Source organism: Pogoniulus pusillus, chromosome 7 (assembly GCF_015220805.1).
Source record: "Pogoniulus pusillus isolate bPogPus1 chromosome 7, bPogPus1.pri, whole genome shotgun sequence".
Classification (NCBI taxonomy): domain Eukaryota; kingdom Metazoa; phylum Chordata; class Aves; order Piciformes; family Lybiidae; genus Pogoniulus; species Pogoniulus pusillus.
In genome coordinates, this window is record NC_087270.1 from 28,890,765 (window position 1) to 28,962,853 (window position 72,089).

Consider the following 72,089-nt stretch of genomic DNA (forward strand, 5'->3'; position numbering starts at 1 on the left):
AAGCATTATGTACGTTGCCATTGCCCTGTGCTGTGATATTCTTAGAGGCAAAATTTAATACATTTTTTCTTCTGTTTTCTCTTTCTTTTTTTTTTTTCTTCTTTTTTTTCTTCTTTCTTTCTTTCTTTCTTTTTTTAATCTCTTTCCCTTCCCTCATCTTCTGAGAGAGAAAGTATGGCCACTCCTCAGGTTATGACTTTTCAAACACGTCATGAGGCAGGAGTGCTTTTTCTCCTCCTTACATTCCTCAGATTCCCATTGCTGACTTTCTTATAGTTGTCCTTCTGATTTTTTTAACCTTAATCTTGCACAGTTTTGTAGTCTTTCCGTAATTCTTCAGGGAAGAATCTACATCTGTAGGGGTAGATTTTGGAAAATGTTGCAAATAGTCCATTTGATTTCTGTTCTACAAAGGTACATACACAAGTGTCCTCTGAGGATCAAGTCTTTGTTAGAGTGGTGCCATGATGTTGCAAATGTGAGAGGCTATCAAAGTACAAATGTGAAAGATCTTTGTTCTGCTTATTTAATTGGAATTCTGAAGAGAGGCTCTGTGAATGAGGGAAATTTGGCTTGTGCTGCAGGTTTGATTCATGGCTCTTCTGATAGAGAAGCTTCTGGGTGACATCTTGGCTGACTGACTGAGCACTCTGGAGGGCACTGTGAGGGCTAGGTGCCTCAAAGATATTGTTGCCTGACTGGAGAAAGCACTCCCTCTCATGCCACATTGACAATCATTTCAAGGAAAATACGGTGTGGGAAACAAAAAAATAAACCAAAGAATGTAGCTTTTATCAACTGGTGGTCATCATAGAAAACCTTTTCTCTGTGACTGCTCTGAGGCTACCATCAAGGTTGGCAGTAAGAGTTCCCTTGACAGCTACAGACCTGGAAAGCAAGACCAGATCTGGGTTTACAGAAGCCACATTACAATAGTGAAAATAAAAATTGTTACCACCTGGTTAAAGTGGACATATATACTCTGTATTGACTCTTGGTTTTTCTTGTGCTTAATTTCAGTTTGCTGTCTCTCTAACCTTAGAAGGCTTTTCATCTTGTCCTTGGGCTGATGGTTTCTTTAGTCCTTACATTGTATCTAACTCAAAACATATCCTTTGCACTTTTTTTTCTGTTTCATAGTCTTAACCTTGCTACAACTGAATAACCAATATGTAGTGAAGGCAAAGGCTGTCATGATCTAGAAAATATTTTTTATATAGCAAAAGTAATAAAGGTACTAGAGTTCAAATCTTTCAGAATCCAATGACCCTAGAAAGCCACCTATTTCCCACGATTCTTGCAGCCATCTCCACATTCTGGTTAAAATAAATGTATGAATTAAAATTTCCCATATAACCTCAATTAAAAAAACCCTAACAACCTGCTGAGCACATCTGATAACTACTGTACTCTATATCTAGGTCTTTGCAATTGAGTTGCACTGCACATATGTATTGGTAAGGATTTATTTGCAAAATACTTGATTTTCTGCCAGTGTTTAGCTTCTTGTTTTAGACTAATGGAAGTGAAACATATCAGGATAAATCCAGAGGGTTCCACAAATGCAGACCTGGTGAAAGATGAAAGATGTTAAATAAATAAAGATTCATGAAAGATGTTAAATATAAAAAAGCTGGAGAAGGACTTTTCAGGATATCAGGGAGTGACAGGACTAGGGGAAATTGAGTAAAGCTGGAGATGGGTAGGTTCAGGCTGGACATGAGGAGGAAGTTGTTCACCGTGAGAGTGGTGAGAGCCTGGAATGCGTTGCCCAGGGAGGTGGTTGAGGTCCCATCCCTGGAGGTGTTTAAGGCCAGGCTGGATGAGGCTGTGGGCAGCCTGATCTAGGGTAGGATGTCCCTGCCCATGGCAGGGAAGGTGGAACTGGCTGATCCTTGTGGTCCCTTCCAACCCTGACTGATTCTATGATTCTAAACCCAAAGTTTCTTAGATTGATTTTTTGAAAGAAGATTAAGAAAATAGCTCTTTTTCTGCTGTTGTTTTACTGAAGTTAAGTTGCAAAGAGCAGTGAAAATAAAATTGTAGTTCTTTAGACATTCTTCCTATTTTGCTTTGGGCTATGTTGTACTAGTATAGCTTCCACAGGATCTGCATCTGTGTGCATAACTTACTTACTAAAATAATGAATTCTCCTTGAGTACAAGATTTGCGTAACATTTTCATGGTCAATTGGTTTCAAATATTATTGGAACAAATATGTCTTAGTGGTGCAGGATGGTAGCAGTCACTGAAAAATGCACTACTTTTTCTTTCATCATACCTTTCCTAGCCATTTTGTCTAGAGCTAAAAAGTTTAAAAAAAACAACTAAGTTACGATCCGGTTCATTCTCTCAGTTGATCCTCTTCAGAAAGATGAGGAATAAATAGATAAGGAAAGAAAGTAGTGAAAATTGGTGCAGTAAACTGGTGATGGAAGCATTTTTAACACAGAGCCTGTAATAGTCTAGGAAATTCTTCCTTAGTTGTAGTGTCCCTCAGAGATTCAGGATGTACTTGGCTGGGAATAAAGATTAGGAGAAGGCGAAGAAAGATCCTTGCTCTCTAAGGTTTGTCTGCAAAAGTATTCTGTTCTTGTGGCTAGTGTCTTTCTGGTAATGAGCTCCAATGTGCCCTTTCTATCAAACCTATATCCAACCACTATATTGAGGCTGTGGGTTCACCACCCTAACTGTGTGATTGTCCTCTGTTATTTTGTGATGGATGCTATATGACATATTACTAAAGCTGAAAAGCTTTAAAAAATGTATATAAGGTAGCATGGGCTGAGGTGGGTGGGATGGAGGTCGAATAAGATTTTTTGCCAGAAAGAGGTGATATGAAAGAGAGGAGTGTGAAACCCAGGAACTCTTTTAATAACAGCCACTCTAGACCAGCCATTGATTCCTCATTTGTTTTGCTCTTAGCGAAGACTACTTAACACTATTGCATTGCTAGAAAGAGACAGAGTTTATATACAGTTCAAATTAGGGTTGCTGTAACACAGAATTTGGATGGGCTATTCTGGTACTGCTAGCTGGTTATAGTGCTGTTAAGAATAGAATAAAATTTCTTTCATATACAATTATATGTATGTTTTAACACCTGCAGTTTCTTGTTTTTCACTGCGACTGCTACTACTTATGGATATTTACCCTAAATCTACATACATTTTGCATGTCTCCCTATGAAGCCTGCCTAGCAGTGAAATATGTAAACCTGGATTAAAGTGTCTTGACCCAGAAAGACTTTGAATCTTTATAGGATGGATGTACCCCAAAGGATATTCTTAGAGCAGGCAGTTAGCAAAATAGGTTTGGCTTTAAAGCCCCAAAAGACAGACCAATATGATGTATCAGACAACACTTGAGGCTAGAGGTAGCAAACGCAGGTCATAACCCAATCTCCCTTGCCAACCCTGGGCAGAGGAGGAGGTCATGCAGAGATTCAAAAATTCCCTTGGAGTAAATGAAAGTGATCTGGCACCAAACAGCTGCTGAGTTAGGTTTATTAGAGCCAGTGAAAAATTTCAGTAATGGGCTGGATCAGAGAGAAAATGGGAAAACAAAAGAAACAAGAAAGTAGAGAGGGAGAAAAAAGTGAGTTAAGAAGTTAGAGAAAAAGAAAGATATCACCACCCTTGGTTCCCGCTAGATCTCACAGGCATAGTTCAAGTTCTCGGTGGCTGGTGTACATCCTGGCGGGGTCTTCTGTGGTAGATATGTGGATCCCAGAAAGAGCAGTCCCTTTATACTGGTGTGTGTGGGAGAAGGTGTGTCCAAGTTATAGAGAGGTGTGAACAGAGAGGTGAGCACTCCAGTGCAATGTCTGCCATTGGCCTTCCAGTAGCTTTAAGATAAGGAAAGAGGGATTTCCCACCTCTACAGAAGTTATCTCTTTTCATTGTTAAGCTATTCTGCCACCAGCAGCTCTTCTTGAGAGCTATCAAGATCCATCAAAGCCATTGCCCTGTCTATCCAGATTAGGTATGTCACATTGTTTTGAGACAACAGTCATTGTCCTCTTAAGGTGTTAAGTCTGTGATCTAGAGGTGACAGGATGCTTACAGGTGTTCAAAAGGCCATCTAGTGACTGGATGCTGCAGTACTTACTCATTCCACTGGTTATATATATTCCAACACATGGTAGTACTTTGGTTATCAGCCTTTTTTTCTATGTCAGTCTTAGATTCTTAATTACTTCCTTTAAATACTGAAGAACTTAGCACACAAAGCTAACTCTTGTTGACTTACTCTGTTTATTCATATGATAGGCCATCTATAAATTCTGTGTTTGGATGTTTCACAGTTAATGCTTTCTTCACCAAGAGAGACATTTTCTCTAGCTGGTACAAGCAAGACCTCAGTATCCTTTGTTGAGTAGCCTGCTTAGTCATATATGCAACTAAAAAGTTTTTCAGATTGTGTGAGCTCATCTCAACGAGTTATTATTTATAGCATATTTAGATCATGGTTAAGAGCACTAGACTTCTTGCCTTATTAAACCTGCATTAACTTGTCTGCACACTGGATGTAGACAGTCAGATGTATTGAAATGTGATGGTGTCATGGAGGGGATTTCTCTATTCCTCCCCTGTTAGGGGGAGGTGAGAAATTAATCTGAGGTGGTTTTGATTTTTTATAAAATTATTTATTAAAATTAATATTTACAAATTTGTACCACCCCCAACCACTATGAAATCCAGGTTCATATTGCAAGTTTATGAAAACAGCTTGGGATATATTTACAGGGATTGATTATTAAGTGGAAATATCAAATTATCAACAACTATAGACAGAGAGAAATTCCCTTAGGCTTAATGCCTCTTAACAACTATAGTGTCTGCCCAGCAAGGGCTGAAACTGTGTGCACTCTAAAGGTAGAGGTAACTTATATTACAATGGAATTAAAGCTTGCTTAGCTGTGTTGCTCTTAAGTATTAATCATTAATCACCCTCCTGGGATTCTGTCTCAGTGTCTGCCCAACATTCGTGTCTCGGTGGGGCTGAAGATCTGTCCCGGCTTGCAAGGGGAATTGATAAAGGTTCCTAGTCTCTGGGTTAACAGTATTTCTCTAACCTTCTCTCCTGGGGTGATCTCTGCCTCGATGCTGCTTCTTCTTCTGGATGCTGTGTGTCCAGGGATGGTCAGCTGGCAGGATTCCAGGTGCAGGAGAAGGATTTGCCCGTGTAGCTTCTGACACGGTCTCACAGCTAGCAGGCTGTGTTTGCAGGTTGGCAGACAGTCTGAGGGTCTGCTGGCTATGGGTCTTTCCAGACTTACAGAATAACTGGCAAGTAGTATTTATGCCGGGCTAGCAGGGTCTATGCCGGGCTGCAGGGAGACGAGCTCCGTAGATAAATGTAAGGCAGCAAGCCAGTATGTATGGCTGCTCTTGGGCTTAAGCAGGGGGCTCTCGGCTCCCCATACATGTAGGAAATGCAGGCGTGCATGCGCTCTGCTTCTCAAAGGGTTCGCAGACAGCTTAACTGCGCCTTGAGATCAATGCATGAGGTCTGAGCCTCTGTAATGCTTGCAAGTGAGTAAGGCCTGATCCTGTGTCTAGGCCATGCAAGCAGGTCAGGGCAGCAGGGTGCTGCTGTGGATCAGAGCTGAGTCTGCATGCTCTAAGCTTCTGAACAGTTTGAACCTCTGGACCATCTGACCACGTGGTGCTGCTGTGCACCCCTCTTTATGGACTCTGGGCGGAGATTCGTGGCTCATTGGACATCTAAAATGACCAATCATGTTGGCAGAAAGCCAAACCTTGCCCCAATAGGCAGTAGAGACATGCCTGGACCCTCCCAATAGGGGATTACCTGCCCGGACCTCAGGGGTACACGGGCTGGGCGTGTGTGTGTTACACAGTTTGTTTGCTGCCTTGTGGGTCTTGGCAGAAAAACATGTCCGGGCATGTAGAGGCATGGCGAAGCCTCAGTTTTGGGGCTGCTGCCCCTCCACCACAGATGGGATTAAGAAGCATGACTTTTTCAGACTCTCTGAAAATCCAGGTCATAACTGAGTCATAAACCGTGTATAACTGAGAGCAGCAGTTTCAGATGTAGCAACCTGCCTTTTTTTTTTCTGCACTGAGAGGAAAGTGTGTTTATGTTTCAGAGACCCTGAGGTCTTATTAGCCACACACTAAAGTTAATGAAAATATTGACCTATCATTATAAATATTATTTGAGTGCTTTTATTTCACAATGCATTGTTCTAACCACCATATAAACACATGCAAAAGACAGAACCCTTCCTGGACAGATTATAATGTCTATAGCTTTGCTTGTGCAAATCTGAAAACATGTTGATTGTGTGTAAAGCTTACAAATGTAATTTTGTGCATTGAAATGATTAGTAATTTCTGGAAAGCTACTGAGAAAATATTTTAGAGCAATATCCAGGTCTCCCTGCGAAATAAACTTGAACCAAACCAGATCTGTATGCAGAGTATTGGTAGGCCTGTTGTTATAAATAATACAAACTTCTTCAATATGAATGTACTGTACATAGAAAGCTCATTTTCCTTGCATGCAGCTCAGGCCAGTTATCACAAATGCATAAAAAGTAAACATGATGTATTATAATTTGGTTAGGATAAACAGTGAGGATTTTATATCCTATTAGTTTTTTTTTAATACAATACTTTCCTTGAAGTTGATTAAGCGAGCTTTCTGTGATCCTTGTTAGGTGCCTGCAAGATTGAAAATGAGTGGATTTCTTGAGTAACAGCACAAGTATTTATATTATGCTGATATTGCACTGTGTTTGAGCCACAGATGGAAGCAAATGATTAATTATATCAGAAAACTTCCTAGGGCATCAAATTATCAGGCTGGACTGGTTTAATCCATATTAGTTAGACTTGGAGATAGATTTCAGAAGACTTCAATGTTTAGAGTTGTTCTATTACTGGCTTCATATTCATATTAATGTATTAAATCTCAGCTTTTGGCATGGCCAGAATATACACTCCATGTGCAGGACTTCCTCCATACTACTGGAATATGGTTACATTTTTGTTATCTGATAGATTAATATTCCCTGAAATTTAGGTCTGTCAAAGGGATTTGAGAAGGGTGTATGGCTACACCAAATGTATTAATTCACCATTAGGAGAATGGAAGAGGATACTTCACATACTTTCAGCTCAGTTCAGAAAATATTCCTGCCTTCTTGGGCACACCTCTAAGGATAGAATATCTTTCACTATCCCAAAACTTTATGATTGATTTATAGACTTGTTTAAGCCCTCTGTTAACTTTTGGAATGGCTTTCCTATCCCATAATTGAAATACTAGATTCTGTCCTTTACTTGTATCCCTGTTGTTCCCTCAGCTGAGTGTGAGACAGATTTATAGACTTAGAGAGATAAATTCTATTTCCCAGTGATGGCTTTTCCTAAAGATGGAGAGAATTGCAGATGTATACCCTGCAAATTTACTCCTATCATGTGAATGATGTAAGAAGAGCACTGATGTAGGAAGCTTTATATGCCACAATGGTTACACAGTTAGAGTGGGATACTGGAATAGGAATGGGAGGTTCCATATTACTAATGCAAAACAAATTGATAGCAGCTTTGTATGAGCTAGAGAAGATTTTGTGCCTAAAATGAATGAAAGCTGCAAAAACTTCTACAGCCTGAAGACAATGCTTACTAAAGCTGGGCTTGTTTGATGTGATATGGACCATATAGCTGTTGATTCCTGATGTGAAGGTGCAGAACACTCCTTGTTTTCTCTGTAGAATCATTTTTCTGCTTTGACGCCTTGCAAAATAAGATCACCTCATCAGGACCTTGGGATGGAAACCTACAATTTCTTCCATCTTCCCTTCACTACTAGGATTTCACACTCTAACCAATTTATAGGTCCCCTAATTTATGGTCTGCAGTCTGAACAGCATACTTTTTTGTCCAGAAAAACTGCAAAGATCTGCATATGTTATTGCTAAGAGCTGTTCTCTGGAATATCACTTTCTACATCTCAACTATCAGGGATACTGAGAGACAAAGCTCAGATATTCTCTTAGATATTGTCACCAATGCTAAATGTCCTATCATATTTACCTTATGCCACCAGAGGTCCTATTTAAATCATTGTATGTACTTAGAGAAAAAGATATTGATGTGAGAAATCTGATAAGAACCTAGCTTTGGGGAACAAGGTATTAAAAATAATCACAAGCTGTATGTTAATGGAAGAGCATTGCATGTATATGTTCTCCTATGTATTCACTAGGAGATTAACTGCTGTTAGCAGAAGAGTAGAATTTAATTGGTCTGATTGTGTAACACAGAATACCAAATCCTCTGTGTGTACTCTGCTGGAATTGAGACTGCAGCTGCCATTGCCTTGAACTGGGCCAGAATTTTAACTGTTATTCTTAATACTTCTCTCTTTTTTTTTTTAATGGATATAAATTGGTCACTTCTGACATCAGTTGGCACAGAAGGTCTTTCGTGGTTAAAATGTAAATTTTAGTGAGTGGAATAATAATAGAAATGAGACCTTTGTCTCTTGAAATTAAAGTGCTTGTAAAGCTGAAGCTGCCAGCTTTGTATATTACAGCCTGAGGAGATAATATACTGAATCATTCATTTCCTTTTCCTATTCTTTTTGCTTTCTTCAAAAGCACGTTCTGTTTCAAGTAATTTCAGTCCAATAATGAATATAACACTGACTGACTCACCGTCATACAAGATCTGCTTTGGGATATACTTTATCAATTTTGTTTCTGTGCAGTCAGAAAACCAAGGAAAATAGGAAAAAGTAACATTTCACGTGGTGAGCTTATGCTTCTTATTGATGTTTTTTAACTATTGGGCCTTTGTTTGATGAGAAGCCCACCTGTGTATGCCTAGATAACTCTTCAATCCCTCACTCCCTGAAGAAAGCGACATTCTAATACTCAGGCTGCACAAGGAGAAATAATTAGATTCATTGTTCAAATTATTTTTGCCATGACAGGGAGCTGTCTTGGCTCCAGTAATGTATTTTCATTAATATATTGCATGGCAGAGTAGAAGGTATCCTTGTCAAATTTTTCAGATGTCACTGTGCTGTTGGTGTGTTGCAGGACAGGCTTAAAAAGGAAAATGGTACAGGTAAACTTGGACATAGTAGTGAAAAATTGATATTATTGAACAAATAGGGGGACCCACACTGAAGCAGTTCCTGAAGAACTGCAGCCCACAGGAAGGACTCACGTTAAAGAAGTTTGTGGAGAACAGTCTCTCATGGAAAGAATCCTATTTGATGGGGAGTCTGCCTCCAGAGGAGGAAGATGCATCAGAAACATAGTGTGATGAACAGACTGCAGTCCCCATTCCCCTTCCCCTTGTTCTGCTGAGGGGGAAAGAAGAAAAGAAATTGGGAGTGAAGTTGAGCCTAGAGAGAGGAGGGAGGGGTGGGAGAAAGGTGTTCTAAGATTTGTTGTGTTTTTTCCTTACTATCCTATTTGTTTAGTAATGCTACCAACTAATTTCCTCAAGGAGCGTTTGTTTAGCCCATGATGGTGGTTGTTCAGTTATCTCCCCCTGTCCTTAACTTGACCCACAAGCCTTTGATTTTCTCTCCCTTGTCTAGATGAGGAAGTGAGTGACTTTGCTGGGCATCTAGCTTCCAGACAGGGTCAACCCACCACAGATGTGCAGAGTGGAGACTTGTGCTAGTTTGAGGCTAATTAGAATATTTTAATGAGAGAGATTATAGGCTGCGAAAAGGAAAAAAATGGTGATGCCTCCTTCACTCATAGGCTTACTGAGATGTATAAAAGCAAGGACACAAATATAGATTAGACAGTGTCTGTCTGTTGGAGTCAGTGTCTGTGTTTTCTCCCTGGGCTTCAGCTGTTCTGCTTGGATCCATGTAACCCAATTAATCATTCTGCTTCTAACCCCCCTTGCTGATCCTCCCAACTCACCTTGCACATAAGGCAGACTCTGGGATAAGGTAGAGGGGTTGAAAGAAGGTGGAAGGCTCCTCCTGGGGACTCTGATTTCTAGGTGGGCTATTGTGTTTCTGTATTACTTTTAACTTGTGTATTTCTGTATATAGTTGTAAGTATTTGTAATATACTGTAAATATCTGCTTGTATATTGTTCTAAGCTGTGAACATAAAGCTTCATTCCTTAATTTCCATCTGGCTGGGTCTAGTCTGGGTGAATTCATGTGTGTGGGGGCAGGTAACTCCCAGTCACAAGGCCCTAGTTACAGTCTTCAAATAAAGAGACTGCCTCTAGATGCTAAGGAAATATAATGGACTCAAATTTTAGGAAGGATGTTTCAAATTACAAAGTAAGGTCCCCAGTAGTGAGGAGAAAGATTGAGCATATTACTGTGTGGCATTTCCATCATCGTCAGTAGAATGATTTACAGACACCTTGAGTATTGTGTCCAGTTCTGGGCCCCTCAATTCAAGAGAGATGTCGCGGTGCTGGAATGTGTCCAGGGAAGCCAGCAAGGCTGGTGAAGGGCCTGGAACACAAACCCTATGAGGAGAGGCTGAAGGAGCTGGGGTTGTTTAGCCTAGAGGAGGCTCAGGGGTGATGTTGTTGCTGTCTACAACTACCTGAAGGGAGATTGTAGCCAGGTGGGGGTTGGTCTCTTATTCCAGACAACCAGCAACAGAACAAGGGGACACAGTCTCAAGTTGTGCCAGGGGAAGCATAGGCTGGATGTTAGGGGGAAGTTCTTCACAGAGAGAGTGATTGGCATTGGAATGGGCTGCCCAGGGAGGTGGTGGAGTCACCATCCCTGGAAGTGTTCAAGAAAAGACTGGATGAGGCGCTTGGTGCCATGGTCTAGTTGACTGGCTAGGGCTGTGTGCTAGGTTGGACTGGATGATCTTGGAGGTCTCTTCCAACCTGGTTGATTCTATGATTCTATGATATTCCTTGGTGGTGTAATAGTCTTAATGGATCCTGTCTAGGAAAAAGGAAAGGGATTACATGATCCATTCATATCCCTTCTATTTGCATTAACCTAGTACTTCAGGTTCAGCTATAGACAATGAACTGTGAACCATCTTATTTCATGAAATGTACCTTTAAAACACTCTATCTACAATACAAGTCTTTTCAGACAGCTACAATATTATGAATGAATTTAAGTGAAATTTTCTAGTATTGGATTTTTCTATTTGTGAAACAGTTGCATAAACTGAAAAACAGTCAGTAAAGCTAAATGAGGCTTATGGGACTAGATCTCAAATTTGCAGGAATATTAGAACTCAAAATTTTGTGGTGTCTTTGAAACTAAAGGATTGCTGTTGAAAAATCATATCAACTCAGCTGACTTTTTTAAAGTAAGTGTGACTTAGTTCTCTATTGGGTCCAGTGTTTGAGAGAGAATAGGCTTTAGACTGAGAAGTAAATATTTGGTTTTTTTTTCAGACTTAACTGTCATTTTATTCAAACTGCCAATAAAAGAAACTAGTTGCTACAGAATTATGTGAACTGATATAATAGAAGCCTTCCTGTGAATTTTTTGCAAACTAAAAATAGCATATTTTGGTCAGCTGAAGCCAATCATAGATTGAATTTAATCTTATCTGGCACATAAAGACTGATTTAGTTGGGGCAATTACTGAGGCAAGAATTATAAAATATGTAGTTAATTTTATTTCTGGAAAGCCCCACCCACAACTATAGACAAATTAGTTAAATTTGGGTTCTAATTCAATTGGGAAAATCCTCTCAAGAATGTTTATGGGCAATTCATTAATTTAGGAGAATCAGAATATTTGGAAAAGTTTAGCCACAGAATGGCTTTGCTCCACTTACAAATAGGGAGCCTGGAGCCCTGGGGAACGTTTGTTCTACCCACTGTGGTGGAGTAGAAATTTCAAGATTATCCCTGGCTTTGTGGCAGTGTTGGAGCTGCTCAGCTGTTGAGAGGCTTCTAGATCTTCCCAGGGTGCTGGGGAAGAGGCAGATGATCTCTGACTTGATCCTGGTTCCTCCTGTCATAGAGATTAGCAGAGGTGCAGGCAGGATCTATTGCAGATGTGCAGGGAGCACGATGTTGGTGGCACTTCTTGCCATGTTGTGAGACACTTAAATGCCTTCTCCTGGGAAACTTGAGGCACTTAAATTTCCAGGTAGTTCAAGCCCAAAATATCAGAGCTAAGCTGGTCAGAAGCACAAGGCAAATCAGAACACATTGTCAAGAGCAGTGAGGCAGAGGCAGCAAGGCAGAAACAGCTTATCTGCTTGCAACTTAGCTCAATTTATATTACTTGCCCGAGTATAATGCCTCCTTTGACTACAGAGATTCACCAATCAAAATGGCATTTGCAAAAACTAACCATATTAGGTGAAACCAGGGCTTGCTCATCCTTCCATCAGCAGAAGGGTGGGGCAAGCCAGGACATCTAATAGGCCAATTAGCCTTCCAGGACAAAGACTACATCTTGACCTTTCAGAGGAGATTAAATCTCAGTCTCTTAAAGGGAGTGTTTGCTGAAATATAGAGAGAAGTATGCATATTTGGTTAATAAATCTTGGTAACTTTCCCAGAGGAACAGGGTAAAATAAAAAATTAGAAGTGTAACAAAGAGTTCCCACGAGGGTAAAAGTGATCTGAATGTACTGTGGATCTTTCAAGACACAAAATGGTATGCCCAATTTTTAAGCAAATGCATCATCTGACTGAAATCATATCAGTCTGAAGTAAAGCACACAAGGATTTACAACAGAATTTATTTTGATTTAGAAATTCAGTAGTTACCTTTACACATTTGCCTCAAGCTTTTGCTTGGGGGCAAACCTGTAGTATACTTATGCCTACACAGAACGTTCATCAATTATGTGAAATGTGAAGAAGGAATTCACCTGGTTTTGGGAGTCATGGCAGTACAGATCATGGAATCATATAATCATGGAACAGTTTAGACTGAAAGGGATCTTGAAGATCGTCTAGCATCTTACATAAAGCCTAGGTAAAGACACAGAGTTTACATTAGATATGGTCATCTGGTTTAGGCATACTCCAGGCATGCCTGCAAAGGAAAGACAGGCTTTGAGAACAAAATGTGCCATAGAACAAGAGGCACTCTAAGTCAAGATTATTTTGCATGCTTATACTCAATTAGAGACTTCCAGTGTTATCATATGTAATCATTTCCAGTGTAATCATAGATGTGCTTTCACTGACTGTTAAAAGTACTTATGTTATTCTCAGAAGCTGGGTGAAGCTGATGAGATATACAGAGAAAAAAATAGTTAGTTTTTAATTAAATGTTTGTATTATAATCCATGTTTTCTGAGCTTGATAAATTTTGGTGCTACTTTGAGCCTAGCTAGAATGTTTTGGTGAGAATAACTAGATTATAGGCTGTGGAAAGAAAACAAAGATGATGTCTACCTCATTCATTGGTTTGCTGAGATGTCTAAGAACAAGAATCAAAACATAGAGAAGGCACTACTACTCCTGCTGGGGAGCTCTGAGCTGCATCTCTCTCTCTCTATCCTCACCCTCCATTTCTCTGACTAATCCACTTTGCTTCCTAATCCTCTGGCTGAACTTTCATTCTTCCTTGGGACTGGGGTAAGGTTGAGAGGGGTACGGGGAAGGTGAAGGGGTGGTTGGGAGCCCCTCCTGGGGACTCAGGTTTCTGGGAGGGCTGTTGTGTTTCTGTATTACCTTTTGCCTTGTATATTTCTGTATATAAATATACATACTGTAAATATCTGCTTGTATATTCTGCTAAGCTGTAAATAATAAGCTTCATTCATATTTCCAGAGCCATCTGAGTCTAGTCTGGGTGATTTCCAAAAGTGGGGGGGCAGGGAACACCCAAACCATCAGAATTTCTAATACTGGCAGAACTGCAGCAGGGATTGATTAGGATGTGAGGGTCCGAACAGAGTAGATTACTGATTTTCAGAGTGAGGGAAATAGACAAGCAAGCATAGTTCAGTTATCACAGGTAAGAGCATAAACTGGGAATGATACCTGCACTGATTTGGAAGAAAGTTTGACAGATTTAAACCGTCCACATAAAATGGATGAAAACTTTTCCCTGGGTTTAAAAAAGGTGAATGCTATTGTTAGACTTGTGAGCACTTTTGTTAATTTCAGAGCATGGTTGCATACAAAACTGTGTCCCATTTTGATTCATACTTGTCACATGATTTGTTCTTATAAGAACATTTCCACTTTCCATAAACAGCTGTTGTGAAATAGCAGCCATGAGCAGATTTAGAAGGCAATGCCTGAAAATTTAGCCAACTAGATTTGCCTGAGAGTGTTATGGAGGCTAATGTGAGAGCCCCATGAGATGTTTACTGCTTTGTGAAATATAGTGGACTTGGCCTTATTCCATATTTATGAGCTATGGTGTCAATACAGCTCTGTTATGAAGTTGAGAGAGTACAAATGTTCTTAAGGGCTGACCCTCCTAACCTTGACTCAGTACTGTACTGGTTATTTCAAGCATGTACTTGTGCATGTGCGGGATTGGAACCTTAGTCTTTATTTTATGTTCTTGTTAGTCACTAGGTAAATGTAAAGGTGCATGTGGAGGGAAGAAATTTAGCAAGTATGGTGTTAGTCCAAAGGTTTACTGCATTGGAAAGTTTGAGGGAAAATTGGTTCAGTGATTTTTGAGTTAGCCAAGTGTTTTTCAGCTGTTAAGAAAATTGTTTCAGCTATTTCATGCTTGAGTAACTCACTCTTGTTTAAAAACATCAGACCTGGCGTGCATGCAGCCTTGAAGTAGAAATGTGTATTCTGCGCTGTGAGAAGGATGTTACCTTTGAAATATCCTAGATAATAATCGTGGGACATTAAGGAAGAGGGTATTATTCCCTCTCATCTTTGTCTGGAAGAGGACTGCAGTATCAAGCTTTGCCTATTTGAAGATCACCTACAGCTTCAAAGGAGTCTACCAATACTTCTACTATATAAATGTAGCAGTTGAAAGATTTCAAAGGATTTTTAAAAAAATTAAGTATGCTCTGAAAGGCCAGAGTTGATGGACCTGATCTATTTCTGAACCTAAGAGCTGCCTGCACCTGATGCTACGGTGTTTGTGAGACTACATTATCTTTTGGACACTAAACCAGTTACTAAAGGCCTCAAAGAATACTTAAATCTTCAATGTTGACTGAAGAACCAAAAGGCTCACAATTCAGTGCTTGGTGTTGTGGAGGCAGGGAATTAATGTGGCCGAGTCAGGAGTATATAGAAAATAGTGTTATTTTATTTTCCTGAAAACCCACCCCCAAAACTATATACAGAAATTAATTGAGTTTTAATTAGCAGATTCAGTTAAATTGAGATGATCTACAAGGATACCATAGGTAAATTTGACTATTTTGGAAGTCAGAAGTTGGAAAAGGCTAAGCTATTAAATTCATCACTATTAATCAGGATGAGCCAAAAGTTTACTTACAGGTGAGTCAGGCTGGCTGAAAGAAAGGGCGATCCAGATGCTTGTCCTCTCGGTCTCTTTCAAAAGACCTCCGAGGCTTGTTAAGGCCTACCAAGCCTGCATAAAGGGGGTGCTTACAATGGGAAGCCATCCAAAGCAGAGATGGTCCTGTTCCTCAGGAGCGCCAGGGGACTCTTTCTGCAGGAACTATCCAGGCGGGGGAGAACTCTAAGGTGGGAACCCCAAGACGGGAAGTCCCCCAATATTTATGCCCTTCCTGGACAAAGAGCCGAGTTACCACTTCCTAGGCAGGAAGACCACAGCCAATCACCAGCCTGATTCCAGCACGGGCATCTGCATGGGGCATCCCTCGTGCTGGAAGGGCCTCCTGCTCCCCCGTTTCACGCCTGCAGGGCAGGGGGTGGAACAGGTTTTTCGCGCCTTTCCTCTCCCATTCAAACCACAGAGGGAGAGGAATTTTGGGGTATACCAGACTCCAGGACATTTGAATTCTCCTTTTGGGATATAATGTGTAATTAATAATGGAATTTCATTTTTTTTTTTAAATCAAATACATTTACACATTAAGTATTTTTATTGATAGAGTTTTTGGGAGTGTAAGTATTTAGGAGTATATTCTTTGGTTTATACCTTTCTAGTGGAAGCTATTACCTTGCAAAACAATTACATTATGAGCTAGAAATGTGCATGCTATGCTAAGCCAGAGGTTACTTTGTTCAGAACATACACAGGAGATTTGATAGCATACTTTTGCTTTCCGTGATTATGCATGCAAATGAATTTAGGTTTTCTAGTGGTGGTACTATCTACTGAAATCCTCTTAGAAAGGAAGTTAAAGAGAAACAATATGTTTATGTAAAGAGAAGGCTAGCTTTAATCCTTACTACTCAAGAAATATATTTATGTTTACTATCGAAGTGTCTCCACACAGAAAAGAAAGATAAGAAGAGGCCACATTTATCTGTTGCTCAACCACCCTCTACGTATTTAAGTTCATGGAATTTCTTGCCCCCAATATAATTTGACTATTTCTAAAAACTCTTAATGTTCCCTTGAACCCACATGCTTACAATTAACAAATTTTGGGAAATTTCAGAAGTATAACCTGTTTTGGGAGTGACCATGACTATTTGTTGTCTTTGAACACATGCCCAGCTTTTCAAATGGCAGTTTCTCACTGGTGGATAGGTAGTTTGTTCCAATATACCCTCCCTGAACTAATCAGGATTTTGTAAACATCTAAGAAGAAACTAGTATTCTTCAAAACTGTATTGTGACTTAAAAATTGGTAAGTATCTTGTCTTCACAAATTGGAAATTTTTATAACTACAGCAGCACAAATGTAATAGTTTCTATGTTGTGCATACCATGGTATGTAATGCCACACTGCTGAATGTATCTGGGCAAAGAAGTACTGTAGTAACTGCAGGACGTGAAACTTTAATCTTTCTGGTTTGTGCATGTTAACCCTTCCTTAAGGGCAGTTGTACAAGTTATACTCAAATTAATAAAGCACTTTTTTGTGCCATATACAAATTCAGTGAAACCTTGTGTAAAAAGTGCCTGTCACTCTGGGTTTGTTTTTATCTGTATTCCACTGCCTGCTTTGTTAATCTAATATAATAATGTTCCAACATCCCACACTTCCCATTAGGATATGGAGCAAACCCAGTAGTGTCACCATTTAGCTCATATCTGAGGCTATAGTGCAGCAGTTGCTTTGTCACCTGATGACCCCTCTGCAGGAGAGAAGGGGAATTGAGGAAAGAGAGAATACACATGGGTTAAAATGAAGTGGATTTAATGAAACAACAAAACTAATACCAGTGATAATATAAAGTGTATAACGTTATCCTCATTCCAATAAAGTGGAAACCAGTCCTTAGGAGCCAGATCCCAGAGCCATCGCTCCTTGCATCTGTAAATGTCATGATAAACATGCCATTGAGTCGGCTGCCCTCTCTGACTCAAAACTGCAGCTTATGGCTGCAAAAGCAGGACAGGTAGATATTTTCACCATTTTTGTAGGCACTGCATATTATCTACCTCAGGGATCTAAGTGACCAATGCTTTTGAGTTTTTGCTCAACCAAGAGCGATTTGCTCTCTCCCCAGAGTGTGCATTGTAGAAGGAGCCAAAATACCCATTCTAGAATATTATATACTAAGCAGTATGCCCTTTCCATTGACTATATTTATAAAACAAGTGAAAACCTGCTATTATTTAATGAAAATCTTGAGTATGGTAGAAATGTAGCTTGATCTTAGAGGCCCTGTAGCCTCCTGCCCTGAACAAAAGAGGAGTCTGCAGGCAATACCAGGAAGATGTGCTCATGGTTACATGGATTAGCAGTGCCTCTTGAATCCTCAGACTTGATTCAAGGATCTTCACTTCTGCAGAAGAGATGAAAGTTTCAATGTGGACTGCCCAGGGGAGGACAGATTTGACTCCCCTGTACACAGAACAAGTGAAGAGTGATATAAGTATATATCTGAGAAATTGTTTCTCATTATCCTGCATTGGAAGACATCTTCTTTTTTCCATTTGCTTATGAATAACTCAGATATAAACTGAGGTGCTTTACTAATTCTGGACAATGGGAGAGTCCTTGAGCAGCATTCTAATTTAAATGGAGTAATCATGAAGAAAGACACTAATCAGAGAGAGTAAAAGGTATTAGGCTAGCCTTAATCAGTATGGTAAAAGCTAGGAAAATAACAACAAAAATATTCAGCCTGAGATTAAACAATGTATAGCTTTTGCAGCATTTGAAAATAATCCATGTACCCTCTCTAGTCAGAAATGCAGCAAAATCTTTGTGGTTTTGATTTTTTTTTTCCCTTATTTTAAATTTTCCTTGGTTTTGTTTCTGTTTTTCTTTGACTTATTTTTTTCTTTTTCTTTTACTTATTTTTTTCTCTTTCTTTTCCTTTTCTTTTATCTTCTTTTCTTTTCTTTCCTTTTCTTTCCTTTCCTTTTCTTTTTCTTTTTCTTTCTGCAGTATAGTTCGTATACAGCCAATCTGTGTGGTTACAGACAGCTGAGAAAATTTAGTACAATTTCACCTGCAATGCTCAAATTGTTTTCTATAGGCCAAGTAGTTTAAAACAGCTTTACCTCTGGTCCTACATGTTGCTGAGGCAGCAAAGGCTCTGTGAGCCCCCACAAATCAGCAAAGAAAACTGCTGAAGCAAGAAAAAATCTTTAATTGTGCAATCAAAAATACTAAGAAAAAAAAATCAAACAAGCAGCATTTTTCCCCAATTAAATGTTTCTGTATTCTCACCACGGAACAAGTGAGTGCTTTTGAGATTTTTCAGTGGTACCTGGCTCTTAGGATGTTCATAATGGGCCTATGGCCAGTATGAACAGGAATCGTTGCCTGCTTATTGGAAATACAATTGTGGGGAATCTGGTATGAAGTGCGAAATTCCATATGAAAGATGTTCTAAATATTAATTTAATGCTTCAAGTTTGTGTGACCACAGAACAGGGAAGTAAACCTAGGCCACTTTCTGGCACATGGGTAGCCAGATCATAAACTGTCATCACAAGTAGTAACTGCCATCAGTGAAGAGGACTGAAGTATGAGAACTAAATGATTGTGTCAATTCAATAAAAAGTCCATTCCAGAGTAGAAAATGGGAGTAAAGAGGAACTGAGGGAAGGATATGTCATAAATGCTGTCTTTTCATTGCTCATTTTATGAAGAATGAGATAAAATAAGTTTCTGGGACTTCTAGCAGTTTATATAAACAATGAATTCACTACTCTCATCTCCAATATTTTTTTACATGAAAATGTGAGCAATGATTGGGGTGTTTTTTTTTGCTTGTTTTCTTTTTCTTTTGTCTTGGTTTTGTTCTTCTTATTATGTCCCATACTGTTTCCTCTAAATGCTTGGTACTGTCATGAGATAAAGGAGCAACATGTTTGCAATCTACTTTTCCCAGAGTATTAAGAATCCATCCCAAACTGGCATCAGAAAAGGGGATATCAGTGTTGGACAGAACTGCTGGTACAGTTCTGCAAGATAGAATTTGGACTCTGATATTGATTTTATGTTAATTATCTGCAGAATATCATGCTGGAGATGGTCACCTAAAGGTCAGGACTGGCAACACAGAATTGATTAGGAATTAATTTCTTTGTCCTAAAAAAATTGTCTCTTAATTATGGATCAGGAAAAGAAACAAAACATCCTACTTCCTCCTTCTTCACCTCCACTCCTCATATCTCCTACTCAAGTAAAGGCATATGAAAAATTGTTGTAATTAGTTCCATCTTTCCTGATTTTCTTGGGATCATTCTTAATTTCTATAAGAAGTAGTCATGTACAGGTCTGAAGATCCTAACGAGGATTCTGCCAGTGAGCAGACCTTCAAGAGGATGTACTCCTGGTGTGGAAATGATACCCATTAAACCTGTTTCAGAAAAAAACATAGCAATATAATAAGCAGCAGAATGAACAACAGTAAGGTCATATAGATGAATTAGTGCATTCCCTAATGGCATAGAAACTCTTGAAAATCTACTCAAAGAAAATTAATTGAGTGTTTAATTTTCTGAAAGTATTTTTTAACAAGAGTGTGTTTCTGAAGATGTGAAAATGCTTTTAAAATACTTTGATATATTGATTGTTAGAGTTAATTTGTCAACTGCACATTGTTATTTAATGTTGCTGGCTGTGTCAGTTAATGTATTTCCCCAATATGAATATTTAATGGTCTTGTATAGTGATTGTTACATTATTTTAAGCTTAAGAAATTGTTCAGACTCCTCAAGCCTTTCATAGGGATGTTTATGTTATGTAAATAAAACAAAAATGCACTACTATCTAGTTGGCACTCAATGTTGATATCACTATAAGTGAATTTCTGATAGCCTTTTCAGAAGAAATGTGTAATTTTTCAGAGAGGGAAGTGAGCTTCTGGGCAGCCAGAACAATGTGGAAAGCATCAAACAGTGCAGAAATAGAGAAAGTAACTATTTGGTCATTGGGAGACACCAAGTCTCAGATGTTCCAAAAGGATTTTGGAATTGTCTCACTTTCTGAGTATAAGAGTGAGAGAGATTTTTTAAGGTAATATAGGAGTGTTGACATCTGAAGTACTTACATGTGGTTTCATTCAAACAACAAACTATTGAGCACACACAAAAGCTAAAAAGAACACATTTACCACAACAAAGCACTGAAGACCATATTAAACTCCCACAGATTTAGTTGTCATGTGTCTAGATGACCACATCTAGCTAGTCACCTAGTGACCCTGAGCAATCATTGGTGAGAAACAGCTAATTTTAGGGTCTCGTTTGTCTAACCTGTTTTAGAGATCCACTTAGGAAGACAATAATCACATCCTAGAAAAGTCTGTTTTTGGCCATTTGCTATAAAAGTAGCCTTGGACAGCTTTGCCTGTTTTTGTTTTGTAGAAGACTAAACTGTGATCAGACAGAACTTACCCAGAATAACTTTTCCAGTAAGGTTTGGTTCTTTGTTCTAGTGTTATGATGTATTTTTCTTATTTCAAATTGTTAAACAAATATTGATAAATATTTAATCAAAAAATGAGTATAATTGAAGAAAAAAAAGGTATTTAAGAGAGGGCATTGTACTTACTCAGATTTAAGCTGTGACTTAGAATAGTTTCTTGCCTTTTCAGATGCTTTTTCTCAGTGCAAGAGAAAACTAAATCTTTTTAGTTATAGATATTGTTTTAAAAGACAAGTATCGAATGCTGCTTTAAAGTTCATGGAAAAATTCTATTGCAGAGTAATAAATACTGTGCAACACTGAACAAAACACATCAACCCATCTTTCCTATCAAAGGTTCATCTTTGCAAGCTGGGCTGATGATTGAACAGATGGTCATGTTATAATGGATCAGGTCGGTCAATGAGATGAAGATTTAGATGGAAAGCAAAAGTATGAAGAATTTGAGATAAAAATTGCATCATGTATGAGTCCAGGAGAAAATCACTTGAGCGATGATCTATCAAGCATTTAGCAGCCACTCAGCTCAGTGGAAACATCTAAACTAATTGTATGTCAGGTGAAAAGGGTGCAAATGAAGACAGAACAGAAATATAAGGGTATTTCAAAATTCTGAGTAGAAACTCTACTGAAAAAGTAATAGACTGAAAAAACCTTTGATTGCCCAGAAATTCTTTCAATGTGTCTTCAGTATGTTGCAAAGACACACAAAATAGCTGCTTCTATTCTTAATGTATTAAAACAGTCACTACAGGGATGAAATTTCTTACTCTATGTTAAATTGAAAGATCAGTACCTCTGGTTCCAGATGGTAGATGCTAGTATATCTTCTTCCTTATTTGTCTTGGTATCTGTATTGATTAAATTTTCCATTCTATACATGCTCAATACACTCCATACTGTGGGGAGAAGCTGAAGTCACCTTTGTGATTTTCTTAGCGTTTGCTGACATTCAGTTATCACAGCATAATACCATAAGATTTTTACATTCCACAGTTGAATTCTCCTGGTTCTTGGAATGTCCTGGAAATAGATTATTTTGATGTCAGATGTGTATTCCTTTAGGGCTGCTGAAGTTTGTCTGCTTCTCAACAGCTTTTCTAGCAGTTTGAAGAGGACCAGAGTGAAAAAAGCCCCTTGGTTTTGGAGAGTGCTGTTTGAAATAGCAGAAGCAGAATGCTTATGGAACTGGCTTCCTATCAAACTGCTAATTTTGGAAATCCAGGCCAATGCAGTGACCATATCAACTGCAAAGCATCTGATACCATTGTCTTAATTTTATATACAGCAGTTGTTACCTGTTAAACATTAACTCAGGATTGTGAAAGAGCTAGCAAGGAAACTGTTACCTTGGTCTAGACAGGCTTTTATGTCAGGGAAGATGGTGAAAAATCTGTTTTTTGATATGGCATGTTGTTTAATTCTTATAGTCATCTGCAGACACATTTTTCTTTTTCACCTGGACCGTTTTCCTACTACCCCTGTTCATAGTCCATACTTCTGACTCAAAACATACATCTCTCTACCTCCATGGGACATTATTCCCGTTCTATTAACCCTACTCTATCCACCTTGTTTATGGTCTTTCCTGAGTTCTCATTGACACAAGAACAGGTATCACATCCTCTGATTTCTCACTTGAATGACTTCTGACAATTGGCTTCTTCCCTTTGCTCACTCACTTGTATGTGGCCCCTCCAGAAGGAATATTTTCTCCCCCACAGCTGAAATCACAGCCTGTTACAGTCACATCATAGATCCCTCTTTCTGATCTTTGGACCTCATAAAGATCTCCTCAAACAAAATGATTCTAAAATTGCTCTTTTTTCTTCCCTCAGGACTGCTGTCTTGACAAACTCTGTAGGAGTTTGGGATTTGTTGGTTCCACAGTATAGGAAGTGATGTTCTATCACAATGCCCTTTTTGCTATGACAGGGAACTATAGCAAGTGAACTCTTTGCAAACAGACTATTTTTATAAATAATTCAGTTATTATCAGAAAATGTTAATGGAAATGAGTTGGGGGGTAGCACAGTAAGGTTGTGACTGCAGAACAGTGTAATCTTACATTTCTAAGTGGTGTTTGCATTTAGTGTAACTATTTGAAGTGATGTTGAGTATCTTTTCAATAAATGAGCAAATGCATTAGAATTATTTGTAGGGATTAGAGACCTGACAAATTAGTAGATTTCCTTTATTAAAATCTTACACTTTAGAAATATTGAAAGAAACCATTAAAATCTGTAAGCTGCGTGAGGCAAGAACATACTTTTTTATCAGGGTTTATAGTACTTGCCCAATGATGTCCTGGTGTGTGACAGTGAGACTCATATAAGCATTAATAATAATTAGTTGCTATTTTTATGGGCAACAAATTTGCTTTTGGTGATTTGTTTGTAATGACAATTTACAGTTGTAACACTTGATACTGTTGCCAGCTCTATGAAGAGATTATTAAACTCCTATTAAGAAATCAATTGATTAATTATTTTTTTTTAATTACTGTCAAATATGTTCCAGGAACAGACCCTTTGAGAGACAAGTGGCTTCTTAAGAGGAAATTCTGTTGCTAGGAGACTATAACCATAAAGTTTCAGGATAAAATATTTTTTTATTTTAAATGAGAAATGTTGATTAATGAACATGCTTAACAAGCAAAGACCAAAGCTAGGACAGCTATCTCTATTATGTCAAAGACCAGTTGAAGAATTCAATAGATATTTTTAGAAAGAGTTATAAAGAGGACATCTTCAAGGGAGGTCTAGGCAGAGAACGGAGGAGTCCAGAGCACAGTGGTGTAACAAAAGTGCCCAAGTAGCTGTAGGGAATATTAAACCTCATATTTGAAATTTCAGACTTATCACTGTCAGCAAGGAAAATTAGTTTTGCCTTGGGAAAGAGAGAATCTCCCATCTATATTTTCCAAACAGAAAAGTTCGAATGGGCTGCCCAGGGAGGTGTTCAAGAAAAGACTGGATGAGGCACTTAGTGCCATGGTCTAGTTAACTGGATAGGGCTGTGTGCTAGGTTGGACTGGACGATCTTGGAGGTCTCTTCCAACCTGGTTGATTCTATGATTCTATGATTCTAAATATCTCTTGAGATTTCTTCTGGTCCTGCCTATCTAGGATTTTGAAGGTTTCTGAAACTTCTAGTGCTGCTCATCAGTGAACAGTAACCATTGGGCTAGAGAGTCTTTGGCTTCCACTTGCTGCTGAAATTCCTAAATGTATTGGCAATAACTACCTCTGTGCAGACTTAGAAGTGTTTGTAATACGTATAAACAATTCCAGTCTCATAAAGTATTAGCTGATGCTTACTAAGAGCTCAGTATTGATCATCTTAGTTTCACTGAGTAGTACCTTAACTCAAAAAAGACTACAGAAGTTTCTTTTGGAAAAACAACACAAGTACTGGCATTAAAATCTGACCCCAGTGGCTCAATATTTATCTAGTTGTTTAATCCCACAGGTCTTGATCCAGTTTACAACTGCTGAAAATTGACTCGAGAGTAGACTAATTAATAAGTTCATAATAGTATCAAAGAGCAAGAAATCTTTAAAATGGGTATTTCTGCAAGGAAATCAAATTGCTTTCTGAGAAGTAGCAACATGAAACAAAATTCAAACCCCTTCAAAGGGATTTACATCACTCTCAGCTGTAAAATTTTGTTACTGTTTTCTGTGGATGACCATACAGGAAATCTTTTCAAAAGGGTATTTGCAACAGATAAACTTTCATTTCTTAAACGACTTAAAGCTCCTGCTTATGTAGAGAATATCCTGGAACAGAGGCAAAGGAAGATAAGATCGAAGTTATTAGGAATATTGTTGATATTGACTCCTGTGTGAAGAGCAAGACATAGTACTCAACTAGGAACATCTTGAAACATGAGAAAGAAAATATTTCAGCTATCACATATGCTCAATAACATTTATTGGTGAGATTTCCTTGGGAGGTGTGTCCCTGGTAACTCACATCCAGTCATCCTCTGGCAGCTCAGTCAGTCAGGATACAATCTGACAAAAAAAATTAACAGAAGTGAAAGGCAATTGTGGGACTTCAGCATTTCCCTGACAAAGGCTGAGATGTGCCTGCTGAGAGGAACAGTGCTTTGCTGAAAGCTGAGAAGTGATCCCTTGTTAACTGCAAACTTGTGCCATCTTGCTTGTTTGCGGATAGGACAAGAAAGACCCAAAATGTTACAATTCTCCATAGACTTCAAGGGGAACAAGAGACATGTTGCATACTCCTGTCACCTTTGGCTCAGAAGGGAGCATGTGTGTATTTCTGCTAAACTATAATGTTATTTGGAAGGCTCATATTTGAATGTAGATTGAATATATATATATATTTATACATATATATATTAAATACACATTAATGATGTGGAAATCTATCATGGCTAGCATAATTACTGTTTGATAGTGTTTGCTTAATGTGCAGATTCTGTTTACTCCATTTGAGGCTGCTTACAAGGTTTTAGGGATGCCATAAACACTTATTTTTCTGAAGCTAATATGTTCTCTTCTGAATTTATTGACAGATTTATTAGCATGTCCTTATCAGAAATTTGCATGAATTAATCCTTTAATAATGCTCTGAAAGTTTCTGAATATGTGAAAAAATCTATCTTGAAGTTAACCTCAAGTGCAAGACTGCAGAAGGTTAAACAAAATTTATGTTTCTTTATGTATATAATGCCTACATTCTGTTATATTTGCATTTCAATTTTTTGAGGCTTTTATTTCTGCAAACAAGTGAGAAAATTATGCTGTTAAACAAATAGAAAGGAAAAGGCAATGTAGGATTGTATCTTTGCTCTGTATAATTCTTGCTCTGACAGAGAGATTTTGGTGCTTTGCACAGGACCAGGATCATGTTGATCCACAGCAGACTTTGCAAAAGGGACAAGTAGACATTCAAAGCCTTATTGGTCCTGTCTAAAAGAAGCTTAACAACTTTAACCAATTGTTTCTCACAAGGAGAAAATACATCCAAGCAAGTTGGGAATCAGAGCTAAATCAGATTGCTAACTGATAAGGATCCTTCACCAGGCTAATAACAAAGGCTTACCACAGACAAGCAGGGGATTAAGCATTTTAAGCCTCTATTGGCTAGTGCCAAGGAATATGGCATGGTAATTCTGCAATTTGTAGCTGTTCAGGTAGCTATCGAAAGCAATGATGGAGAAAGCACACAGACCTGAAAGGTATTTGAGGTATTCTGTGTTGTGAGATTCAGTCTCTGTGGAAGCAGTTGCTCAAGATGGAGCAGAAATCCATTGGATAAGTTAGTAGAGAACATGATGAGCATGAGAGGAGGAAAGGCATATCCTGGGACCTTTGCTTTGCTGAAGTAAGAATGAAGAGAGCAGTTTCACTTTGTGAGTGCTTAGCTGCACCATGTGTTTAGCTTCTGTCTGGGAGGTTAATGGGTCCCTGCATAAACTACCTTTGAAAATGATCTCCACTAAATATTTGAAAGCTAATAATTTACTTTATAGCTGTGTGTTAGCTCGTGCACAGTGACTGCATTACCTTGGACTCCGTTGGACATCTGTTTGAGTAGTAAAGCAAAGGCATGCTTTAAAAACCTATTTTTCACATAATATTGGAAAGACGTGGAGTTTTCAGTGGACTTGTGTGATATATCTTAATTTTGGATTTGTTAGTTAAAAGACATTTTGCATGACTTGTAGCTTCTACGTGCTAGCACTTTTGCAATCCAGTTACACTGAGCAGAAATAATCTACAATGAAGGTGATATAAAAATGATTGATTGTGGCTGGCTTCTCCTTTTAAAGAACCAAGTATTTTGATAGCCAATGAAAGAGAAAAGAAAAAAAGAAAAAAGGCAGCTATCAACCCTGTACTTTTCTGCATGACCTCTGTCTGAAGACCATCACCTTCATTCTAATAGTCTGATTTGTGTTTCAAATAAATTATTCAATAATTTCAAGCAGAGAAAGCTCTCTGTCTCTTTTGGAGTGTGACTTCTTTTTTCCACCCAGCTGAGTTGCAACTAAATGCTTCACTGTGCTCTGAACCAACTTTGCAATTTACTTCTGAATCTCTAATACTCTCACCACACGTAATGGCTTTCAGTAGCAACAGAGGTGGTCCTGCAACTCACGTAGTCTTCTGCTTCCTTTTCTAAGTCAATGACAGATAAAAAGGAGAATAAAAAGTTATTCAGAGGTGAGAGAAGGGCAGTGTAGATTAAGAAATAAAATGCTCACAAAGCAAATCCTGCAGACTGAATTAATTGAATAGTTAAAATATCTCAACTTCCATTTGTAAGTCCCAAAATATAGCTTTTCGTGATAGCTTTATTTTTTGCTTCTATGGACTTGTGCTAAGCTTGCAAATCTGGCAAACTGCTAGAAAGCTTATGAAAATAAAAGGGCTGTTCATGCTATGGATTTTTCCAAGATGTCCCCAGCTTGCAGTTTTAGTCTGCATATAAACCTTGAGTGCATGGGGTTGAAATTGGTGTCTCAGACCTTTCAGATTTTTCTGTGTCGAGGAACACAATAAAGAAGATACCTGTCTGCGTTGGTATCTGATTTGTCTCCTCTCTGTCACTTGTAAATCAGAAATGCTGGAATAGCACCTTTCTCTTGAGAAATTCTCTGGGCTCCTTCCCTGTGGGAAGTGCTATAGTATTGTGATGCAGATTTTCTCCCAAATCTCTCAAATCCCTTACGGAGGGGATTTCTCTTTTCAGTCATCTATCCTCCTGTCTACAGAGCACTCACATTCAATACAGAAGGCTTATCACTTCCTTTTTAGAACTGTAAGAATCACACAGAAACATAGCCTGCAAAAACCCACCTGGTGAGTGAGATCTCATTTATTCAATTTTTGAATCTCACCGAGGACTGCTCTAGAGATGAAGAGCCTCAGATAAGTTATTTATTCTTTCTTTTAAAACTTGCTTGCCTCAGCCAAGTTTCAAGAGACTGCTGCTTCCATGCACTGGCACATAGAATGTAATTATACTTGTTAAATGGGTAACTGTGATGTCCAATATTTAATTAGTGCCACCTGTCTAACTAGATATGTCGCTGACTGCAACTGTAAATTTTGTCAGTGCCTTTCAGACATAAAGAAGGGAAAAAAAAGGCATAACTTCTGTTGAGAGGCAGACAGATTTACATGCTGACTCTGGACTGAATGGCATATTCACATTGACTGACAAATTGACACTCAACCAGAGCACAAGCAAGTTGACATTTGTAGGATGTACAGAAGTTTCCAATCTGACTTGTGCTTTGTACTAAACTTCATCCTGCCAGTGATGCTGTGAGGGTATAATGCATAGATTTGGGTGTTCAGATGTGTGCCTGAACCAAAATTTCAGATAGAGACAAAAGTTATCATTGAGATGTACTTTGGACTTACATTACAAGAAGCTTTGCATCACTTTGCTGATGTAAACATCATCTTGCTGTACATTGATGTAAACATCCATCTTGCTGTACATTGATGTGTTCTAATAGAGGGCATTCCTCTTATGACATATCAGAGTTGAAGTGGGCTGCTGAGTTTGCCACTGTTGGCTCTTTTTAAATCCCCGCCCCCCCCCCCCCCCCCCCCCCCCCCCTTCCCCTAGTATTTTTCTGTCTGGTTGTTGGTTTTTGGGGTTTTTTTTGCAGTTAGAAGAATGAACTTGCATAGTTGTGAAAACAAAATTGCATAGCCTGAGTGTTGTGAGTCATTGCAATCATGATAGTGAACAATGTAAGCACTTAAGCTAAATTCAGCTAAAAATACATCAATAAAGGGCATTTGTATCTCTTCACGCCCAGGGAATAAATTAATACTTTTTGTTAGGATAAATCCTATTTTCAACTGGGAGAAAAAACCTAGACACAAACGCTGAACTGAACACAAAATGGCTGATTGTTAATGAACATAGCAATTTCTGCTGTAAGCCAATAACAAGATATACTTCATAGTGTAATTATCCCAGTTGCAGTTTGGCCTAGTTGCTAAAGATAGACACAAGAATGTCAATGACTTCTTTGCAAACTCCAAATGACCAGAATTTAGACCTTATAATTCACCAGGTGAGAAACAATGATTTGAAAATCCCATAGTATGACAGAACCCTGATTCAGCAGAGACCTAGGTTCTTTCCTGATAAATTACTGTCATTTACTAATATCTGTGCAATGCCTAGGCAGAGTTTACCAAAGGGTTGTTTCACCTGCACTTGGTATGTGCTGCAGTTTAAAAAGTGATCTGCCAGCAGTAATAACAGTGTTATAAATCTGGCAGTGCTAAGCCTTCTTTTTTATCTTCTGGCTACTTAATTAGAAGTGCACTCCAATGTTATTATACATGTGTCCCTATGTGAATAGGCCTACAGACTATGAGAGCAGTGTTTTAATTCTGATTGGGGCCTGAATCCATTTTACAGGCATTTCAGGAAATTAAGCTGTGATGATTTGGGAGTTACCTGCCCCCACCCCCCCCCAACTTATGAAATCACTCAGACTAGACTCAGCTGGGTGGAAGTTAAGAAATGAAGCTATATTTACAGTTTAGCACAATTTACAAGCATATATATACATAAATATATACAGACATCTACAAGTTAAAAGTAAAACAGAAATACAATACCCCTCCCAGAAATCAGACTTCCAGGAGGGCTCTTGACCGAAACCTCCTCTGCCCCACCCTCCCCTCTCCTCTTTCCCTCCCTTCAGAAATAACCAGATCAACCCACATGTATCTCACGTGATAAATCTGGAGACATCTGAGGTGAGATGTCAAAAAGATGACAAGGAGGTTAGAGGAAAAAGGGTTAGGTCAGATTAAAGAGTTAAGCCAGAGGCAACCACAGAGACCAGACCACCAGAAAGAAAGAACAGTACTGAGAGCTGAGCAGTGTGTGAAAAGTGAGTGCCTTATCTATATTTTGAATAATTGCACTTCTCAGCAGAAAAATGAGGGATATAGATTACTGTTGCTGTTTTTTCTTTCTTCTCACAGCTTATAAGGATTTGATTTCTCTTAGTAAAATATTCCAATTAGCCTCAAACCAGCACATAAGCACAGTTCCTTATTTTGGAAACCACATATTTTTTTATTCAGCTTCATTTTCCCTTCCCTTTCTAACCAGATATTTAATATTTTTGCTGTTTTGGTGAGTATTTTGTTTTGTTTCTGTTTTCTTGGCAGTTTTTTTTTTGGTTATTTTTAGTATTTTCCCCCATGTCTGTGTTAAAAATACAGAAAACTTGTAACTGAATTTTGGATGAGAGAAATGAGAGAAGAATGCTGAGGGAGGCACTACTATTTTAATTGCAGTATCTTCATTCTAGCATTGTGGCATACCTTCACTTTTACACTGAAGGCTGTTAGAAAATTCCTTCTGACAGTTCATGCTATCTGTTGTGGTCAAGCCTTTCCTGACAGCAAGGGGAGATAACCATTTAGCTATTTGACCTTCCTGGTAATGGTCTGGTAGAAGATTATAATAATCTTTCAGCCTCCAACGGTGATAAGATAGCATTCAGGCAGTGTTTTGCACTGTAATATTTATGAGTGATCTGTGACTAAAATTTATCTAGGAGAGAAACTAATGTATTTCTAATCTAAACCAGGTACTTGGCTGAGATGAATATGTAATAATTTATTTTCAAAACAAAGTGACTCTTTTCTGTTCACTGCTCTAGAACCATAGAATAATTGACACTGGAAGAGATCATGAAGGTTTGCCCAGGCCAGTGCAGAATTCAGCTCCAGGCACAACTTAGCTACTAATATGTTACTGTTGTGGAGGGGAAATTAATTAATTAATGAATGAAAGATGATATTTTCCAAAATTAATATTGTTTATTAATGTTGCTATTCAGAACTCTTGCCACCTCTGACCACTGATTTTAATAATATTTCAGTTCTTACATGGTTATGGAATCATTCTATGGATATAATCTACATCTAATATAACCAGCAAAATATATAAACATTAATTGAATGGGAAGAGACTATTCCCATGGTCAAATGTTGCCTGCGGCCAAATATGCTGTTTGCCCAGTAGATGGACTCAAGCCCTTTCTGCTCTATAGCAGAAGGCAACAGAGAATTACAAAGAGGCATTTAAGCATTTATTCACAGATTATTATTATTATTATCCTCGCGGGGCTTAGCCACAGTCCAGACACTGCCCAAATGCTTTCAGGGGACTCTGTCTTGTTGGACATTGAGGCTTGAATCTTCCTGGCTTCTGGGGAAAGGATGCAGACAATCTCTGACCTTGTCTCCTGGCTTCTTCTGGATGATCTGTGTGTATGTCCAGGGATTCGAGGCAGGACATTCAGGTGCAGAAGGCAAGGATGTTGTGAAGTCTCAGCATGGTGTCATGCTGGCCACACAGGCTGATTGTGTGCAGACATCCAGAGTCTGCTCCTGGTAACTCACAGCAGTGGAGTTTACCAGGCAAGCAATAAGGCAGTGTGCAATAGCAGCAGGGCTGGGCACAGCAGAGAGAGCAGGGCAAAGAGCAGGGAAGCAAATCAGGGAAGCAAAAGCAGGTTGTTCACCTGTGTAGCTCCTTTTATCAATGTGGGACAAGATTAATTGCCCTTTGGACACAAGAATAGCCAATCAGGATGGCAGTTAGCCAAACCATACCATAATAGGCAAAGCCACAGGCTTTGCACTAGGCAGGCACAAGCTAAGTGTGTGTACCTTACGCCACAGGACCCTGGGCAGGCCAGACTCTCTGGCTCCAGGTTCTTTTGTGTCCATTTCCTGTGATTGCCTCTCTGGTGGGGCAGAAAAACTTGCGTAGGCAAGGCAGGACATGTACAAGCCTATTTTGGGCCTATGTGGCCTACCACAATGGTTACTTGAATTGCCAAACATTTTTTGTGCATTTCCTCATGAGTTTCTATCACCTATAATATGTGTGTGTGTTGGGGGGCTTAGCTGTGTCCATTTCCTGTACCTATGTGAGTGTAGTCTGAATATGGTTTTGAGGGGAATGCAGAACTACTTCCACTTAAAAATATCTTCATTTGTTCTTAAATCATGCTTAGTTGTAATACTTTTCTAGTGTGCCAACAGGTGCCCCTCTGCTGAAATGTTAATTATGAATTTATTCCATTAAAATAACAGCCTTGGATTAAGAAAATTATGATGAATTTGAATATGTGCAAGACTCCATGATGAATAGAGCAGCCTTGTGAATAAGATTTTCTCCATGAATGGCATGCTGGAATACATGGCTTTAATTTGCTTCAGTTGAAATATGATTAAGGCATTGCATAAAGTTATAATCTCTCTGTCTTTAATGAACTTTAAATTTTGACTAAATTGATTTTTTCTGATTTTAAGTAGACATTGTATTTATAGCTATTTATATTATAGTCTATTTGTAGATATTTATGTATAGATGAATATAGATTCAAAGCTTTCTGAGATCTAGAAGACTTTCATGAATTGTAGTGAGGACTGGGGTGTGTAGTTGTCACAATCCTGCAAGATAAGAAACTCGTGAAGACTGCCATGAATCCTCAGAGACTCACAGTTTATCTTAGACAATTTCAGCAGTTTAGCCTAAGCATTGTTAAGTAGGGCAACTTGCAATATTCATACCAATCTCTCTTTTCCCAATCAAATTTTTCAGCTTTACAAACCATACTGACATCATCTTCTTGACATTCTCATGGCCTTACAAGCAGTGTTGGAAACCTGAGAAAGGACTAAAACTTGGGACCCTAGAAACAGAGAATTGGAAACGGTTTCTTGGTCTTCAAATGCAATCCCCTGGACATGAGGGACCGAGTGTCATATATTTCCTTTCACAATTGTTTCAAACAGTATATTGATAGTAGTTAGACTTTTTATGCCTGGTATTTTACCTGGAAGACAATTTCAGAATCTCCCTTGCTTTGTATCTTATGGTATTAACAGCCAATTTATGACTCTTTATTATGGTGTAAACACTTTCCTTGATTTTAAATAACTCTTTTATCTCCCATGTCTCTGCACTGGTTTATGTGTAGATACCAATCACCCCCCTTTAAGTTAAAAGGTCAATTCCTCTTCTGTCTGATAAGCTCTTGGTTCCCCTCATCATCCCAGTGATCCTTCTCAATGCCCATTCCAATTTCATATCCTCCCTGAAAATAAATGACCAAAAATAAATGACCAAAACTGTACACATTACTACAAATGAAGTATCATCAGGACTCAGTGTAGTGGAATTCAGGAATTCATGCAGGATGGCATGAATTTTCTCACACTTGCCATTCCTTGCAAGCTTATAGTAATCTTGTCATCAGTTTGTACACCTCTGTCTCTCTCTTTCCAGTCATTTGTGATTGACAAGTTCCTATTCAATAGCAGAAATTCTCATTCACAGTACCCAGTGACCTTCTTCTTTTTATTATAAATTTAATTTAATTTAATTACATTCACTGCCATCCTCAGGGCCATGCATGCCTTTATTTCTTTATTCTTTTTTTTTTCTTTTGTGTGTGTGTGAATTGTTCTAATCCTCTTCAGTATTGACAATGCCTTTTAGCTTTTCATCTTAAGAACACTTTTCTTTTTCTTTTTTAAATCCAAGGTTATTTATAAAAAAACAAACAAACCCAAGATTGGTCCAAGGCTAGCCAATTGTTATGTCTCATCAGACTAGATTTTTGCCTCTCAAAACTTTTCTACTACTCAGTTCTTTAGTCACTTCACAGTTACAGTGTTAATTCCCATTTTCTTAACCATAACAACCATATGACATTACATATACTGCATTTATTTGCCATGTTTTCATATGACATCAATATTTTACTGAACGCTAAATGGATGAAAGCTAATGACTCTTCTTTGCTGGAGTTACCTAGACAAAGCAATGTAGGAGGTCTAGCCTGGCTGGATCTTTAATGAGCACAGGTTGCATATTATCTTACTCTTTTACTACGCATCGAGTTGCCTCACTTAAGCTGTGTGGGAGCGGGAAAGACGCAGACTCATACCTATATGGTACAGAGGTGGTCAATCCATTTATTGAAGCTAAGCATGGTGCTTATATTGTGGATTTGGTACAGGGGTGTGTACTTCTGACAGGCTTACATAGCAGAGTATGGGCTGTCCACACGCATAGAGGCAGACTTGGCCAACTACCCCCCTTAATCCCCCTTTGTGCAGCTAGCCACAACATTTTCCCATTCCCAGGGCTGGCCACCCTGCCCTCCTCGCACAGCTCAGCTACAGATAGCAGCTTCTCTCCTAGCCTCCCAAAGCCACTTTTCTGCAGATGTGCCTCCTTATCAGAATGATCTAAGTCTGTTCAGTTACTCAGCCCTGCTCAAGTCCTGGCAACTACTTTAGTTATAGTAGAGTTTAAAATGTATATTATGTGCTTGCATGTCTTTGAGATTAAGCTAGATAACCTGTTCTCTAAACTTGGTGCATCTGGTGTTGTATATGTGTTAAATATATTTATTATAGATTTTAAGTGTTGTGTGCCAGTGCTTTCAAACCTTTTTTGGTCCAAAGTAATTCACCACACAAACCCCAATTAGTTCAGTCCTTCTCTTGAAAAACAGTAAAAACAAGAGCTTGAAAAGGAAGATTACTATAAGACTTGAAGTGCTTTTAAGTGAAGGACAAAAGCAATACTTGAAAAATGTTTTCTGTACTACAACAATAGTTAACTTCTCAGAGAATTGGTAAAGATGATTGCACATAAATGTTTATTTTTTGGAAGCAATCTATTGTAGCTTTTTGAGAAGAGCTGGGCATTCCTTAATACCAAACATTGTATAGGATTGGACCAATAGCAAATGAAGTATAATTTCACTTAGGGCAATTGTTTCTGTCAAGCTCTTTAACCACTACTTAAACTCAAAGTTTTTCTTGCATGGAAATTGTTTTGATAGTGGAAAGTATCCAGTGAACATTTAATCACTTCAGCATGATAAAAGTGTGTCAGAATTCTGCCTTTAATGTGTTTAATTTCAGGCAGCTTTCCAAATTAAAGATGATCATACTTTCCCAGAGTGTTATTATTTCTGACTGTCCTGGAATACACAGTGTCTCTCTGATAGTCGTACTATACAGCTGAAATTTGTTGTTATTGGTTCTATTTTTCAATTTGCAAATGCAATTCTAAAACCCTTAAGAAGTGATACATCAAATTTCAGTACCTGAAGAAACAACAAAATATGGAAAGGCATATACTTTACAATAAATCAGCCTGCATAGACACAGGGGGGAAAAAGGCTCATTGACATTAGTTCATCTTTCTCTTTCCTTTTTTTCCCTTTCTTTAAAAAAAAAAAAACAAACCTCAATTACAACATAAACTGAATAAGGAAGTGAGAGATTGGTTCAGAAGCTAGGTTATCATTATAACACAGAAAGCAATAGCAGAGGCTAATAGATGAAGTGTGTATGACCTTCACCAGATTAGTGACCAGCGTCATATATTAGTAAAATACTGGGCATTGTACTCAGTAACATAATAAGATATTTTTCATATTATAATACAGAAGACATCAATGTAATACAAATGTTCATTCTAGCCTGCCTTATCAGGGATTTCCATGTTGTATTTCTACCCCGGTGTCCTGCTTATTGGTCAGGTTTACATAATAATGTAAGTGAAAAATGGAGTATGTTATTGAAATGAGAAGGACTAAGGTAATGAAGGAGGAATAAGGGAATGAAAACAAAATATAAAGGAAAGGGAAATTGGCAAAACCTGTGAGAAAAGGGGAAGAAAGTAAGACAGGCTGTGTCAAAGTAGGAAATAAGATCATAATGAAAAAGAAAGAAACAAAGAGGAAGATTTATTAATGATGAAATGCAAGCCTGTCAATTCTTATGTCCAAGTATGATGTTACAACCTAATTTTAATTTCTGGCTGAGGTGATTTCAACTCAGATATTTGTATGTTAAGTGCTCATGAAGATGGCCTTTCATCACAGTTGCAGCAACTCGGTTCTTGGAAATGTACTTAGAGAAGGAAATTAAATCCAGTATATCATTAAGTGTTGGTATTCAAATTCAAATGCTGATGAATCAGATTTTGTTACCATAACTGTGATGGTTTGGGTGTTCCCTGCCCTCCCTCTCCCCCCCCACTTTGGAAATCACCCAGACTAGACTCAGCCAGCTCTGGAAATTGAATGAAGATTATTATTTACAGCTTAGCAGAATATACAAGCAGATATTTACAGTATATATATTTATATACAGAAATACACAAGGTAAAAGGTAATACAGAAACACAACAGCCTTCCCAGAAGCCTGAGTCCCCAGGAGGAGCTTCCAACTGCCCCTTCACCTTCCCCCTACCCCTCTCAACCTTACCCCAGTCCCAGGGAAGGATGGAGGCTCAGCCAGAGGATTAGGAAGCAAGGTGGATTAGTCAGAGAAACAAAGGGTGAGGTTAGAGAGATGCAGCTCAGAGCTCCCCAGCAGGAGAAGTGCTTTATCTATGTTTTGATTCTTCTTATTGTATCTCTCAGTAAGCCTGTGAGTGAGGTACACATCAGCCTTGTTTTCCTTCCACAGCCTATTATCTAGTTCTTCTCACCAAAACACTCTAGCTTGCTTCAAGCTAGCACAATAATGTTTAAGACTTAATGGAAAACATGTAATGTTTTGCTTAAGCTTTTGCATGTTTGGATAAGAAAGCATTCAAACATTGATAGTACATTTATATTAATGCAGCTAGGCTATGTCAATGATCAGTTGGAATAACTGTATTAAAGTATCACAGTATCACCAAGGTTGGAAGAGACCTCATAGATCATCAAGTCCAACCCTTTACCACAGGGCTCAAGGCTAGACCATGGCACCAAGTGCCACGTCCAATCCTGCCATGTACTTCCAAAAGTTTAGCATCCCTCTAAAGCAAACAAAATACTTATAGGAGATGGCACCACTTCTGAGGGTATTGTTAGATTGTTCTTAGTTTACATGTCCTATCTAAAAGAGAGAAACAAAATCTTTGTACATTTTAATCTCTGTTTAGATGGAATGGAAATTGCTGCTGATTAGTTATTTTGCTGCATTGACTCCTTATCTCCCTAATGATTGTGACATGGTCTCTTAATTCTCATGAGGACTGGGTCTTTGAGTCACAACATTATTCATAAAATTATAGGATACATGGCTGCATATAAAAACGTGGGCAGCAGTATACTGATCTGTCAATATATACAAACCCAAAAGCCTCACACACATGCATGCATTAGGCAAATCCAATGCAGATAGCATGGAGGTTTTATCATGTATGTGCTTTCAAAATATCTGCTACATAGCCTAAAACTTGCATGTCTCCCTTCTGCAGTCTCTGCTGTGTATTAAATAAAATAATTTAAAACTTGCTTTGGTAATCATATGATCACAGAATCATAGCATCATTTAGGTTGGAAGAGATCTTTAAGATCATAAAGTTCAAGAAATCACCCAGCACTGCCAGATCACCTCTAAACTATATCCCTCAGCACCACATCTACATGCCTTTTAAATACCCTCCAAGATGGTAATTCCAGTGTTTTTCTGGTCAGCCTGTTCTAGTGCTGGATAATCCTTTTGATGAAGAAATGTTTGCTAATACCCAACCCAAACCTGCCCTGTTTCCTCAAGCCTCTTTCCTCTTGTTTCTTGGAGAACAGACTGACCCCCACCCCAATAAAAACAATAATCTTGCATTCTAGTCTTTGGTTCTTCCCCCTTCCCCCCCCCCCCCCCCCCCCCCCCTTCTCTAGATCTTCTCTATAAAAAAGGAGGCTCAGGAGTAACCTCATTGCTCTCTACAGCTACCTGAAGGGAGGCTATAGCCAGGTGGAAGTTGGTCTCTTCTCCCAGGCAACCAGCAATAGAACAAGGGGATACAGCCTCAAGCTGTGCCAGGGGAAGTATAGGCTGGATGTTAGGAGGGAGTTCTTCACAGAGAGAGTGATTTGCCATTGAAATGGGCTGCCCAGGGTGGAGTCACCGTCCCTGGAGGTGTTGAAGAAAAGACTGGATGAGGCATTTAGTGCCATTGTCTAGTTGATTGGCTAGGGCTGGGTGCTAGGTTGCACTGGATGAGCTTGGAGGTCTCTTCCAACCTGGTTGATTCTATGATTCTATGAAAACTCATCAGGGGATTTCAGTCTTTTGTGTGTGTATGTTAAGGGTGTGTGTTGAAGCAGCACATAATGTATTTTATGTATAATAACTGTTTGTTCAGCTCAATATTATTGCTGTCTTTGGAGAGGATACAGGCAAAAATTGGAGTTTCATGTGGAGAACTCAGTTTAAGTCTGAATATGCTACCTACTGCACTGGAGCTGTGCAAAGACATTAATGGCATTGACAGTACTCTGCATGTACTAATTAACCCTACACTAGCACAGCAAAACTGCTGCTCTTTTGTTCACAGTTCACATGAATATCTACACATGACACTGCTTTAAATAGTATGGAAACATTTTTTTGCAAAGCAGTTTGCACACTTAGGGAGAGGTAAGTAGGGTAAGAAATAACCACAAAAGTATAGATACTTATTTTGTGATTTAAAGTGTAAATCGAACTTTATTCATTTAGAATAATGCATAGTTGCTTAGTACACACACTGTCAGGTCTCCTCTACCACATTCCTAATGAATGTGTTACCAGAGGGTATATTATTTACCAGTTCAAAAAATCCCTATTTGGCTAATGAGTTTCCTTCATTTCACAGTAGTCCCAAAATTGGGCTAGAACTTTAAAAAGAACCTAAATGCTGTGTAAGAGTCAATAATAAGATACCTGTATTCTAAGAACATGTGATTACCCAGATTATAACTGTCCATCAAGATACATGAAAGTCATAATTTTAATTTTTGTAAATGAAGTACTTTTAATAATAATAAAACAAACAAACAAACAAACAAAACATCCTCAAACTATGTTTCCATTTCATAGAATCATAGAATCAACCAGGTTGGAAGAGACCTCCAAGATCATCCAGTCCAACCTATCACCCAGCTCTAGCCAGTCAACTAAACCATGGCACCAAGTGCCTCATCCAGGCTTTTCTTCAACACCTCCAGGGATGGTGACTCCACCACCTCCCTGGGCAGCCCATTCCAATGCCAATCGCTCTCTCTGTGAGGAACTCCCTCCTAACATCCAGCCTATACTTCCCCTGGCACAACTTGAGACTGTGTCTCCTTGTTCAATAACTGTGTTTCATAACTTACAGACCTAGTTCTAGACATAACTTTTCTCCTTTATAATGAAGTCTAAATTCACAGACTGTCCCACAAAAGTTGAATATTTCTTTATTCTATTTTTAAATACTGAGTTTAAGTAGAATATTCTACTTTAATTTTTGTTGGTTACCAGTTACTCTTTTAGCAAAGCATTGCAATATTTTGGGTATCCCTCTTCTGCAGGACAGCATCTCTGAGTGGAAATGGAGCTTGGTGTTTCTTAATGAAGGAAACATTACCTAGTTGGTTATGGACAAACCTGGTCACAGTAAACTGAACCAGGGTGCCCCTGAACTGTCTGTGACTTTTAATTTTAGAAGTAATTAAAAATAAGGGTATAGAAAAGGAAATAGTTATTTTAAGGGTAGTTGTAGTGTGTGTTTCTTTTACAGTAAAGGTATTTTTTTTCTATGGTGTTTGACAAAGGATCTGTAAATGCTTAAAGAGGACTGCAAAAATAATTTCCTGCTGCCTGAAGCAGTCTGTGCTTCTGGTAAGGTGAGACCACAGTTCGGAGTCATCTGTTACACAAATGAGAAGATCTGCATAGTTCAGGAGAACAGAGGAAGAGGGTTTTCTTTCCACTTCAGTGACTTAAACCTTTCATCTTGCTTTCATTTTGCTGCATGATATCAAGGCACTGCAGATGCTACAAATAGGGATGTACTATTAACTTTAGGAACAAGAAAAAGGCCATTGGTGGTTGCTTCATTCAGACTAACACTTTTGTTTGTAGCATTTACTTCCTAGGTGGAGGAAACTATAGGCACGCTATTGTAGAGTCATAGAATGGTTTAGGTTGGAAAAGACCTCAAAGATCATCCAGTTCCAACCTCCTGCCATAGGCAAGGACACCTCCCACAGGTTTCTCAAGGCCTCATCCAACCTAGTCTTACACACCTCTGGGGAGGGAGCATCCACAACCTCCCTGGGCAACCCATTCCCATGTCTCATCAACTTTACTGTAAAGAACTTTTTCCTAACATCTAGCCTAAATCTCCCCTCTGTCAGCTTAAACCCATTGCTCCTCCTCCTGTCATTGTAAAACCTTGTAAACAGTCCCTCCACAGCCTTCCTGTAGCCCCCGTTCAGATACTGAAAGGCTACTATAATGTCTCCTCAAAGCCTTCTCTTCTCCAGGCTGAAGATACACAACTTTTATTTCAATATTTTAATGTCCCTGTTCTCTGAGCTAAAGGTATAAGCAGCCTTTTTATGGCAACATAACCTTGACTAGTATTCCTTGACCTGGAGTATTTAAGTTTAGCGACTCAGAGTTGCTCCACAGAGATGGACCAAGAAATTTGAGCAATATGAACTTATGAGTGTGGGGACTGGATGTGGTAAGACTGAGTTAGCCTGATGCCCCACTAGGGTGTTTTAGATTGCATAGAGCTATGTCAATGTCCCAGAATTTGTCCAGTGGATGAAATTCTACTTCAGGTGTCTCTACAAAGCACTTGAATTCTATTCAGAGAAGGCCAAATCTCAAAGAAAATCTACTTTTCTCTACACCAGTTTGATAGATTTTTCTGTAGCACTTAATACCAACAAGTGGAAAGAAAAGCACTGGTTTTGTAGAGCTTACTAGTAGTCATGTTTGCAAAACCTGTCAAAATTCACAACTCTGTCAAGAATTAGCCCAGCAAGTAGCAGAGAAAGGAAATCACCATTTGAGAGTGTCGTGGATTCTTCTCCATGATATTTTGGATTCCTTGGAGTTATTTATTCTTTACACAGAGCTTCTTTCACCACAGCAGAACTCAAGCTTTGAAACAACAGGCAATATTTAATTTTTGGTGGCAGCTGGATGGGGTTTAAAATATATTTTTCTGTCTCATTTTAGTCAGTCCTACAATTAATAATAAGTTTCTTGTTTTCAGAGTGGAAGTGCTAATTTCTTCAAGAGCAGGATCCTAAATTGTTTTGCCTTGAAAAAATTAGCTATTATCTGTGACAGCTTTCCATATTCAGGTACAATTTTGTTATGAATCATCTACCTATGGTGAGGGCAGCACTATAGCAGCCTTAGCTCTCGTTAACATATGACAGCAGATGTGAGGTGCTGACAATGGAAAGGCAAAACTATTAAACCCAAATGTTCCTTTTGCTTCATTCCTTGCTCATTGCCTTTTCTCTTCTACTCTCATATTTTTGGTGTCTGCATTTTCAATCTTTCCTGTGTTACCTTGTTTTCCATTTAGCATAAGTGTATCCTTCTTATTTCTTCCACATTATTTGTACACCTCTGGAGAAATTACAATGCTGTAATTAATTGAAATAATTACATTTTAAGTACATGAGAAGCAAACCATATGATCTTGTTCATTCTTGCCTCAAGTATTGAAACAACTTACAGTTACATGTTAGCAAACTACTGCAAATATTTTACTGAGAAATATATACAGTGGCCTTTTAGATACTATTTCTGTGTTTCTGAGTAGTTTTGAGAAGATTTATGCAAGCCTGCACAGATCATTTGATATGATGACCTGCTTGCTGGTTTGTTTCTTCAATGCACACAATGCATTTGAACAAAATGATATTTTGACAAGGTTTTATTAAGGACTCCTGTCCAGTCATATGTCAGACTACAAAGACTGCAGTGACCTGGTGAGAGAAGATTCAAACTCAGATGTTTATGGATGCCAAACTATGTTAAAACATTAACAGAAGCATAATCTAATTTGTCTGAGGGCCACAGAAAAAGAATGGAGAAAAAAAACCCACAACTATTTCCAGGAATCTCAAAAGATATTTGGTATGTACTATTTGAAATCTGGGTGACTGATATTTCAGTGGTCTGCTCATACAAAATGCAGAGGAAATGGATCATTTATGTCTGAATTAAGGACCCAACATTTGAGCAATTCTATTAATGTGGATACTCATTTCACTCCATTTATATCTTTTGATCTCTCAGTCCTTATATATTTTTTTACCATCTGCTGTTTCTTCCTCCATTACCTCTGCTTCTGTCCTTTTATACCCTCCGCTCTTTTGCACTTTCCTCGTCCTGAAGCACCCCAGTAAGCATCTGACTAAGGTACTTCCAATAAAAATGTCAGCATACCATACTCTGTTCAAAGTTATGCTTTTACCTTCAACGAGGGAACTCACACAAATAAAGAAGAATATCTGATGCCTCAAAGTCTTGAAAGTTCACCTTTACCTAGAGAAAACAAAGAATAGAGTACTCAGTGACTCACTTTTGGGATGACTAGCAGTATCCAGCTGCCACTGGGCTTTGATGTTTCTGGAAGCAAGCTGTGTGCCAGAACAAAACCCCAAGACTTGAGCTTTTAACTCATAGACTCGTCCTATGCACAGTAATTAGTATTGATGGGGTACTTAAACCACCCATGCGTCAGTCAATATGGGAATGTAAAAGGAGAAATGCTTATTCAAATTTATTGGTGACAGCAATTGATACTAATAGTAGGGAAGCAGAAGGAGGAAGGCTCTAGTAGGCTGGATACTGATTAATGGAAAATAACTAGTGTGGACAAGGAAAGATGAAGGCAGCCTGGGTGACCAACATCATTAAATACTAAATTCTTGATTTACAGGACTACAAGGAGGGAGAAAAAAAAATAAGTTTTTCAGGAAACAAGTATTCCATTAAACATTTAGAATGGCCTCTGGAAAGAAATCATAGTAAAGCCTTCTGGAAGTATTTTAATGAAATAATTACCCCCTCACAAATAGAATCACTGGAGAGTAGGAGTAGTGACTTAGCAAAATTATGATGTCTTTTGATACATGAACATTTAGCAGGCATCATAGAGAAGACAAAAATACCTTCAGTTATTAGGAACAAAAGCAAAACCACGATGCAAGTACAAACTGAATTAGGAAGTTTAGGACACAGGCAGGAGAAAATAACCAGGCACATTCTATAAGTACATTGATAATAAAATGACCATGTAAAATAATTCAGTGGAGAAAGTTTAACTTGCTGCATTGAAGCAACTATTACTCTGAGTTTTGTAAATGGGAATGTTGTGTCCAAGCTGTAATCTTTTCCTCAGGGCTGATAAGCTTTCAACAGGACACCACTCTTCAGGCAAGATGTGGATCTATTAAAGAATATCCATAAGAAATAAATGAAAATTTTAAAATAAGCCTTCAAGCTTGGTAGAAAGGGGTTTGCCTTATCTTGAAAAGAGTGATAGGGACTAAAGAGATGATCTGACAGCAGCCTCCCAATACATAAAAGGTAACTCCAGAGATGAAATGAAATAAACAGTTTTGTGTGTTCACAATCAGTAGAGTAAGAAATAGTGAATGTGAATTACAGCAAGTCTGTAGGAGAACGCAGACAAATTATCCAGGAAGATGGTAGACCACCCACTCCATTGGAGGATTTAAGATGTGTTCCTATTTCCAGATTCGTGGTTACAAGTCTTGTCAGTTGAAGAACTGAGAAGAAAAGCAGCAGAAAATTGCAGGTGTTTAGGAAGAATTGTGTTGCAGACTGAGATTTTCATATTCATCAGAACCTCAGAATAAATTTGGAGTAGATGAGTTTTGTAATAAAGCCTGTAAAGATACCAAAGTAAGAATCTTTACTGATATTAAGGGTATTGTTTAGGTCTCCAGGATTTGGGTGCATAGTAGTGGCAGTGCTCACAATGTCTTTTTTCCTTTAGAATTAGATGGCTCCACTCAATTGTCTAATTGTCATCATGACTGCAACAGTTCTGCTAAAGAAAATGTGGGGATTTGTGACTTTCAGACCTACTGGCTTGGTCTGGCTCATGTCAGCACTAAGAAAAAATCTCTTCTTATCAGAAAAAAATAGTTTAACTATGCCTAAATTATCTGTTGGGAATAACTTCTGGTCTGTGCTGATTCCCAGACTATTTCCAGTGTGTTTGTTGGCATGGGCCAAAAACGTGACAAGGTGTGAGATACCTGTCAAGCATCTTGAAAAGATAGGTACAAGGCAGTGTTTGAATTAAAATTCTGGATGTCCCTTTTTTATTTGTATAGAAGTAGACAAAAGTGCTACCTGTGACAGTCATGTAAGTATTATATACATCATGAGTTAGGGCTTATGACTTACATCCAAATACTGAATTTTGAATACTACTTTAAATATAGCTGTTCCAGTGAGTTCTTTGGAGGCCAGGGAATGCTCTCACACATGGGTACCCCCCTCCAGGTATGGTTTCAATACTTTATTATAGCTTAAATACTAAAACTATAACAGGAAAGGTATATTGGAAACCACAATACCTATGGCTCATATGCTGCAGTCATAAAGAAGAAACTACAATGCTGAGCAAGATATGGCAAACAATCCTGACTAGCTCTATTGATTGAAGGGCAGGCTATACTGACCTGTCCCACTAGCCAGCAAAGCTCCTGAGATGTGTAGATAGCAGGGCTGGTCAGCTGCCCTCTCGAAAGGTAGGCATCCCCACTGTGGACCAGCACCTGCTAGGTTGGTGAGACTGGTGTGGCTCGCAGCTCACCTACCTGTGCTCTCAGTTTATGTGTGTTCAGAATTCTGGGACATGTGTCCAGTACGTTCCAGAAGGCCGAACCAAGGAGAACCAAGCTCCTCCCTTATTTCACAATTTGTTACATAAAGACTTTCCCTGCTGCCCATGCACATGGTTGGCTTTGGTGGTGACGCAACCCCCTAGCAAGGGGAGCCTTCATCTCTTCAGCTCCCTCTGCAGCTGGTTGTTCTCTGTGGAGCCTTTCAAGGTCATTGCTGGCTCCACATGCTGTTTAGCCAACACCACATTCTGGCCTCTGATTATTGGGATGGTACTTGCAGGCTCTGTTTTCCTTAGACTTACCACTTGAGAGCTTACAGACCCTGTTCTTATCTCTGGTAACCTGGCAGCTATTGGCCTGTTGTCCTGAGTCCAATCAACCACATAGCAGTTTCCCTCTTCTAATAGAAAAGATTGGCAACACTTTGGCACATATCATGGACCAGGGCTAATCCTGACAGGCAAGTGAACATGATGACTCTGCTATTTGGGGCATAAAGGGAGACTTTATTGATTATTATAATGTTTTTTTGTTATAGAGAGGTGAATCAGGAGATTGTATGAGAGACTCAGGCTAGTATGGGAATCAGTGCTGTTTAACATGATTTTCAGCAATATAGACAGTGGGACTGAGCGTGTCCTCAGCAAGTTTGCAGATGTGGTCTGGTTAACATGCTAGAGGGGAGGGATGTCATCCAGAGGGACTTGGATAGGCTTGAGAGGTGTGCCCAATTCCAACCTCATGAAGTTCAACAAGGACAAGTATGAGGTCCTACATCTGAGCTGGTGCAATCCTAAGCACAAATACAGGCTGGGCAAGGGGTGGCTTGAGAGCAGTCTTGATGAGAAGGACTTGGGTGTGTCAATTGATGAAAACTCAGCGAGAGCTGGCAATGTGTGCTGGCAGCCCAGAAAGCCAACTGCATCCTGGGCTTTAGCGAGAGAAACATGACTGTCAGGATGAGAGGGGTGATTCTCCTCCTCTACTCTGCTCTTGTGAGACCCCACCTGGAGTACTACATCCAATTCCAGTGCCCCCACTACAAGAGGAGTATTGAATTGCTGGAGCACATCCAGAGGAGGGCCATGAAGATGATCAGAGTGCTGGAGCACTTCTGCTATGGGTACAGGCTGCTATATTTGGGAATGTTCAGCCTGGGGAAAAGACAGCTCTAGGGAGACCTTATAGCAGCCTTTCAGTACCTGAAGGAGGCCTACAGGAAAGCTGGGGAGGGACTTTTTGCAAAGACTTGCAGTGATAGGATGAGAGGGAACATCTTTAGGCTTGAGGGGAGGAAGTTTAGACAGGATATGAAGATGAATTCTTTACAGAGAGAGTGGTGAGACACTGGAACAGGTTGCCCAGGGAGGTTTTGAATGCCCCCTCCCTGGAGGTATTCAAGGCCAGGTTGGATGATGCCTTAACAACCTGGTCTAGTGGAAGGTGTCCCTGACCATGGCAGGGGGGTTAGAATTAGATGGTATTTAAGGTCCCTTCCAATCTAAACTATTTTATGAACCTATGAACCCTGTTCCTTGTAATGGGACTTGTAAGGGAGTGAAGAAAATAATATTTACTAGGATACAGAAACCCATAAAACATAATTTTAAAGCCAATCAATGGTTTTACTCATGATTTTAGAGAGTTTATGATTGGAAACATTTCAAGCTTTGTTAAACCTTTTCAGCTAAATATTGTTATATCTTTAATATATAAAGCCAAATGCTCACCCAGCAGACAAATACACTTCCTGCTGGATCCAGTGGAGGCTCCTGGCTGCAATCCCCTTGAGAAATTGGCTCTGGCTTCTGATAGAAATACAGACTTTGTCATGATTCTGGAATGTTAAAAAGCCAATACTTAATAGGATGCCTGACTGAAACTGAGCCACCTTTTCTGTGGTGTTGCTCATCTTGTGTAACACATCTCATATAAATATTTTAATCTTACTGTTTCATTTAGGGGAGTTAGGCAGAAGTGTCTTTGCATGTGTACCATGGGTTTGTACCGAAGTCTGGAGGAGCTCACATCACGGAGCTGAGACGATGCGTAGCTGCTTGAAGGAATTAGGCTGTGTTGCAGGGGTTGGATTTTATATATATATTTATATATATGTAAGCTATTTTAACATTTACCTGAAGAGGTCTGGCCACAGAATGAAAATGGCAAGAGAATCTATCTTTTTTGTTACTTTTCTATTAGAGAGTAAACAGCTAAGGACAAAGCTGTCTTGTTCAACACTCATTAAACAGTGAGCAGCAGAAATGCAGCCAAACTGCAACTGGCATTTGGACTCTACTGCACTGGTGCTGGTGCTGATTTTCATGATTATTAATATCAGTAGATTTGCTAGTGATTAGATGGATTACTAGTTTCTATAGTCAGAAGATTCCAAAGTCATCCCTGCCAACGAATAAATCAGGACTTTTGTGTGATCTGAAATGTTAAAATAAATGTAACTTTTGAAAAAATGAAGGCCAAGCAGAAAACCAAACTGGTGCTGGAGAGCTGCTGTGAAGTAACATTCTGAATTGAAATTCCCATTTTTATTGATATAAGATGTTGCTCTGGAGATATGATTCATCTGGTAACTCAAAGGTTTAATACAGTGTCACTTTTCTAACTAAAACCATAGTTCATGTTTGAAAAGCAGCCAGGGCTGGCACTTTTACCACATACCTGCAAACATCACCAAAGTTAATAAAATCTCCACTGGATATTTTTCCCCTACTAGATTGTCTCTCTGTCTTCTGCTTTTTAAAGATACAATATACAATCAGTTAGCTTAATAAGGGGCTTAACAGGCTGAAAAAATATTCGATCAGTCCCCTTGTTTACAGCTGCTTTCCCATCCTGCAACATAACATGGTGCCTGTCCTCATCCCCTGCACTGATCAAATCTATTAGAATTTAGATTCTGCTAATAAAATGCTCTTCTGGATTAATTTTTCTGCCACAATTTTCTTATAAGCAGAGGAGTTAGTGTTTCCAAAATGGGCTCCTCTGTCTTTAGCTGAAAATGATATATAATCACCTTCTCCAATTGCATTATGAGCTGCCTTGTTCATGCTAATTTACTTAATTTATTCATCATTCTTGCTCATTCTAACGATTTTTCACATGCTTCCTCTTCCATATTGACAAAAGATAAAATGATAAAATGTTATGGTGAATCCTATTTAAACATAGCACCAGGACCTCAGGTCCCTTTTGTCTTCAGATAGCTGATACAATTTTGGTTGTAGTGCAGCCCTGACACCAAGTAATGTTCTGAAGCAAATTCAGGCAAGTGTGACAACCATCATCTTCTCTGACAAGAATGGAGCTGGAGACTACTAGGCGTCGTTTACACTAATAAACTAAACATGCCTGGGATTGCTCTTGGGTACAAAAGCCAAACAGGTGGAAGTGCTGTTAAATTTGCTCTCTTTCCAAAACAGGAGGGTTTTAATCTAGAATGCACACCAGAAATGGTTCCTTCTCTTTCTACAAGACTTTTTTCAGAAGGCTGTTTGCTAGCCTGAGCCAAAACCACCACTAGGGATCAATTTGGCAACTGGACACCTGGGTTTGTAGGTACCAGGGGACTTCCTGGCACTTTTAGAGTACCATGTCAGACAGGGCCTGGGGATACTTCTCTTGGAGAGCTACTCTGATCATCACCTGCTTTTTCATGACTGGAAGCAATTTTTCACATAATTCAGTACAGTGGTCCCTGCTAAAACCCATAAATATTCACAAATATTTGCCAACCAGGCCTCTGCAACCACAAGTATTAATTATATTGCACTTCTCTTGCTTGGGCATCATTGAGTGATTCTGGCAGCAGTGCTGAACCATAAAGTTGGCTTCAGAAAAAGGCTTTTCTTTATGCTGAAGCATGAACATTACTTTTCCTGAATATATTGTATGTGAACACTTTTTTGTTTGGTTAGTTTTAAATCACCATAATTTTAGATCAGTAGATGAGAGAGGAGAACTGATAAGAGCACATTTTTGTGACGTGTATTAGAGAACAATAATAGTGGCACAGGTTTAATGATGGTGCGACAAATAAGGTAGAGAGGAAAGCTGAGCACATACCGGGTGTTCATGCATAATAGAGTAGGAGTGCATTGTCTGCTGTACTTTTTCTGTATCAGTAAATTGTCTTTGGATAAAAATACCCTACTTAGCTACTCTAGAGAAATGCTGTTGAAAAATGAATGCTAGAAGAAGGATGCTTGCAGGCAAACACCAACAGCTAGGCTTTCCCAAGTCTTTTCCAGTACTTTTGTTCATTATTATCAAAAGCAGCAGAGGAGCAAATGTTTGGTCTCTTCCAACTTGATTGCCTTTATGATTCTGTGATTTTGGGAAATGGAAGAGAAAAGGAGAGAAGATTCCTTCTTCACAATGCCCACTGTTCTGTGAGCAAGGCTGTAGCATTTCATGTCTGGACTGTGTTGGGAAACACACTGATTCTTCTGCCATGATTTAAAGCTACTCATTAATGAGAGGAAACTGGGGAAGAGATGCAGTGCTTCTATTTGCTGGTCTGCATCCATTTCTCTAGCACAAAGATGCAAACTGAAATGGTGAATTTGGTGCGCCCACTCTGTCTGGTTGTAATGTGGAATGTAAATTATGCAAAGTGGTCCATGAGTAAATCTCAAAAATAACACAGAGTTTGTAGCTGTGAAGTAGAGACACAGTCCAGGAAGGATCCCAGTAGGAGTGCTGGGTACAAGAATTATCGGATGGAACTTACCAAAAGGGGTTCATCAATACAGTTACATCAGACACCAAAGAAAGGGACTTGCTGAACCCAGGAGGACTTCTGACCATCGTAGGCTTTGATTGTGATGCATACATACTTTCCCAGGACCATCATAAATGCTTTTGCTTCTTTTTCGTTGTCTTACCATAACTTTGATTCGTGTAACTTCTCAGGCGCAGTTCCTTTGTATCAAAAGCAAAACATTTCAAGGAAAGAATAAGTTCTTCTGGGATACAGTGCTGATAGAGCTGTGGAAAAGGACTGTTCCTCTGCTTAGGATGCTGGATAGCTAGGAAAAAAGACTTCCTGACCACAATTTTGTTGGAAAAATATATGTACCCCCATAGAATGGAAATAGCACTTTCTTATCCCCATGGGCCACTAGGAGAGATAAGTACACTGAAGTCTTTAAATCATCCAAATAAAGCATAAAGGTGCACAAGTCTTTTATTTCTGAGTGTTCATCTACAAGTTCAGGGACATGAGAAATGGAAAACAGTCTCAGTGAATGGCAGGAACTCAGAAGGTGCTCAATTTTTCTGTTGTTGTTGCTGTTGAGATTAGCCTGTGGGTCAATACTTCAGCAAGATGCCACTGTTTGTTTCTGATTTCCCCCAAAGATTTTCTTGCACAAGGTGGCTTACCTTCCCCTCCTTCTCTGGCTACCACTGGCACTTCCTCCACAGCATCTGAACATCATCTGTATGCACTTAATGACCAGATGTTCTCTGTCGTGCTGCTCCTCCAAAACTAGGACGGAGTGAAAAAAAAAAAAAGGACTCAAAGTAAATCATCCAGGGATTACACTAACAGAAAATGATGCTCTTGGTATGGAAACTATTAAAGAAAACCTGATTTTGTCTTTATATACTAGGGTTCATTAACTTTCTCTCTGGTACAGCTAATGACCTGAACAGAAGCTGTGGTTCATTAGTGATCTTTCTCTCTCTGTCTGGCAGTTCAACAGAAAAAAGGAAAGAGCTGGAAGGAGATGTAGAAACTCTACGTGAGGCAGAACAACATTACATGTTTCCAATCTGGCGGAAGCAAATTTTCCTCTGTTCCCATCCTTGTAAGAGGAATGATATGATACTTACAGTTAAACTCATCCTTTATGCCAGAGTGGGTTTAGTCATCAAAAGAGGAGCAAAAGCAGTTTGTGTATCCTCTCTTTACCACTTTCTTGAACCAGAGCTGAAATTATCTGCTTTGATCACTGGAGCTTGTAGCATCTGAAGGTCTGTCCAGCCTTATGGGGGATAGATAGGGTCATTTTGGCAACAGGGAGTAGCTGTAAAGAGGTTCAGAAATACTTTGGCCTAATCTGCTTTGTGGGCATCCAGTTCCTGCGTGAAATGCCTTACAGGTTGGCACTGGTGAAGCCATCTTCAATCAGGCTTTGGCAATAAGGTTCTCTCAGCAGCATAAGGGAAGAGTAGATAGTGCTGTTGTCTGCATATCTGGCTCAAGGATACCGCTGATGAAAACCAAAGCAAGCTAAGGGAGATATTAAAACATGTTTCTGCTGCCCCATATGGGAAAATATCTACTTTTTTTCTTGTCTTGTGAAAGACTCCTTTGTGGAGCTGTGATTGTCAAGGAAATCTATTACTCTCCAGTGTGTCACCCTTACAGCACAATAAAAGATCTTTAAATTCTATTGAATTGTTATTCTTTTTGGGGGGGGGAGAGTGTAAAGAAAATAAAGAAATACAGCATCAACATAAAAAAAGTTACATAATGTACAAAATAATACACAAAAATACACTCACATTTTCAAGGCTGTTTATTTTTTTCCTAAACATTATTGTACTTATTTTTTGATGTCATAATAAGAGTGAATGCCTCTTATTGCCTTTTGAATTTGAACCCAAGTTTCCCAGGAAAAGATGTGCAGTTTACTGTGACTTTGAAATGAACATTATCAAATGTAGCATGCGAATTCCAGGCAGGCAGCCAGTGAATTACCTGTCACTGAAGGTCATTTTCTCTCTCTTCCTACTTTTTGGATACATAATGCAACAGTAAAATATATATCTTTAATGTTTTTAAAGGAATTATGATGAAATGTGAAATAACTAATATTTACAGATGGTTATTGAAATGTCAGACCTGTAAATGTAAATGGAGTGTTTTGGTTTGGGGAGTTAATGCTTTCAGAAAGCTTCAGGTGAACAAAAGGATGAATGAATGAATAAGTGGACACAGAGCCAATGATGGACATTTTTTGACTTGAAAAGGGACGTGAGTCATACATAATGCTGTCCTATAACTACCAAAATTAGACATGGAAAAGGCATGTCAGACAAAGCAGTCTGTTCCTTTTTTTTAGTGGAGGGCTGTTCTCTGAATTGTATTACTTTGTCCAATCTAGTTTTAAGTACTAGAAGCAGTAGATCATCCCCACGGGGGACCATGCCACACTCTAGTAGCTCTCACGATTGCATTTTCTGTGATATTCAGCCTATTTTTCATTTTGTTTAATTTCTTGCTGTTGCTTCTTCTCACATCTATACCTTCAAGCCTTTTTTTCCTCTTTTTTTCTTTCTTTCTTTCTTTCTTTCTTTCTTTCTTTCTTTCTTTCTTTCTTTCTTTCTTTCTTTCTTTCTTTCTTTCTTTCCTTCTTTCCTTCTTTCCTTCTTTCCTTCTTTCCTTCTTTCCTTCTTTCCTTCTTTTTCTCTCTCTCTCTCTCTCCTGAATTACTTCCTTAAAAATTCCTGCTAAATTCTGAATTCCTTCTAAATTTCTTCCTTTGTTTTCCAAATTCCTTCCTTCTTCTCTTAATGTACATGATAATAGCTCTGGCATTATTTATCTGACAAGCCTTTAGATGTTCAGAGTGCTTCCGAGGTTGCCTGCAAAGCAAGTATCATGATGCCTAAAAATGAGATGATTGACTCTAGCTGCCTGTATGACTAAGATCCCTGGCACTCATCTGCACTTGAGGTAGGGATTGAGTTTTAAAGGGTCATGTCAAAGCACATAAAGGATGCATTATACCTTATTGCTAATCAAAGCAGAAAGTAACCTATAGCAGATATCTGAGCTTGTCCATATCCTATCTTTTCTCATCTCAAAACACAGATGACAAAGCTGTCACATGCCACTTGCAATTGAGATGTTAGGCAGCCAACATAGGAACTAGAATTAAGATCAGTGCCACAACAAATGTTGATACAGTTCAAATAATTTGTCTGGTTTGGGTTATTTTTTCCCATCTAGATCATCAGTCTCCATTGTGGGCTGGTTCTCTTTTGGGGCACAGATTGCAGAAGTGGTTCAGACACATACAAAAGGGTTGACATTCAGTGTGTTTGACTTCTTAAAGGCAATGAGGTTTGGCTGGATGGCTGTACTGAGACCTTCCTGGAATTCAAGGACATGAGACACTTTCTGTGGCAATAGACCTATCTGCACCTGGCTTTTCTCTATGGAGCTCACAGTGGTGGATCAGAGAGATGCAGGAAAATGTTCCTATTGTAACTTTTACAACTAGTCTTTAGAATTGTAGCATGATTTAGGTTGGAAAGGGCACCAGCAAATCCCATGGTCTCATCTACGTGCTCCAAGCAGGACCAGTTAGATAGGATTGTGAAGGGCTGTATCTGTCTGAGTTAGGACTTTCTGCAAAGATGAGGATTTGCAGCCTCTCTGGGGGAACTGTTCTATTGTTTGACTCTATCATGGTGGAAAAAAAAAAATGTATAATTAGAATTTCCTTTACTGCAACTTGTGCCTTTGCATATCTTTGTTGTATTTCTAAGACTGCGTGCCTGTTTATCCAGGCCACATAGAAATAAAGCCCTTTTATGGTAACATTTAAGGGGAGATTTATGTTTATTGTATTGCTTCCTAAAAGAAAGTGTTGTCTCAGGTCAACAGTAACACTATAATCACCTGTTATAGAGGTAGAAGTTTGTGAGCCCTGGCACTGAAGTTCTGCAATTCTGATATACCCTTATTATCCTGTTTCCTCTCTGTAGAAAGTGTCAATGTGCTCATCAAAGTGCTGACCTGGCATAGTCACATACAAACTCCCATCTTCAACTTTGATTGCATTATTATAGAAGTGCTTCAGGTGCAGGGGCTTCTCCAAATGTATATTAGAAGTAGCAGTTGTGGTCTTTTTTGTTAGTCAGTGAGGACCCAGGAAAGTACGAAGAGAAATAAATCAGCAGGGTCTTCCAGGAGTGCCTCGAGTTTGAAGGCAAACCTGTGCACAGCTTACAGACAGCATGGTGATCCTTGCCATTGCCCACAGTTCCTTGAAGGCTCATCAATCTAAGAACAAGGTGCCCTACTTTTATTGACCTTTCTCATGTGTCTTATGACCTGCACATACTGTGTATGCCTGGGTTGCTACAAAGAGCTGTTAGACTGCAGCTCTCCTTCTGGTGCCTTACAGAATTAAGTTCATTATAAGCCTGAGTGGCAATTCCAGTTCCAGAAGCTACTTACATAAATGCCTTTCTTATTAAGTGATACACATTCATACTTGAAAAGCAGAAATGGCTTGAACATTGTTCTATATTTCTGGAGGACTGAAGGTGAGAGGGAGTCTTTTGCAATAAGGATAAAAATGAAATATTGTGTTGTTGCATGATGTTATAATTGGCTGCTGCAATTACTTTTTGTTTGTCTTACAGTAATGGAATTTATATTCACAAGTACACTTTGAGAATCATAAATTTTAGATGTACTGCCAAAGAGATCCTGACTGCATTGACATATTTCCCTCGGACCTCTTGTGGGCTTGGGATGAATAGAATCACACACAAACAAATCTTGACAGGTTATATGGCATTGATTTGTAAAAGGAGATGCTCTTTGATTTTCTGAGTATAATTACAGAATATCACTGTTTTCTTTCTCTGTTGTCAATAGCTGAAGGGCTTTCATAGCAGTGAACTTTAAGGAGAACTGTGATCTCTCCCTTTCTAAATGGTGGCAATGTTGCTACTGTCTCATACTAATGGCTGATATGATTAGCAAAAAATCACTGCATGAATAAGGAAAGAAATGTGTCTTCATTTTGTTAACAAAGGTAGAAAAGGAGCTCTTCTGGCTCTAAATTATAGCTCTGGAGACTGAGGGATTTGAGAGCTGTTTAACTCAAGTGGTTTAAATCAAGACAACCTCATAGTCTTCTAGTAAACATAACTTCTAGAGGAAAGCTAATATTAGTCTGTTAGCCATCAATCAAGTAATACGAGTATAATCTGGACAGTTATCCCTAGCACTCACCTGATTTTGGCCTGGAAAGCCTTAGTCCTGATTAGGAGAAAGTTAAGAGTTGAGGTGTGCATGTGAATTTTTGTTACATCCTCTCTGTGGTTTGAAAAAAAAATTGTGGATGAGACAGAACAGATTTTTGTTGTGGAATTTTCAAAGATTTTCAGTTAAGTGCACTCTTTTCTTGCCAGCAGCATCTGAGCATCAATAACTCAGGTATGGCATTTTACTTAAGTGATACAAAGGATAGTTACCCAGCTGCTGGGAGGCAATGCAGTCCTGACAAGTGAGCTGAGTAATAAGGGTTTACAGGCAGCACCTAGCTCTTGGCATTAGTCTTAAACTTCAACATAATTTCAGTCCAAAGACCTCCCTGTTTTTGGGTAGACTGAGAGGCTTGACACCTAACTCCTTTCCCTTCTAGGCGCTGAACTGAAATCATGCTGGCCAACTCAGTCATCAAGTTGGTGACATGGGCACTTTGGGTTTCTGTTTAAGCATCCTTCTGCAAGATGAGAGGAAAGGCTGACTGATAAAAGCTGCATTCCCTTTGGTAGGTGAGCACAGCAAATGCAGTAAGTTGAATAACTGTAAACAAATGTATAGCAAGGTGGCACCGTATCACTGCCAGCCAAGCCCTCCTATGGGGTTGCCAGAGTCCACTCATTGATTTGTCTTGTTTTTGCTCAGGTCACTTCCCACCATTACGATGTGGTACAAAGTCATCTGCATGCCTGAGGTTACAGAAAGCAAGTCAAACTTGGAGCCAGCTGAACACAAGTGTGAAGGTAGGCTGAAGTGAGACCTCTGTGGAGTTGCAGTGTGGGAAATGCTCATGCTCATACTGAGCTGACACAAATTTCCTGATCCCCTTTGCAGCACTTTCTGTCTGATCCCTGGCGATCTGGGAAAGTGGTTCCCAGGCAGCCTTCAGAGTGAGAAAAAAAAATAGCAAAGTTTTCAAGAGCTCTTAAAGAGTTTTATTTTTCACATTTCTGGGAAGCTACTGCTGTGCTTATTTGCCTATCAATTTATTTTCTCTTTGCTGGTACATTTACTCTATATTTAGCATATTTTAAAAGAGGACAACTAGACTGTACAGACAGAAAAATCACAGAGTAGGGCCTAATTTCCTATACTGTAATAACTGTGTTCATAAATCTAACCTCTCTCTGGAAACCTCATATACCTGGTTTGTTTTTTTTCCTTCTTGCCTTCGATTCCTGTCCTTGCTTCTCTGTCTCTGATGATAACAGGAAGTGGGAGCTGCAGTTATTCAGTACCTCTGATCCATTTACTTAAATGTGGATGCTCATATTAAACTTAACTTTGGCTCTTTTGTCTTACTTACATTTTGTGGTGATCTGTTGTTTACAGATTTACAGTGAAACACATTTCTGGTATATTAAGATTTATATCAGGCAGGAAAGCAGAGAGTGGATGTTTATCTCAAATGCAGTTTCCTTGTTTATCTTGGTTTTGAAGGGGAGTTTAAATGTTAAAATTCACTTAGACTAGCAGGTGACTGTATTGGAAGCCTTTGCTGGAAGATATTTAGTAGGATACTTTTAAGGAGATACACTTAATTTTAAATGCTATAATACTGCATTTTTATAATGGCTATGTAATATAATATGATATATATCATATAATGAATAATTAAACTGTACAGTATAATTATATGTGATTAATTCAAATATTTATTAGATTTTTTTAAACCTACATGAATCCCCCTGAAATAAGGGAAAAATATATATTATGAAAAGCAAACGTTTCTCTGGGATAATAGGATCACAGGTTATTAGGGGTTGGAAGGGACTCAGGGAGATCATTGAGTCCAACGCCCCTGCCAGAGCAGGACCACACAATCTAGCACAGATCACAAAGGAACACATCCAGACAGGCCTTGGAAGTCTCCAAGGAAGGAGACTCCACAATCTCCCTGAGGAGCATGTTCCAGTTCTCTGGGACCCTTACAAGTTTCCCCTTGTCTTGAGGTGGAGCATATTGTGCAACTTATATCTGTAGCTCTTTGTCCTGTCACAGGGAGCAAGTGAGAAGAGCCTGTCCTTGCCCTTCTGACCAGCCCTCAGATGTTTATGAACATTTATTAAATCCCCTCAGCCTTCTCTTCTCCAGACTAAGCAGCCCCAGGTCCCTCAGCCTCTCCTCATAAGGCATTCTCTCCAGTCCCCTAATCGTCCTTGTAGCCCTCTGCTGGACCCTCCCTTTATTGGGAGTTAGGTCACATTCTTAAAATGGGGTCTCAGCAGTGAAGAGTATGGTCAGCTCTGCTGAACAGTTTTCATTGTAGTCTGGCACTTCTGAGCTTGCATCTCTCCCCTCTGTCTTCTCTTTGAGAATCCAAAGGAAAGTTGACCATCTGTCTACAAAAGAGAAAACTTTGATATGTGCAAAGCACTCAGCTCCTACTCAGCTTTAAACATTCTGCACATTTGGGACTCAGACTTGTTGCAATTAGAGGAAACAGTGAGACAGAGGGAATTTTAGGTGGGCCAGACTGAGAGAAATTAAGGCTGGGATTTCATTGTAAAGTTCTGTCCCTGGTTTGAACAGCAATTCCTGGACCAGTTTGTGAACCATACCATCATGCTGTGCTTCTGTAGGACCATAGGTGCTCAAAAGATTTCCATAGTTTCTGTTGTTGAACATTGAATGTTCTGATGTTGAACTGAATAATTGTCCAAGCAGTGCAGTTATTCGTGGTAAATGTTGTATGTAAGACCTTTTCTCAAGATTTTTGGTGAAAACACTTCTGTGCATGAAACATGAAGCTGTCATGACTCTGCTTTATGGTCAGGTAGCTTGGTTGTTGCATTCATGATACTAAAGGAAAAAAGAGTATTTCAGCACAAAGATGTGGGAAGAAGCTAGTGAAGGAGCTGGAAACTGCTCTGTACCATCCTCAGAGGAAGACAAAGTGTGTATGCTTTCATCATGCATTGCAGGCTCCATAACTGGTCTTGGGTCACTATGGGGTGTTAGATGCAGCTACTCCTGAAACTCAAAAGGGGTAAGGTACCTGAATTAGTTGGGGCAGTTCACAAGGATGGAATTACAAAAATATAGTTGTTTTTATTTTCTGAAAAGCCCAACCCCCAGACTATGTACAAACTACTTCAATTTTATTTACAGGTTCTAATTCAGTCAGGAAATCTTCACAAGGATGCTTATGGGCAATTTTAGTAATTTAGAAAAACCAGAAAAATGGAAAAGGCTAAGCCACAATGCAGCTTTACCTCACTTACAAATAAAAGGTAGCCCAGAGCCTTAGGGAAAGCCTGATCTACTCATAGTGGTGGAATAGGGATTTAGAGATAGTCTCTTGACTTCTTTGTGGCACTGTCTGGATCTGAAAATTATAACCCAGTCATGGATTTACCTGGTATTGAGTCCAATGCAAGGTCAAAATGTCTCAGACACTGCTTCCAGTAGACAAATTTCATGAAGCAGCACTGCCTTAGCAGCACAGGGAGAAACTGAACTGCTCGGTGTGTTCCTAATAGTGGCAGCGGTTTATGGCAGAGGCACATCCTTCCAGCAGGAAGTTGGGATGCGGTGGTCTGAAAGCAGGAACTTAGCACTTTCTCATCATCCTTCTTCAAGATCCCCCTAGCCAGTGTGTCCAGTTGCCATATATATATATATATATATAGATAGATAGATAGATAGATAGATACTGGGCATGATTTGCTCTTCCCCATTCAAAGCTGCAGGGGTGGGGGAGGCAGCTTCTCACCTACTTCTTGCCCATTCATACCTCCAAAGCCAGAGGGTGGGGAAGGGAGTTTGGAGTGCCCTGCCACAGTACCTAAACCCATCGAAGTAATATGAAAACTCCAGTCTTAAAGAATGTATACTGTTTCACTGTTAAAATACTTTAGAGAGGTGTTTCTCCTAAATCCAAGTTTTTGCTTTAATAAGAATGGCTGATTTTTGCATGCTGCACAGGGAGGGAAAAATGTGTTCTTTTAATATTTTTGTCTATGTAGGTGTGTTCATAGCCATATGAATATTTTGATCATTTTATTAACCAGGCAATAAATACACAAAACAGAAGCCAAGAATTGAGTTCCTAGGTTTGTTCTACCAACTTTTAAGATAATCTGTTTCTTAGAATGTCATGAAAAAGTTGACATAGTTTTCAGTATCTTTCAGATCCATCACATGTTACATCCCATCTCCCCACACTTAGGGAGACAGATTGGTATATCAGACAATTATCTACACATAATTTGTCATATTTGGGCACCAGTGACAACAGCCTCTCTGCCTTGGGGCAGTATGGTGAAGAAAAGAGATTAGTTTTTACCCCGAGAATTTAGTTCTTCCCATGCAGCAGAGAGGGCAACTGAAAGCTCATGTGGGGAAGCTAAACTGCTGAAGCATTGCATGCTTAGCATGGCATGAGAATATGAATGAGATGACTTACTGTTCACCACTGCCAACTCTTGAAAGAAATCCTGATGGCATTACCACAAAAAGCCCCCTTGAAGAAACTGAAGAGCTTTCAGAAACAGCATCTATTCTCGATCATCCCATCATTAACAAATTGGAAGAACCAGCAGAAGAATTTTTGGCCTAAACTCAAGACATCAAAAGATAGATAGGAAAAGTATACTGGGGAGATAGTTCCTGGGAAGATTCAACTGGGGAAGGGATTAGGTGGTTTTGCTGGCCGTTTTCATAGCTCATTTTTAGGACTCTGTTATGTTATTTTGCAGAGTGAAGAGTGGTTAAAGTGATTAATGGACTGCAGAGCTTGATATATGAGCAAACAGTCAAACGAGTGAACCTGTGCAGCATGCTCAGTGCTGAGAAGAGCGAGAATTGTCTGAAATCTGCTGGGGTGGCAGGCAGGGGTGCTGTACCCTGCAATTCAAGGAGGTGTAATTAGCAGAAACAAAACGTCAATTAGCATAGAAAATTTTAATGTGGCACTTTATTGTGCCCACCTGTGATCTCTGTGAGCATCAACATCCCCTCCCTGCCCCATCCCCTTCCAGCACCATGCCAGTGTCTTGAGCTCTCTCTGTGCTGCTCAGCTGCGGCACTGGTGCCTGTGGCTCCCACCCCATCTCCCTTCTCCCTCCTGATTCTTGCTGTCCCTTGTTGTGATTCAGGATATGTGCTCTGCTTCCTTGTCCAGCTCTGCAGCCCCCACCTTGGCAGCATGCCATCATGGGCGATCTCCTGGTAAGCTGCAGAAAAGCTGGAAGGAACATTGGATCACACATCATGTTTAAACAAAATCAGACTATAGGCTAAAGGGGAAAAAATTCCCAAATGAGGAGAATAGGCTGGATCAGATAGAGAAGGCTTCCCTTTCTGAGGTGACATATAATACTGATTTCAAGAAAGTCTCTGCAGGTATGAGGGCTCTGCTGACACCACTGCTGGAGTAAACAGCTGGGGTAGTCAGCCATCCCCTCCTACCATGCCAAAGGATATGCCAGTTCACCTGCAGACTTGGAGCAGAAAACTGAGAGCAGCAGATGTTCCAGACTGCCAAAAACTTGCTGGTAGCTGAGCATTTGAACACCTAGAGAAGAGCTCTTGTGGAGAAGGCCACTGGCTGACTACAGGATTGCAGTACACCATACTTCTGAATGATTTCAGCAGTTTTACTGAGACCTTCTCATGAAGGAAAAAAAGATATCCAAAACCTGTGTTGGAATCTTCCTAGCACTGTGCAAATTTGTCCCCCTGCATTGGTCTTATCCAGACATGCACAAGCACCTCAGTGTCCTTCTTCTAGTGAGTGGCCTAAAACTTAACACAGTATTTGAGGTGCAGTCTCATTTGTGCCAAGTCCCTACTGCTTGCCATTCTATTCCTGATACAAGCCAGGATGCTGTTGGCCTTCTTAGCCAACAGTGCTGGCTCATATTCACCTGGCTGTCAAACAGTAAAAGGACTTCTTGAAATACATCAGTAGGAAAAGGAAGACTAGGGAAAATGTGAGTCTGCTGCTGAATGAGTTGGATGCCCTGGTGATGAGGGCTTTAGAGAAAGCAGAGTTACTGAATGCCTTCTTTGCTTCAGACTTTACTGCTATGACTGACCCTCAGGAATCACAGTCCCTGTAGGTAAAACAGAAAGTCTGGAGGAAGGAAGACTCTCCCTTATTCAAGGAGGACTGAGTTAGAGATCATCTAGGCAAGCTGGACATCCATGAATCAGTGATCTCAGACATGATACACCCATATACATTATGACACAATCACATCACTTAAGCCTTTAGACACGAAATACAGCATGCAGTTTACTCTCAGTTTTGACTCACTTTCTATCAAAATAAATCTTATGTAATGTAAACCTACAAAACCTACTCCAGTGTCTCAGACTGGAGTCTCAGCTGCCCCTGCACTGCCCCTTACAGCTGCGTATGGAAAAGTTTCTTATCCTCACAGTGGATTTCTACAAGAGCATAATGTTGTTTTCCATTTAATTCTCTGCTTTATGCTGCTAATTTCTAATGGTCTGTTTATCATTCTGACCACTGTTGAATACTGAGTTGAAGTTTTCATAGAACTATCCAATGTGAGTCACAGAGGGTGATATAGAGTTGTTCTTCACTATGTTCATTTCTTGGCATTGTTAACTCTTAATTTTGCCTGTGCTCCCTGTTGTTGGTTTTGGTTGATTGCAACTTCTGTGAGACAGGCACCAAGCAGGGTGCTGGACCTGCCTGTGATGCTGCATGGTGACAACTAAATTATTCAGATTTTTACTTCTGTTTGCTGATGAGACTAATTAACTTCATACTGAACAGGATAAAATATACTAATGTCATTGCAAATCTGTCCTGTTCTGCTTTCTATAAAGCAGTGATGTTCATCTCCTAGGTGAATAAATATGGCATTTTATTTTGCATGGCAAAAGATTTGATGGAGATTGCCAGTGTTATTTAGTATTAATATGACTATGGTCAGCTGTACATAGTCTGTCTGATGTCCTGTTTTCCTTTTCTGTCCTTTTTTTTTTCCTTTTTATTTTACTTTTTTAGACCTTGTAGTTACCCAGTGATTTTTTTTATTAAATTATTTATTGCAGCTGGATGATTGATGTTGTTTCATTTCGGTTCTTTGCAGCTTCCTGCTTCTTTAGTTGTCAAACTGACAAGCACTCAATGATTAATTAAAGCTTTTATTTTGCTCTGTTATTGTTCATCTTCAGCCAAATCAGAATTCTCCTGGATTCCTGGAAATAATAAATACTCCACAAATGCAGGTTTCTAAAATCTAGATCAAGGAATAGCTTAATTTATTTTTCATTGTTATTATTTTCATTATATTTAATATTTTATACACAGACTTGTATGCATATAAAAATATTTTCTTGTGAAAGGTGCTAAATTGAAAACTCTATAATGGAAAATTGCCAGTACAACCTGATTCTAGATGGTCATCACTGTAAACTTCTTCACAGAGATCTCTTTTTTTTTTTTTTTCTCTAAGGAAGGAGAGGATAATAAGAGTGGCTCCTTGTCAGGACTGTCAAAACCCCCTTGCTCTAACTGTCAATAATTTCAGTGGGTTTTTTAGTGTTGTGGACATACAGTAGGAATTCCTCTGAGCTAATATTAAGTGTTTGGTGGTGATAAATATGCCTAAATTAGCTACTTTAAGATCTCTTTATAGTCAGCAGAAAGAAACAAGCATTCTCAAAGGTGCATTTCATTTTATGTTAAAGTAGATGTCTAAAACAGATGAAATGCATCCTCTGCTCTGATAAGGAAGGGATGAGCCTAGACATTTGGTCAGATAATTTCCACTCAGACATATTGCTGCTTGGGCTGAGATGACTGATTTATTTTATGTAACTGGACACAGAGAAAGCAGCTTCTCCGAGTTCCTGTGCTGGGCCTGGGGCAGACCACCATCTCATGCCTAGTTTCTTGTGACATTTTGTTTCTCAGTCAGGAATGCCTCATTCTAAAATAATGTTTTTAAACATCCCCTTTCACATACCTTTATATGCAAAAGCTTAGTTACAGCACAGCAGCTGCAAATGGCAGATTGGATTGTAGTGGTTTGGGTGTTACCTGTCCCCCCACACTTTGGAAATCGCCCAGACTAGACTCAGCCAGCTCTGGAAATTTGAATGAAGCTTTATATTTACAGCTAGCACAATAAACAAGCAGGTATTTACAGTATACACAGTTAGATACAGAAATATACAAGGTAAAAGGTAACACAGAAACAAAACAGCCCTCCCAGAAACCTGAGTCCCCAGGAGGGGCTTCCAACCGCCCTTCCACCTTCTCCCACTCCCTTACCTTACCCTAGATGTTGCCTTGTGCCTCAAGGAAGAATGGAGGGTCAGCCAGGGGTGGGGGTTAGGAAGCAATTGGATTAATCAGAGACACAGAAAGTGAGGTTAGAGAGAAATGCAGCCCACAGCCCAGACAAAGAGTGACTCCCTTATCTGTGTTTGGATTCTTGCTGTTATACCTCTCAGCAAACCTATGAGTGAAGTAGACATCACCACTGTTTCTCTTTCACAGCCTGTAATCTAGTTCTTTTCCCCAAAACATTCTAGCTAGCTTCAAACCAGCACATGGATTCACTTTAATGAATTCATGTCACTCAATGTGCAGAAATAATCTAACCCAAGATGGCTCCAGCCTTTGCAGTGTTGAGCTGGGTACTCAGCTTTTGTGAGTATTGCAGGGAAGTTGTTGCAGTGGTGAAGCGTCCACAGGCTGTGGGTGTTCTGTCCTGGAGCAGGTGATGGGGAGGCACCAGGCTACCTGACCAGCATGTCAATCAGCCTTTACCCCTGGAACAGCAGTTCTTAATTCCTCTTGGGAAGAACTGATAGGTTGGCTGGAAGTGTTTGAAACTATGTTTGGCTTTCTGGAATTGCTTTCACAGACCAATTTCTTTCTCATGAGGTCTCATGTGAGAATAAGCTCATTAGATTTGTGATGTGATTCCCTAAATGGCTGACTCATGAATTCTTCTAATGTTTCATATTGTCATGTATATAGCACATCAGATTTTGCTGCTAAACTGGATTTGGCTTTCTTTTCAGTCTTTGTTTAGGATTTTTATCTAATTCATTCTGGTGCTTCTCATTTCTTGCTTCCTCTGTTTAATGTTCGTGAAGACGTGATTGACTGCACCTGAAGTTACAGCCACTTGGCCCTTTAGAAACTGAAATGAATTGGCTCAAGTAAATTATGAAAGTAAAATTCATCTGATAACGCTTTTGCTGATTGGTTGTAGTCTTCCATTATGGAAAGCTCAATAAAATCTTAATTAGAAAAAAAACCAGATAAGCAAAAAAGCAAGTAAAACCATTTAAAAAATCATCCTGAAGTTCCAATTCTTTATCAGTTCCTTTGATGTTATTGAATAGATACTCACTCTGCTTTGGAACTTTAAAAATGTCATTCCTGAGCTATTTACTCTACTGAAAGGCTGAGTATAAGACATGGAAAATGCAAGGTATGGAATTGTGTGTCTGCTTCCAAAGTGAATACCTGTACATATTCCATGAAAGATCTCTGCATATATGATTTTGAAGTTTTTGCCAGACACTATGCATTTTTATACCTGGAATGACCTTTTCATGTCATTTCAATTGTAGAGTATAAAGAAATCTTCTCATCATTCTACATAATGAACTTGCATGAAAAGAATGATGAGATTTCTTCCTGTTATAAAATCTGTTTGACTGTATTGAACCCCCCAAAAAATGAAAGACAGCAAAAAGGCAAATTCGACAAGTTGTTCCCACCTCTTTCTGTTACCAGAAGAATTAATTGCATGTTTCCTATGAAGCAAAGCACAAAAGGGTTTGATGGTGCATTTCTTGTGGTTTTGTTACACAGTCACAGAAAGCTGTTAATTCTGTGCAGGTATGTATATGTGGTGTTAAGTATGGCTTCTTAGGAATCTGGCCAGATGTTTAGGGCTAGGATGAAGAAAAGGTTTAGACATGGTGATTCAGAGTGGCGATGTCCCCTTAAGCCACCCGTTGTTTTGCTTAGACAAATACAGTTTAACACTCAGCTGAACATATTGCTTTCCAATCCATACAACAAGATTTCTACTTTCAAACTACTTATTTGGTTCATCCTTGATCTGGGGTATATCCTGAATGGTGGTGGACAGGCGTTGTCAAGGGCACCGGTTGGCAGGGGGTGCATCAGGGACAGCAGTCATGCTTGGCATGTCTGGAAGGTTACAGAACTGTGCTTGAAGCTGTTGTGTTCTGTTGTTTGTATTTTTTTTCCCCTCCCCTCTAAGGCAGATATTGCACCATATGAAAAATGCTTGAAAACTAAGATAGGGATAATTGAAAGCAGAGCACTGGGACACTTAGGAGTCCTGGTTTCACTGGGACAGGATCATAGGCCAAGCCATGATCTGCAGGCCATCTTTTAGCAGTTTTGAATCAGCCAGGGCAGCTGACCCAAGCTGGCTACAGGTGTACGCCAGGTCATAAATGGCTCTGTATAAAGGGGGAAGTTTGCTGAGGACAGGGGACCTCCTGCTTGGACTTCCACACTTTCTTGGACTCCTTCTGATCCTGCTCTTCTTCCTTCTCCTGAGGACTGCATTCCCATTTATTGTGACTGTTGTACTTTTACTGGGATGGGTTTAACTTTGTATGCTTTATATTATATTTACATTGGTATTAGTTTTGCTACCTCATGAAATCCATTTTCATTTTAACCGGTGGGTCTTCTCTCTTTTTCCTGATTCCTCTTCTCTGCTGGAGAAGGGTCATCAAGTGATAGAACAACTGCAGTAGTTTAGCCCTGAATGTGGGTCACATATAGACACTCAGTTAACTAATGAAATTCAGTGAAGGAAGGTGAATGACTGGAATGAGAATACTTCAGTTATAAAAATACAGCTGTTAGTTTGAAACAGGGTACCTGAATACCAGTGATCTACCCTTTCTTATCCAAGTTCTCTCACTGCTGGGTTGCCATCAGGCTCACTGCCCATTCTCCTTCTGACACTACCCATTCTGCCATCACAGCTACAGAGACCTCTGTCTGCAATAGTAGGTTGACAGTATGCACCTCCTCAGGGCAAACTATTGCCTGTGGTTAGAGCAATCTGCTTAGATTAGGAGAAGTGACAGGATTGAGCTCAACTCTCCATTTTTCTGGACAAATATGTTAATTGTCAGGTCAGCCTAAACTCCTGCTTCAGTTGTTCAAAATACCTGTTCAACCACAGAACTTAGTTACAAAGAAATCTTTATAAAAGTAGCTTAGGGAACAGAAAAAAAAATTATGATGTAAAAAAATAGTTTCCTGAATGTAGAAACCTGAGCACCATAATGACTTTATTTTGTTTTAAATTATTCTGACACAAGTATTTATTTGATGATGAATCTATATACCTGAAGAGCTAAACTATCTGTGTCCAGTTAGATTTTTTTTTCTTTTTCACATGTACCTCAGCTCATAATTCACAGAATCCACAGTTTATTTGGCTGCATTTCACAGGAATTTATTCCTAGTGATAGAGTTGCTGGCTAGTTTTTCAGGCTAGCCTAGCAGGTGGTGATAGTGAGTCCTTTGGTAAAATCTGTAGTGATGTAAAGGATTGAAACCCACTCCATTTGTTATCTTTTCATAATATTATGAAAGTTTGAAGCTGGATGTAGCTGAAGAACACTTTTCTGCCTTCCCACCTGCTGCCATGCCTTTTGGCAACAAATGAAATTGCCTTGTCTTAAAACATTTGTGCTTTACCCTTACTAAAGATAATGGAATTTTTGCCCATCTGCTGATGGAAGATATCTGTCAAACCTGAATGCAAAGAGCAGTCAGTTCTTCCTTGTAGGTGGGATCAGAATGCAGTCACTGTATTTACAGAAACATGTTACAAACCCCTTAGACAGAAGTAGTTCATTCTTGCCACATTTAGTGTGGCTTTTGGAAGTATTGTTTGTCTCTACCACAGTCAGTGAGGTGGAGGTCTTCTGCAAAGTGATTACATCCTAAAAAAAACCATTCTTATGGACAAATGAAAACTACATGGACAGTCACAAACTTAACAGCATTGGATTTTGGAGTATTTGAAATTTTTAATGCATTTTAGCTTTTAAATTAACTATTTTGTGTAGATTTAAAAAATATATATTTCAAAGACATAAAAATATTGTTATGTGGAAACTGAACAATGTTTTTAGTGAAGTTTGAGTTGCAGATCTTCAGCACTGCCTATTTTTTGCACATGAGATAAAAAAAACTTAGAATCAGAGAATCAGTTAGGGTTGGAAGGCACCACAAGGATCAGCCACTTCCAACTCCCCTGCCGTGGGCAGGGACACCCTACCCTAGATCAGGCTGCCCACAGCCTCAGCCAGCCTGGCCTTAAAACACCTCCAGGGATGGGACCTCAACCACCTCCCTGAGCAACCTGTTCCAACTTCTCACTACTCTCATAGAGAAGAGCTTCCTCCTCATGTTCAGTCTGAACCTACCCACCTCCAGCTTTGCTCCAATCCCCCTAGTCCTGTCACTCCTTGATAGCCTAAAAAGTCCTTCCCCAGCTCTTTTGTAGGCCCCCTTCAGATACTGAAAGGCCACAATAAGGTCGCCTCGGAGCCTCCTCTTCTCCAGACTGAGCAGCCCCAACCCTTTCAGTCTGTCTGCATAGCAGAGCTGCTCCAGCCCTCTGAACATCCTTGTGGCACTTCCCTGGACATGCTCCAGCATGTCCACATCCCTGTTGTAATAGGGGCTCCAGAACTGGACACAGTACTCCAGGCAAGGTCTCACCAGAGCGGTTGTCATGTTTGTTAAACGTGGTTGTTATTTCACATTCTGAATGGGAGAAAAAGCACTGGGAAAATATGATTTGTCCTTTCTGGAAATATCTTCTTCTCGGTGCCATGGTCTAGCCTTGAGCTCTGTGGTAAAGGGTTGGACTTGATGATCTGTGAGGTCTCTTCCAATCCTAATAATACTGTGATACTGTGAAATGAAGATTATTGTTGGAGTCTGGTTTTGGTTTACCTTGGTACCTTAGAAATTGAAAGAGATGAGGCAGAGTTTCTATGTGCTGATTTTGGAAGCTCTGTGTGGAGCTTAGTTTGACCATCTATCACCTCTCTCAAGAGGCTGCTTCAGGGACTGTACCACAACTCTTGCTGCATGTTACATAGTTAATGGTATTTAAACTGCTATCACAGTCAACATCAGTGTCAAAGAAGAAGGAGAAAGAAAGATGCACTTCAAATATGCTTAGATATTTCTGATCCTTCAGCCCTGAATAAATTGTTCTTGGGTTTATGAAAGCCCTGGTGGAAGCAGTTTCAATATATTTGAGAATGTGTGGAGGTGGACCAAGTTCTGGAAGACTGGAAAAGGACAAATGTGGGACTAGACTCAAAAAAGAAAAGAGGAAGATTGTGGAATGATAGGCTAATTTCTTTTGTGGGAACATACTAGAGAAAAAAATCTGACCGTCTTTTTGTAGGGGACCTAAATGAACACCAGATGAGTAAGTAGTATATGAGTAGGCAGCAAATGCAGTGAGTGTTAACTCATTTGTCAGGAATAAATCATATCAGATCAATCCAAAATCTTTTTATGTGAAGTAGTGTGCCCTAAGGCTATAGACATCATATAGCTGGGCTTTGTTCAGACTTCTTACATTGCCTTATATTACATGAGTGAGTTGGGATTCTCGCAAAGCAGGCACAAAAATATCTGGGGATGCTACATGCAGAGCAGTTGCCAAGCCTTCACTGTCAGACTGCTAAGATGAGTTGAGGAGAGTTCCACAAGGATCTATCCTAGGCATAGCATGTTCAATGTTTTCATTATAATCCAACACTATGCTGTTAGAACATGCTTATTAAATCTGCAAATGAAATGAATCTGAATAAGGCATTGAACAGATTGAAAGATAAGAACTAATTCAAAATGATCACGGCGGTTTAGAAAAATAGACTTGAAAACAACAGAAAAAATAATTAGAACAAGTGTATGGTTCTGCACTTAGAGAGGGATAAAGGGCTGAGAAAATGCAGTGGAAAAAGCTGAAATAAGATAGACAAGGCTTGCAGCACAGTGTTTGGAGGTTAGAGTGTGTCACAAACCTAACATAGATTAAAATCATTACACTGTTCATATTGGATCTGTGTGGCAAGGCTTTGGTAGTGGTGGTACACTACAGGGGTGGCTTCTGTGGGAAGCTGCCAGTTAAGCTTTCTTCATGTTGCATAGAGCCAATGCCATCTGGCTGCAAGATGAACCCATCACTGGGCAAGGCTGAGGCCATCATCAATGGTGTTAGTATCTCTGGGATAGCATATTTAAGAAAGAGGAAGAAAATTCATGCAGCAACAACTTCAGCCAGAGACATGAGTGCAGGTGTGTGAAAGAAACAGATCTGCAGACACCAAGGTCAGAGAAGGAGGGGAAGAAGGTGCTCCAGGTACTGGAGCAGAGATTCTCCTGCAGCTCATAGTGAAGACATGGCAGGCTGTCATTCTGCAGGCCATGGAGTGACATCCAGTCATGGTGGAGGACTGCTTGTCAGAACGGGTAGATGTCTGAAGAAAATTCTGACTCTGTGGGAATAACATGCTTGAACGGGCTCCTGGCAGGACCTGAGGCTCCATGAAGAGGGAAGCCTAAGCTGGAGCAAGTTTGCAGGTAGGTCTTGTGACCCCATGAAGGAACCATGCAGTCTGTTCTCAAGGACTATGCCCCCTGAAAGGGATGCAGGTTGGAGCAGTAATGAAGAGCTGTAGTCCAAAGGAGGGACTCATATTGGAGAATTTCATAAAGGACCGTTTTTTGTGGGAGAAACGCCACACTGGAGCAGAAAAAGTGTCGTAGTCCTCTCCCTGAGGAGGAAGCAGTGGCAGAAGCAATGCGTTATCAACTGACAGCCCCATGCAATGCTAGAAACTTGGGAAAGAGTGTCTGGAAAGCTGCTCAGTGGAAAAGGACCTGAGGGTCTTCATTGGCAACTGGCTGAACATGAGCCAGAGGTGTGCTCAGGTGGCTAAGAAAGCAAACAGGCCTTCTCTTCTTCGGGCTTAACAGACCCAACTCCTTCAGCTTGTCTTTATAGGAGAGGTGTTCCAGCCTTTGGAGAGGAGCCCATCCTCACTAAACTCTCTCATTTATGGTGAGAGTGTCATTTATGGTGCAGAATCCTGTTGGCCAGAGTGGGTCAGCTGCACTGGCATTTGCTTCTCCTACCTTTAGCACCTAAATAATTAAAATTGCTAACGACTCTGATCACCATGGAGACTTGCATATCCTGATTAGCCACCAGGGAAACAAAGTGTCTTCTCAACTTTGCTTTTACTAAATTGGATGCTGTAGTCTTCTAAAAAATGCATCTATCCTGAATAGAAAACTTGATTTTATGGTTCTAGCCCATCAAACTGAGGATGCACTGGAACAGGCTGCCTAGAGAGGTGGTAGAAACCTCATCCCAAGAAATGTTCAGGGTCAGGTTGCACAGAACTATGAGCGGCACAATCTAGTTGAAGATGCCCCTGCTCACAGTAGAGGAGTTGGACTAGGTGACCTTTAAAGGTCCCTTCAAACCCCAAGCACTGTATGATTCTATGGTAAAGGTCTTTCCCAATATAAACTATTCTGTGATTCTGTATTTGTTAGTGGCCAATGACTAATGAAATTAACCATTTATTCGATCATCTATATAAATGTTTTCACTCTCCCTAAGGTTAAAAGGTTGAATGACAATGGCTTCTGCTGAAATTACTAGCTAGGAGCAGGTGTTGATCTGTTGGAAGGTAGGAGAGCCCTGCAGAGGGATCTAGACAGGCTGTATGGGTGGGCAGAGGCCAATGGGCTGAGATTTAACAAGGCCAAGTGCAGGGTTCTGCACTTTGGCCACAACAACCCCAAGCAGAGCTACAGGCTGGGGACAGAGTGGCTGGAGAGCAGCCAGGAAGAAAGGGACCTGGGGGCACTGGTAGATAGTAGGCTGAAGCCAGCAGTGTGCCCAGGTGGCAAAGAGAGCCAATGGCATCCTGGCCTGTATCAGGAACAGTGTGGCCAGCAGGATGAGGGAGGTTATTCTTCCCCTGTACTCAGCACTGGTCAGGCCACACCTTGAGTACTGTGTCCAGTTCTGGGCCCCTCAATTCAAGAGAGATGTTGAGATGCTGGAATGTGTCCAGAGAAGGGTGACAAAACTGGTGAGGGGCCTGGAACACAAACCCTATGAGGAGAGGCTGAGGGAGCTGGGGTTGTTCAGCCTGGAGAAGAGGAGGCTCAGGTGTGACCTCATTGCTGTCTACAACTACCTGAGGGGAGGTTGTAGCCAGATGGGGGTTGATCTCTTCTTCCAGGCAACCAGCAATAGAACAAGTGGACACAGTCTCAAGTTGTGCTGGGGGAAGTCTAGGCTGGATGTTAGAAGGAAGTTGTTGCCAGAGAGAGTGACTGGCATTGGAATGGGCTGCCCTGGGAGGTGGTGGAGTCGCCATCCCTGAAGGTGTTCAATAAAAGTCTGGATGAGGCACTTAGTGCCATGGTCTGGTTGATTGGCTAGGGCTGGGTGCTAGGTTGGACTGGATGATCTTGGAGATCTCTTCCAACCTGGCTGATTCTATACTGCAAACTTCAAGCTCTTGGGACTTCTGCAAATTAGGCTCTTCTCCAGAAACACTGAATCATCTTTAAAAAGATAAATTATTTTTTATTAAAGCAGTTGCTTATGTTCAGATCAGAACAGATATTTGTGAAATATTGCCAGAAAAACATTTGTTGAACTTCTTGTCGTTTGTGGTTGCCCCTACTGTTTTTATAAGAAGAGGAAGATATTAACCTTACCTGTGACTGCAGTCAATGTAAAAACTCCTGTTTGCCAGTGATCTTCAAAGCAAAAGAATTAGGAATAAACATGAGGCCTGTGCAGTAGCACAAAGCCACGACTCCTCCTTTAGGAAAGAAAAACAAGCAAACTGCAAACAAAGACCATGACAGACTTCCTCCTGATGTCTGCACACTGTACCGGTGGGTCTTTCTTTTGATGCTGCAATAGTAAATAACTGATTTTGTTGTGTGCTTAGAAGACTTCAAAGCTTCCTGGTGCTTTCAGTTTTATTAAAACAGACCAAAGTCAGGTCTATTTAATATGCTTTTTTTTGAATTTCATTGGCAGTAACACTCACTATCACTGCTTTGAAACGTTTGTGTGTGTGTGTTTGTTGTTGGTCTGGGTTCTTTTGTTTTCCATTTGGTTATTTTGCCATAGCAATAGCATTAACACAGCCAAATAAACAATTAGAGAGAAAACCTTAACTCCTGCCAGATGTTGCTATCGCTCTGGAATAAATACTGCAGGTCCAATGTGGGAACACTGGGGGCTGGAAAGATCTTCCAAAGGTGAATGCTTGGCAACTGGATAATGCACTCTCTTCCAAATTAATCCCTATTTAGATTTGTAATGGAGAGGGTGAAATAGGTTTGTTATTTGTCTTTGAT